The following is a 72,089-nucleotide window of genomic DNA, read 5'->3' as shown; positions in this document are numbered from 1 at the left end:
GTAGATAAATACCCGCGGATGGTCAATAAAAGTGAATTTAAAAAAAATCTGGAGCATGAAAAAAAATGGACATGCTCCATTTAGGTGCGGGACTCCCGCGGGGACGGCTCCCGCAGGCTTCAATTGAAGCCTATGGAAGCCGTTCGGATCCGCGGGAGACCCACACCAGAATAAACTCACCTGCTCTGGACGCTCCGGATCATCCCTTCTTCGCGGCTTAATCTTCTCTCCGTCGCGGCCGGATCTTCTTTCTTCGGGCCAGTGGATGTGCCCAGCGCATGCGTGCGGCACGCTCCCGGCGTGCCGAAGAAAGAAGATCCGGCCGCGACGGAGAGAAGATCAAGCCGCGAAGAAGGGAAGATCTGGAGCGTGCGGAGAGGTGAGTAATTGTTATTTTCAGCCCTCATGTCCGCGGGGCAGGAGGGACCCCCTGCGGATTCTCCATGGAGAATCCGGAGCGGGCCTGATTTTCCCCGTGGACATGAAGCCTTAAAGGGGTTGTCCCGCGCCGAAACGGGTTTTTTTTTTTTCAACCCCCCCCCCCCCGTTCGGCGCGAGACAACCCCGATGCAGGGACGTACAGAAAGCTTACCGGAGTGCTTACCTTAATCCCCGCGCTCCGGTGACTTCTATACTTACCTGTGAAGATGGCCGCCGGAATCCTCTTCCTCCGTGGACCGCAGCTCTTCTGTGCGGTCCATTGCCGATTCCAGCCTCCTGATTGGCTGGAATCGGCACGTGACGGGGCGGAGCTACACGGAGCCTGCATTCTGCACGAGCGGCTCCATTGAAGAGAGCAGAAGACCAGGACTGCGCAAGCGCGGCTAATTTGGCCATCGGAGGGCGAAAATTAGTCGGCACCATGGAGACGAGGACGCCAGCAACGGAGCAGGTAAGTAAAAAACTTTTTATAACTTCTGTATGGCTCATAATTAATGCACAATGTACATTACAAAGTGCATTAATATGGCCATACAGAAGTGTATAGACCCACTTGCTGCCGCGGGACAACCCCTTTAAGGCTGCCTTCACTCATGCAGGATCCGCTACAGAATTTCTGCTTGCAGAATCGCCGCAGCGTTTACAGTCAAGTGAATGAGATTTTCCAAATCTCCTTCAAATATCGCAGAAATGCGGGAGATTGAAAAAAACCTGTGGATTACGAATGTCTGCTTATGCTGTGAAAACTGCGCAGAAATACAACATATTTTTGCCATGGAGATCAATGCAGAACATAAAAACTCAGTTTTTTTGCGGAGGAAACGCACTGATTCTTTTTGGGGAATCTGCAATTGTTAATGTTTGAAAATAAAGTGAGCAAAAACACGATATATTCCATAGGAGAAAATCCGTACATAAAAACATGAATTCAGATACATTATGGACTGCTGTAATAGGACTGATGACAGTGAGAAGGCATTCTTCAGTAATAGATCACCCGCTTACGGTGAGAGTCATCTTTCACACACGTGTCAATATTCAATAGACATCCAGGGTCATGGTGTGTATATAATGTACAGTATATGTTCGTGTACGAGGGGGTGCTGAGAACTCTTTGGCTTTTCAAGCTTAATTTGTTTTCACATCAACGAAAGTTCCATCATTTGGAAGTTCAGTCTTTGCAATACTTTGGCCTGATCTCACGGGCCAATCTTATGATATGCAGGTCTGAAGACAACATGGCGCAGTCTGCAGCAGATCTCAGTGCAAAGAACAGCAGAGCAGTGCTAAAGTCCCTGTTTCTGAAAGGGATGTTGGCCAATCATTACGCGGCAGTGAAAAATTGGATTGCCAAATTTAAAAATAGTTACTTCAACTTCAACGATGAAGACCGTTCTGGGAGACCTCCAGTGGTGACTAGAGATGAGCGAGTATACTCGCTAAAGGCAATTGCTCGAGCGAGCATTGCCTTTATCGAGTACCTGCCCGCTCGAGACGGAAGGTTCGGGTGCCGGCAGCGGGCACGGAGCTGCGGGGGAGAGCGGGGCGGAATGGAGGGGAGATCTCTCTCTCCCTCTCTCCCCCCTGCTCCCTCCTGCTGACTGCCGCTACACACCGCTCCCCCGCGCCGACACCCGAACCTTTCGTCTCGAGCGGGCAGGTACTCGCTAAAGCCAATGCTCGCTCATCTCTAGTGGTGACCATTCCAGAAACCTCAGACACCATCCATGAAATGATTCTGGAAGATCGATGAATTTCTGCTAAGACAACAGCGGAGGCTCTGAACGAAAGAGATGGGTCCATAGTTCACAATCATCTGGGCAGGAGGAAGGTGTCTGCCAAGTGGGTCCTGAATTGTTTGTCAGGAGTCAAGAGCGTGCCTGAGGGCAAACCTCCTGGGGAATTCTGCAGTGCTTTTGTCGTGCTGATGCTTTCTGGTCAATGTTAAAAAAAATTGTGACTCAGGACCCCTAATTCCGACTTCCATTTAAATCAATAGGAGTAAAAATCATGTTCTCCAGTTTGGCCTCTTTGAACAACAGCAGAGATGGTGATGGTGGTCCAGTGGTCAGCACTAGTGGTGGGGTCCAGGTTCAAATTCCCATCAAGGTCAAATTCCAACTTAGAACTCCGAAAGCAGCAGCGCCTAGCCAATACACCTGCTTGAAGCACAGACCTGATATTTTTGAGATTTTTACTTTAAAAAATAGCACACATTGGCTCGACCTTATCGCCCGGCTGACCAACGACGAGCACCACTACTTGAGATAAGGGATAAGACATGGATTTTGTATGTGTGATCCTGAGTTAAAAGACACAGTGGTTCGCCCGTGTCCAAAGAAGTTCAAAGTGCTACTGAATGTTACTCCGTTTGGTTTTAATGTTTTGGCTTTTTGCTGTACATTATGTATATGAGGTGTGTATACAGTATAACTTCTCTCTCCCACACACATGCATATATAAGTGGTAGAAGCCTCAGAGCGGTATCATTCTAGCTTACAAAGTGATGCAATAGCAGCACATGCAGTAACATGTGGATCTGGTTTTAAAAATGGCTTAAAAATAGTGATATAGTGCAATACTGCCCAAATTTCATCATACAGTACAGAAATAATGCTGAGAGACACAAGCAAAAAAGTCATACAATACTGAAATAATATTACCAACCATTAGGCGGGGCTCACATGGCTGTAAGCGTAAAACGCTGTGCAACATTTTATCGCTGTGGAGACTGCGTTGGCCCGGAGTACTGCCGCTCATAGCAGCGAAATTGTACTGCCCATGACAACGTATCACACGCGAGCTGTTGTGAACGGTCTACCCCTTTTTCTTGTATATATGGGCTGCGTTTTTTTTTGCGCTTGCGTATTATGCAATACCGACATGCTAATGGGAGATAAGAATAACACATCATGACATACCACACTAGCGTGTGCCAGTGCTTACCATTAGCGTATATCCCGCACGAGAAGTCCGCAGTACTCTGTGCACTGATAAGTCTACATACTCTATCTTGGCGTGTATTACATGCCAAGATAGTATATGTCCCTTTTTTTACGTGCATTTCACGCACTATGTGAGAGGCATCATTGCCGGTAATGTAAAGTTAGTTACCACGTATTATGCACGCAAAACCCACACAGGTGTGATACGCGGTAAAAATGGTAGCATGAGAGAGGCCTTAACCCCTTATTGATGGCCCCATTACCTTTTTACGTCCTAGCTAAGCGGGCTTTAAACCTCAGGGACGTAAAAACATGCTTCCTCTGAGGATTAAAGCCACATGGGCTGGGGGGGCATGGCTAACCAGCAGCGGGAGCACACGCCATTTCCAGAGCTCCAGACAACAAGACCGCGCCGGCGGCTTTCCAGCCCGACTGAAAGCTCCCACGGAGCCGAAAATACCACCGCTGACACCCCCGCACCCAGAGCTACAAATAGAGACCTTCCACGGGTCTCTAGCCGGCACCGCGATTTTGCGGCCTACGGGACCGGGCGCATCCCCACTAAATTTCTAGAAGCGGCCGACCGGAAGTGAAGGCCGGCCGTGGAAAACAACAAAAAGAACCCTGCAGGGGAGCGTCGGGAGCCGGGGAGCAGCTGCTGGGACCTAGAATACGCCGGGGAACGGGCAGAGGAGGCAGCAGAGACGGCGGCAGACCCACAAAAGTGAGTAGGCCCACAGCACACCCCATCACTGGAACGGAGGGGAGCACCCACCAGAGCAGGGCACATCCCCCCCCTCCCCCTTACAGTGCAGGCGGCCGGAGGAGTGGGGAAGCATAGAGTGTGGACTACAACCCCCGCTCACCGCCCTTCCTCCCCCTGCAATCACCAGTGGCCCAGAGGGTCAAAACACCAGAGTGGTGAACTAAAACAAGGTGCAGGACAGCCACTATACTGAGCCCTCCATACCCCACGCAGGGGACCCCTGGCAGGATTAATTACATAAAGTGGGCCTGAGACCCCACTGACAGACAATCAACAGCCTGCGCTTCCACTGATCAGCACCTACGTGCGAACGTTACCTCTCCCACGGCCGCTCCTGGGCGCCCCGGACCGCGCTCTCTCTCCTCTGATACCAGCCTAATAAAAGGGGGCTCCCCCTTCAAGCCGCCATCCTATCCTCTGCTCACCTACGTACCAACTTGAAAGCAGGGATTGGGGAATATTACTCACCTAAAGAGACCACCATAAACCCATAGACCCCAACTGCCCCCATCAGGACTCAGAATGGGCATTTGATCGCTAACCATGATATAACGGGCCCCCGGGGCATATGTGAACATCAACAGCAAACCTAAGATATTACCGCATGGCTGCATAATTTTAGTTAACAAACCTCAGCGAAGTACAATATATTTTCTCACAAAATGGTGAAGATTGGGAAAGACAAGAATAAAGATCACGCCGAAACGCCTAAAGCTACCAAAAATCAAGCTGAAATGGATAAATACCTTAAAAAGAAACATAGCTCCCCTGCGGCGCAAAAGCAGAGACCCTTACAAATAAGAGTTGAAGACCAACACTCGGAGGACTCAGAAGGGGAAAGTATATCGGCCGCTTCAGAACACAATGAAGAGCTTGACGGGGACCCAACCTCCCGCTCCTTCCTAAAAAAAATTATTACCCAAGCCATCTCTCCAGTTTTGAAAGAACTAGCCGACATAAAAAATGAAGTTAAACAAATAGGTCACAGGGTAGAAGATCTTGAAAATACCCAGCAAGAACTGATTCAACACAACTTAGCTCTACAGTCTACTATTGCGGAGCAACAAGACCAGATAAATCAGGCAATGCTCTTAATCGAAGACCGGGAAAACAGAAGCCGGAGGAAAAACATTCGCTTCAGGGGCCTACCAGAGTCCATAGCATCTGAAGCATTAAACTCTGCCGCTTCACAGATATTCCAATCTCTGCTCGGAGAAGATAGAGCGGATAAAGTTGTGGTTGAGAGGATACATCGAGCCCTGAGACCAAAACCCTTAGCGTCGGAACCTCCAAGAGACGTTATCTGTGGCCTACTAAATTACCTCGACACCTCAGCAATATTACAGAAAGCCAGGGAATCAAGTGAGATCCTTTACGAAGGAAACAAAATCCTTCTTTTCCAAGATATTGCGCCCAGCACATTGGCCAAACGTCGTGTCTTGAAACCCTTAACAGATGCTAGCTTTGAGCTAGGAAACTTCCGGTGAGATGGCTCTTCCTGTTTGGCCTAGCAACCTTCAAAGACGGGCAGCAAATAACCATTAGGACGCCGAGCACATGCAAAAACAGAAGAATCTTCTCCCTAACTCTCTGTAACTAACATAATGTAATAATATCAACATTAAGGATATTATAGAGAAGTACTAAGCATTGTAGCTGTGATTGCATTAGCTGTAAATCACTTACTAGTGAGCTGCTGCAGTGTTTGTGTGAGTCTCTGCTTCTGTCTCCCTCCTCCTCTTCTTTCCATAGACTTTTATGGGCAGCATGAGTAATCACCCTACTTCCATTTCCAGTTATTTACCTTGTTATTTCTGTTACTGAGACAGACTTCACTTGACAACAGGCAGTGGACAGCAATTTACAGGACAGAGAGAAGTGGCCAGCACTTCATAGGGGTTATTCAGCAGGAAAATGTAATTTCAGGTAAATAATGTGATTTGCACTTTTGCTAGTTGTCACTCTGGCTATCATATTAATACAAGTTGTCTCAAAGTGCAGTGACCATTTAACTTTACGTCTATACATGGGATCTGTATCAGAAAAAGGAGCCCCAACTCCTATAAACTTCCAGTATTTTGAAATTAGCAGAGAATTTTAGAAAATAAAGTACAAAAGAAGTAGAAACAGTTCATTATTAGCTTTATGTGATCAAAGGACGTAAGCACAAGAAGAGAATAACAAGGGTTACACAGAGGAGGACACAATGCAATCACAGTTCTCACAATCAAGGAGAACAAGCAGCGCCGTTCCAGTGAAAACTGAGGCACATAGAGACGTTTGTGCTGGAGAATTCATCAGACTCACAGCTGGGCAATGGAAATGGCATATTTGCCATAGAGGCAGGACACGTAACCTCTACAGGGCGGTAGTGGATATTGGGACCTGGCACCTTACAAGGCTTGTTATCCGACCCCCCAAATTTTTTTAAACCTAAAAAAAAAACTTTTAAAAAGTCATACTAAACTGATCACCAGTAGGGATGAGCGAGCATTGCCCTTAGCGAGTACCTGCCCGCTCGAGAGAAAAGGTTTGGCTGCCGGCGGCAGGCGGGGAGCAGTGGAGGAGAGTGGGGAGGAACGGAGGGGAGATCTCTCTCTCCCCCCCGCTCCCTTCTGCTCACTGCCGCAACTCGCCGGCACCCGAACCTTCTATGCCGAGCGGGGAGATACTCGCTAAGGACAATGCTCGATCGAGCAGTTGTCCTTAGCTCATCTCTAATCACCAGCCTTTCCCATTTCCTCAGTTTAAAGACCTGGGTCAGTTGGACATGGTCTGGATGGGTTTTCAAGCTCTAAATAAAAAGCATGAATGTTTCTATTCACTGTCAGTAAGCAGACATTTGAGAAATTGGTAAGAAGACACTGAATCACTGGGTGGCGCCAAAAGCCACTCTGCCTTAGCAAGGGTATTTAAATACAAGGCAACAAACTGAATCTCTGCCCCAGATGAAAGAAACCCAAATTGTGAAGCTTTATCCATATAGACTGGAAGTCATTCCACTATACTTTCTATTTCAATTCCCCACCTTTTTCAACATTTATTCTTGCTGTCAGTGAATGGAAAAATACAAGGAGATTCTTATGTGTATGTTATGAAACGGATTAGTTTCTGATCAATCAGAATTTGTTCCTTCAGTCATGACACGCTGGAAGGTTTTAAGTGCGAGTTACTCCCTTTCAATTGCTTATACAAGAACCATGGGAGTAACCACCAGAGTAGCAGCTACTATGGTGCTCCAATACCAAGGGGACCAATCTCCATTCAGACACAAGGTGACATTAGTGATGACTAAAGATGATGCAAAATTGAATGTGACCCCATTCTAAGTTATACCGTGGGGGCCCCATGGATAACTCTGCTGTGCGCATTATTCCTTCTCTTTAGTATACTACTTTTTCTTGCCTTGTTCCAGCACTGTAAGATCATTGTGTTTAGCCTTCTCATATTGTGACATCACTGTATTTATTCTTCCTGTGCTGACATCACTGTGCTTATTTTCCTCATACTGTGACATCACTGTCTTTATTCCCCCTATAATGTGCCTTCAATGTATCTATTCCCCCTGTATTGTGACATCACGGTGTTTATAATCCATGTACTGACATCACTGTATTTATTCTCCCTGTACTGTGACATCACTGTGTTTATAATTAGAGATGAGTGAACGTACTCGGTAAGGGCGATTTCGCAATCGAGCACCGCGATTTTCGAGTACTTCACTACTCGGGTGAAAAGTACTCGGGGTCGCCGGGGGGCAGTGGGAGGCACGGCGGAGCGGGGGGTAGCAGCAGGGAACAGGGGGGAGCCCTCTCTCTCTCCCTCTCTCCCCCACTCCCCGCTGCAACCCCCCGCTCACCCACAGCGCACCCGAGTACTTTTCACCTGAGTAGTGAAGTACTCGAAAATTGCGGTGCTCGATTGCGAAATCGCCCTTACCGAGTACGTTCGCTCATCTCTATTTATAATCCCTATACTGACATCACTGTGTCTCTTCACCCTGTAGTGTGACATCACTTTGTGTATTATCCAATATTATGATATCAATGTGTATACTCTCCCATACCTCGAACTTTACAGGGAAGGAAAGAGGGACAGGCAAGGCAATTTATGTAAGCCCCACCCGCAACCAGTCCTCGTGCTTGAGTCCACTCCTATTCCCCATCCTTAATCACACCAAATCTATCAGGAGGTACTTTTAGGGGCTGGACTTAAAATTTTCCTACCTGGGTGATTAAATTATGCATGTGAAATGCGCATGATATAGCACGCCACCCAGGGGCGTAACTAAAGGCTTAGGGGCTCGGGTGCAAAAGTTTAGCTCGCCCCCCCCCTCCCCACCTCCCAGAGGGATGCATGCAGCCAAAGTCAAGGCAGCGCTGGGCCTCTTCCGGACACCCCTAGGAAAGGGATGCCCAATAGATTGTAGAACAGGGGAAAAGTTTGTCATGGGTGCCGCCACTGTTCCGGTACACACCAGAATGAACTTCTGGCAGAGAAGAACTGAACAGCTGCTATTTACACTGAACGATCATCGTTCAGATCATCGTCAATTACTTATGCTGCATAAACGATGGACGATACGCTGAATGATGATCGTTCAGTGTAAATAGCAGCTGTTCAGTACTGAACTGGCGCTGAGTTAAGTCAATGGAGAGAGGGAGGGAGTACGAGGAGAGAAATTTCCTGCAGCCTCCCTGCTCTGTGAGCGAGCCAGCGATACTAACTCCCATGCTCCCATTCCCGTGGAATCACCTGATCGATGAAGAACCCAAGAAATAGTAAAAAATTAAAGAGTCTCGGATTATCCCTTTAATAAAGGAAATTACGAGAGGAAAATATTAGAGGTGGAACTACAAGTTATGTGATATTAGAAAAAATAACAAGGAGGGAATATAAAAAAAGAGTACAACTCCCAGCATGCCCAGGCTATTATAATGAGGAGTCAGAAAAGAACTACAACTCCCAGCGTTTCCCCCTGGCTGGAAGATCTCACCCAAAAATCCATACTCAAAGGACCATCAGTCTTCACTGCTGATCTCCACCCCTTGTGACATCATAGGTCCTTCTGCACCAGCATACCATGTGTCCCTCACTGCTGAGCTCCGCCGGTCATGACATCATAGATGGTCGCTGTGAAGGAGGAGGAGGACAGGGCATGCCTCCTGCTCCCTGGGATTGCAGGACAGCATGCCAAATCCAGAACTGTACTGCAGAATCCAGGACAGTTGGGGGAGGCCTCATTCTCCCTGTACTGTGATATCACTGTGTGCATTATCTCTGCACTATATCATCACTTTGTGGTTAGGGGGGGCCAAAACGTTCCTAAGCTTTTCTAAGGTGACCAGATGTTCTGATTTAGGCGGGACAGCCACGCTTTGGGACTCCAGTGGGACAGGCATTTGTCCCGCTTTCCGGTGACGTCTGGTCACCATAAAAGTGATTACTGGGTGAGGTGCTGTAGCTCCCCGCCTGGTAATCACTCTGTAGCGCCCCGGCTGGATGCACAGACTGCAGTGTGTGCATCTGGGATCCTCCTCCCCCCTCCCCTCACTTTTCATCTATGGTTCCGCAAGTGAGGAGAGCAAAAGGGAGGAGGCGCTGCTGCAGGTGCACAGACTTCTGGCCACTGGCAGCAGCGCTGAGAGGAGCATTGTCGATGTGAAGACCAGGAGAAGGGTAAGTATATGTGACTAAGAGAGGGGAAGCGCTAGTACTATGGGACAACTGTGGCGGGTCACTATTATTGCTGGGGCTACCGTGTGTGGGGGGCACTATCATTACTGGGGCCACCGTGTGGGGGGCACTATCATTGCTGAGGCCACCGTGTGGGGGGCATTATCATTGTTGGGGCCACTGTGTGGGGGCATTATCATTGCTGGGGCTACCATGTGGGAGTCACTATGATTGCTGGAGGTACTCTGTGGGGTGGGGGTGGGGGGCACTTTGATTGCTGGGGCTACTGTGTGGGGGGAGTCACTAATATTGCTGGGGCTACGGGAGGGGTCACTATTATTGCTGGGGCTACTGTGGGGTGTCACTATTACTACTGAGGCTACTGTGGGGGTCACTATTACTACTGGGGCCACTGTGGGAATCACTATTACTACTGAGGCTACTTTGCATGTGGCAGCCTACCTCATGCTGACTTAGGCCTCCCTCACACGGGCGTTTGCAAAAACGCTTCGTTTTCAGCAATGTTGGCATGCGTTTTGACAGCGTTTTGGCAGCGTTTTCAGCACAGCTGAAAACGTAGCCAAGGAGGCTGTAAACTTTTTTGAGCCTGGGAAAATCAGGTGAGCTTAGCTTTTCATATTCTGAACTTGCTCCTAAAGGTCACCTTGGTGGAGTGGGGCTCTATGGCTACTTGCTGTGCAGTATTCCTCCAGCATGCTGGTTGGATCATGACTGAAGTTACACATGGTCAGCATGAGAGGTTCCTGACAATGCATCTTCAAGATATATCAAGACACAAACTTGGCTTTAAAAGTTTTTGCCCCCCCCCCTAACCCCCCCAAAAAATCTGCTTATCAACCAGGTTCTTCATACTAATAGATTAAGCAGTGCCAACCTTTGTTCTTGGTGATTAGAGAAGTCAGCTGCCAGGGTTCTAGCTGTAGAAGTTGACCTACCCAGCACTTATTTCTATACCATATAGCATTTTAAGTTATTGAGTGCCATCTGGTGGCCAAATAGAGAACAATCCTTTCTGTTAGCGTAGTTTAGGGCAGCTCCTTCTCCACTAAAGAGTAGCTGGTTATGTGAGCTGAGAGATCTGCTTTGTGTGACAATGCACTGAATTCTCCATATGTGAAGATCATTGTATGTGCTACTAGTCATAGTGCATTGATATGCCGGACCCGAATGGTGCCTAATGAAACCCATTAACTATAATGAGATCTGTTTGGAGCTCCTATGCACTCCAGAATTTTCACAGATGAAATACTGCTGCATGGGCCCCTCATACATGCTAATACAGTATGGTAGGATAATTCAGACGAGACCCCAGCACAGGGATTGAAGGGGGGGGGGGGGGGAGTAGATGAAGTTAAAAGCCATGTACACCTTTGCACTCTGTTTTTAATCAATGTGTTTTTGAAAATTAAAACTTTTTGTAATTGGTTTTCATTAAAAATGTCTGATTGTTTGAGGTCTACACTTGTATTATTTTTCAAGGCACTGCAGACTGGAGGACTGAAATCTTAGCTAATTCTGTCAGAGCAAACTGACCCCTCTCCTAGGCTTGTTGTGAATATGTATTCACTGGCCTTTCCACTGATTGCAAAGGGCTGTATGACAGTGCTGGGGGATGATGGAGGAGAGCAGACAGAAAACAGAGAAAGCTATTATTACAAATGGCTGTAATTTACTATGACTTTTCTGCTCCTATCAGCAGCGAGGTGAACAACCAGCAGCTACTCAGAAAGAGGATGAGACATAGCTGTGTAGTATCGGATGGGTGTGGTTATACTACACAGCTTCTGAAAGAGGAGAGGGAGAGCTGAGCTTGTGCAGGCTCATAAAAGAGTGCAGCTGATTAGTGTTGGAAGGCCCCCTAATATGAATGTTGGAGAGCCTGCAGTCCAAGTATGAGGCCTTCTAAATGCATAAGAAGGAAAAGTCGATGCAAAAAAAAAACAGTTAGGTGCATTATTTTTTTCCGCAGGGACTTAGTAAGATATGTGTGTATTTATTTTTAGCGCCAAAGGTTTACATAGCTTTAACAAGAACTTACAGCACTGTTCAATCAGTGTCTCTTTCATACTGAAAGAGCAGAAAAAAAGAGAAAGCCAACAGCACAGTAATATCCACTCCCAAATGTATCAAATATAGGGAGAGCCTGTGGGGGTGCATGCTCCAATGGATCCGTGACTTCTTGGATCTTTGTGAATGTAGTCTTGAAGAAAGATGTAAGAGCAGCACACCAGGGATTCTTTAAGAAATTGTATATCACCAAAGGGTGCTCCCTTTATTTAGGTCTCCATAAAAATGCCATATAAATGCGCCTTTTCAGCCCTATATGGGCCTTTCTCAAGCGTATCGTTAAAATGAGCAATGCTGCAACATATATAGAAAACCTCCACCAATGATAAAACGCACACCCATTACCTGTTAATCACTGGAGATTGAAGACATCTACTCGAATGTGCTCCCAGTCAGAACCAGACATATGACAACTGTAATCAAGTGCTCACATGTGTCTAAACGTCATCATTCAGTGCCTCTCATAGCGGCGCCGACAATACGCGCCACAGCCTATAGGGGCACTGCGCATGCGTGGATCTAAGTCACGCGAGACCATCGTCGGACTTGTCATAGGTCACCTGTTGAGCAGTCACATGTCTATCAAGAAATCGCCCACATCCCGTATCACATGATACGGAAATCACGCGAGACTACCGTCGGGCTCGTATTAGCTCATATGTTGAGCAGTCACATGTCTAGCAAGAAACCTCCCACATCCCGCATCATATGATACGGAAGTGTAAGTTGTACTCGTTGTAACCCTGGTAACATAAACGCTTAGCGTATCACGAAGGTAATATTCAGAGTTCTAAATTTTAAATTTTACACAATATTGCATATCACAAGAAAATATCAAGACCCCATACTGACTGTACCGTTCATCTGAAAGGGTGTAGGGGTACAACGTGCCAATATTTGCTAACCCTATCGGGAATCATTTAATATTACACTCATGTGTGCTCCCACTGTAACACTTTCACTCTCAGTGGGTCCCCACATTTTAATGGATCCCAGCCAATCTGTAGAACCCTCACTAAATTTGATGCGCTTACCAGAAAATCACAGAGGAACCTGGTAATTGACTGCTATTAAACTTTTTATGGGTCATTAATAGAGATGAGCGAGCGTACTCGGAAAAGCACTACTCGCTCGAGTAATTTGCTTTATCCGAGTATCGCTGTGCTCGTCCCTGAAGATTCGGGTGCCGGCACGGAGCGGGGAGCTGCAGGGGAGAGCGGGGAGGAACGGAGGGGAGATCTTTCTCTCCCTCTCTCCCGCCCGCTCTCCCCTGCTCCCCGCTGTGACTCACCTGTCAGCCGCAGCGGCACCCGAATCTTCAGGGACGAGCACAGCGATACTCGGATAAAGCAAATTACTCGAGCGAGTAGTGCTTTTCCGAGTACGCTCGCTCATCTCTAGTCATTAACTATAGTGACAGCATAGTGCTTAATACGAGCTCGGCATAATATGATGATAAATCAAAAATATATATTCAAGCACAGACTGGTATCAACACAGAAGAAAATTTTTTTTAAAATAGAAGCAAAATCCAACGGGGCACAGTCGAATCCCGATGTCTCCAAATTCTCCTACAATAAAACAAACAAACCAATAGAAACAGAAGACAAAAACCAAAAATATATACAAAGTATATACATAAATATTAAAAATTAGAAATAAGGGGTAGGATTGTAATTAATGTTCAAACCAGCAGGTTGCAAAGAATCCAGGGTAAAGATCCACTTGAGTTCCAACCGTTTAAATTTTTTTCCTTATCTCCACCCCGTATTATTTAGGGACACTATCCATAATCCGGAATCTTAGTTGTGATATCGAATGACCATGTTCTATAAAATGTTTAGTGACAGAAGAGTCAATACTGCCAGTCCTAATGGTGCTTTTATGTTTTGTAATACGACTTTTCACATCCGTGGTAGTTTCCCCTATGTAAATTAAGCCACAAGGGCAGGTAATCATATAGATCAGTGTTCCCCAACTCCAGTCCTCAGGGACCGCCAACAGGTCATGTTTTCAGGATTTCCTCAGTGTTGCACAGGTGATGTAATTATTGTCGGTGCCTCAGACATTGCCACAGGTGTTCTTACCATAGGAGATCCTGAAAACATGACCTGTTGGTGGTCCCTGAGGACTGGAGTTGGGGACCTCTGATATAGATGACAAAACTAGAGAGACAAGTAAATCTACCACGGATTGAAAACGTAGCACCAGTGCGTGGATGAGAAAATTCATTCCCTCTTAGCAGATTACCACAACAGGTGCATCCTGAGCATGGAAAACAGCCAATTCTATGACTGGATGTAATCACATGTCCTACCGGTAATTTTAAGGCAGTGGCATTCGTCTGTATCACTTTATCCCTAATATTGGGGCCTCGACGATAGGAAAGTAATGGAGGAGCCTTGAAAACCTCAATGTCAGGATGGCACGTCCGTAAGAGCAAGCAATGTTTTTTAATGATGTGTACAACCCGTCCACTATTGATGTCATACGTGGACACGAACGGAACCCTTAATTGTTTCCGACCAGATTTCTTGGAAACAAGGAGGGATTCCCGTGGTACTTCAGCCGCCTTAGTGCTAAACTTCTGGACCAAGGCAGTTGGGTACCCCCTTCTAACAAACTTCTCACTCATGGTTTTGAGCCGTGCGTCCAGCACCTCATTCTCCACAATCATTCTTACCCGCAACATTTGACTCCAGGGTAGGGAACAAGTAATACTTGGAGGGTGAAACAGTAGCACATTGTTTCGATCAGTGGGTTTTACGTACAAATCGGTCTTTAATGTATCTCCTGAGATGGTAACAAGGACATCTAAAAATCTGATTTTTTTCTTGTTGAGAAGTTCAAAGTGAACTTCAACTCATCATAAATATTATTGATCTCCTGGTGGAACCTATGTAGCTCCTCCTCAGATCCCTACCAGATAAAAAAGATGTCGTCTATGTACCTCCACCAAGCCCGGACAAAGTTCCAGGCTAGTAAGGTACATATACGACATCCTTCCACGCAGCTCATATATAAATTGGCATAAGTGGGTGCTACATTTGGCACCCATAGCGGTTCCCATTTTTTGGCGGTATAATTTGCCATCCTAGTCTGGGGTCTGAACCAATTTACTGATCTGTTCTGGAGTCTAAATTAGGGCTCCTGCACACTTGCGTTTTTCTTGTGCGTTTTTTTCACGCGTTTGTCAATGGGACTTTCTAATGTTAAAAACGAATCGCAAGTTGGTGCTTTGCGATTTTTGTGCGATGCGTTTTTAACATAAGAAAGTCCCATTGACAATCGCGTGAAAAAATCGTGTAAGAATGCTATCGGCTGCCGGAGATGCGTGTGACCCCCAGTCATGCAATCGCCGTTATCTAATGGATAATGGCGATTGCATAAAAGTTATTTAAAAAGTTAAGACAGTTAAAATTTCATCTCGGCTCACAGATCAGATCTGTGACGGGAGACAACACTACTCACCTCTGGCCTCCGCGATGTCCCGCAGCGATCTGGTGCTGCCGGCTTCTGCTTATGTGCACCAAAGGTAAAATGTTGGTGCATGCGCAGAAGGCCAGAGAGCCCAGGAAATTTAAAATCTCCCTGCTCCTATCTAGCAAAGATAGCCGAGAGCAGTGAGATGTTATAGGGGCCGGGTCATGTGATCGCCATTATTCAATGGACAACCGCATTCATGTAAAGTTAAAAAACAGTTTAAAAAAGTTGAAGTTTCATCTCGCCTCACGAATCAGACCTATAGTGGGAGATGAAATTACTTACCTAAGGCCCCCGGAATTTTCCCACAACGGGATGTTTATCCACGGACCTTCCCTCGGCTTCTGAGCTTATGCCTGTTGGCAAAAGCTGAGGATTGTCCAGGAAATTTTAAAATCTCCCTGCTCCTGGCTAGCAAAGATGGCTGAAAGCAGTCAGATGTCACTGAGGGCCGTGGTATGTGGTCCCCGGTCATGTGATCGCCATTATCCAATGGATACCGTCAATCAAGTTAAGTTTTTAAAAAAGTTAAAGTTTAATCTTCCGTCACCAATGCAATTGGTGAGGGGAGATGAAACTTCTTACCGGAGGCCAACACCTTTGAACCCTGGCGCAATCATCCTCCACGGACCTTCTCTAGCTGCTGCACATCCACCCGCTGGTAAAATGGCAGACACAGGTGCAGGAGTCGGGGAGGGCCCAGGAAATTAAAAATTTGCTTGCTGCCGGCTACCAAAGGTGGCCGAGAGCCTGGTGCAGTGACTAGAGGCCTCGTTGAGCGGTCCTCGGGCACGTGATCGCCATTATCAAATGGTATAAAAAGGTAGCGATCTACCTTAGGCAGGTCTCACTCGACCGGATAGGAGTTGTGGATTCTGCATGCGTTTGATACGCGGTAATACGCGGATCAATCAAATGCATTGGATTACAAAATTCCGCTCACATTAGCGGGTTGGAATTATGTAATCCTCTCGCAGAAAACAGAACGCAGCATGTTCTATTTTACCGCGGATATCCGCAACATAGAGCCCATTGTGCTCCATGGTCGCGGATATACCCAAAGCCCATACGCAATTACATTGTATACGGGCTGCGGGTACCTATGTTATCGTTAAGAGGCGGTGTGGGAAATATAAACAAACAAAAAAAGGTGTACTGCGCATGACCGCCTGTGTGAGTACGCAATTATGCGCAGTACATTACATGGCCGTACGCAGGGTCACAGCCGGGCTCACAGCTGGGATCCGCTGCGGGCCTCCGCAAGCAGATTCCACATACGGCCGCGTGAGCCCGGCGTTATTCAGACCGCTACCTGTAATACGTAATTTACAAGAAGCCCCGGGAACGCTCGCCTTCCTGCAGTTCCAGGAGCAGCTTGTTGAATGCCTTCTGTGTGGGACCGCCGCACCTCATCAAGCTTACGGAGACTCACAGAGCGCCACTTTTTCCACCCCATACCTGCCGCTGGGGTCAAGAAATACCCACCAAAAATAGTGTCAGGTTTGCAACAAGCATGGGAGGAGGAGGGATACCCGGCTTTATTGCCCCATGTGCCCAGCCCAACCAGGCCCCCGTAATTACCCCCATCTTCAGACATACCACACAATTTACATTATCACTGTTATCTAAGACTAGCTGGTACACCCGGCTTTGCCCAAATTAATTTGGTATAGGTGTTTACTAGAGATGAGCGAACACGTTCGGCTCCGCCCCTTTTTCGCCTGAACACCGAACTTTGCGAACACTTCAGTGTTCGGGCGAAAAAGTTCGGGGGCCGCCGTGGCAGCGCGGGGGGGTGCGGCGGGGAGTGGGGGGGAGAGGGAGAGAGAGAGGGCTCCCCCCTGTTCCCCGCTACTGCCGCCCGCGCCGCCGCGCATCTCCCCGCCCCCCGGCGGCACCCGGACACTTACGCGCGAACACTGCAGTGTTCGGCAAAGCCGGTGTCCGGGTGCGGATGTGTCCATAACGGACACGTTCGCTCATCCCTAGTGTTTACGTGTTTGAGGTAAGATGATTTTAAATTGGTGGTGGTTTTGAGTGGGGGCACAATTTGACTGCTTAGGGCCCCCAAATACCTTGTTCTGGCCCTGCCCGCCCACAGTACGGACCCTCCACAACTACCTGTATCAGCTTTGACTGATCTGTATACCTCAAATAAAAAGCTTTTCAACCTCCGGCTAGAGCGATTTGTTTTGCTGACTGAGCACTAGGTATTCCACGCCTCCGCACCGTTATATCTCATGTGATATATGATCCGCATTTGTATGTCCTATAGAGGGGAGGAGTAATGTGCTTTCTGTGATAAATGCAAAAAAAAATCCTGTTGTGTTTGCCATCTCGAAATTGTAGATATGTGATATGGGCAGTGCCTTGTGGTCACATATGCTATCATTGTTTGCAATGCAATTCAGTCTGCCTGGGAAATAGTTGCAGAAAACTAAAACGCAGTACAGCTGTGCCCATGGGCGTACCTAAAAGCTCAGGGGCCCGGGTGCAAAAGTTCAGCTCGGGCTCCACCTCACACTCCCCCGTACCCATACCCAGATCGTGCTGCATACATCATCTAGCCCCTTGGCGTAATCTTCCCAAACATGACGCATTTCCTGCACATGAAAATTTGTTTGTAGCCACGCAGGCCACTCTCACACACACCACTCTTTACTGCTATTAGCACAGCGCCCCGAGTGCCGTACTAACCACGGTACAACACTCCCATAGATTTTAATGAGCTTACTCAAACCTGCGCTGGAATGCTGTGTTTCTAATGCCGCGATTTTCGAGAGCTGTCTGTTCTATTTTTGCGTTTTCGTGGTTTTTAACACATCTCCGCACAATGATGGGGTGCATTGAAAAGCGCCATCAAATGCTGTAACCTGTGTTCAAAAACGCTGCTCAAAATTCTGGTAAAAAATGCCACGATTTCCAGCTGCATTTTCTGAAGACATGTGTGAGAGCGGCCTTACAGTGGTTCATGTTTTTGTTGTACTTTAGAACCACAATTAAGAAAAACACATGAAAAAAACTGCATGCAGTATTTAAAGACCGCGTACGTTATTAATAAGGTACACACAATTAAAAACTGTGTTTAAAGGGTGAAAATATATACAGTAAATCCAGGGAGATGTATACCAGAGAGAGAGATAGAGAGATAGACATGAGCTTAGATAGATAGATATGAGACAGAGAGCTATATAGGAGATAGATGGATATGATGTTACATGGATATATGATAGATGGATATGAGATAGAGAGAGAGAGGAGATAGATATTTATGAGATAGCTAGATAGGTAGATAGATAGATAGATAGATAGATAGATAGATATGTGATAAGATATAGATAGATAATAGATAATATATAGATGTGAGATAGAATATAGATACATATATACACATACCCTGGGGCCTGGACCCCGGACCACTTCTTCTCCATGTGAAAGCAACAGCACAGGCAGACGCAGCAGCTTCCGTTCAGCAGGAGGCAGGGGCAGCACATGATCACATCATCACTGTGCCCTGCCGGCCCATGTGACTGCCCCCCTTCCTGCTCTTCCCTACTTCCTCTCATGCTGGCCACTCTGCCTGCCGTGTGATCGAAGCCTTGCTGCAGACAAAGCGGCCAGCCATTAATGCACTGAATGTTCATATGTGTATGGTAGATCGCGACCCCTGACGCTACGCCTATGGCTGTGCCTTTAAAGTGCACCCCTATCCCAAGAGCCCGAGATGAGGTAGGATGATTGCAGATTTTATGTTGTGTCCTAGGTGCCCCCATCCTTGTTCTGAACGGTGGTACCACCATAACTCCCAGCATGCCCGCTGCTTTGGGGTCATATTCAACTCTGATCTCTCCTTTACCCTTTACATCCAATCTCTTGCCCAAACATGTCAGCTGCATCTCAAGAACATCGCAACAATCTACTCTTTTCTCACTGTGGAGACGCTAAAAACGCTTATTGGTGCCCTCATACACTCCCGGCTCGATTATTGCAACTCGTTGCTGATTGGCCTCCCCTGCACCAGACTCTACCCTCAACAATCCATACTGAATGCGGCAGCCAGGCTCAGCTTCCTGTCCAGCCGCTACTCGGATGCCTCTGCCCTGTGCCGGTCACTGCACTGGCTGCCCGTCAAATACAGAATACAATTCAAACTCATTACCTTCATCCACAAAGCCCTCCACAGCGCCTTCTATACCACCCCATTATCTGTAGTGTGTAAGCTCGTTGGAGCAGGAGCCTCACCCCTACTGTCTCCATCAACTGATTACTTCATGCAACTGGGATTTTTAAGATTATTACTGTATTATCAGGTATGTGCTAGTAATGCTTATTTGACTCACAGGAGACATACCTAATGCAACCAGCAGGTGGCAGCATCTCTACACAGTCCCAGTTTTCCACCGGGCATATGTAATTTTGGTCTATGAAAAAACAAGGACCAATTTCACCGCATGTGCATGTCGCATGTTTTTATTGTCCATTTGCATTTTTTTACGTCTGTTTGCCATCCGTGTGTCATCTGTTCTACATGCATGCAAAAAAATGCAAGAAGACTCACTTGATGTCACTTTTTGCGCAGTACACGCAGGCAACATTCTTGGTTGATAGCAGACCCTGTACAATTTTCACTTTTTTATTTTATTTTTACATGCGTGGGGGGGGGGGGGGGGGAGTGGGGGACGGGGGTGTCATATACATAAATTTATCACTCAGATTGCCACAAATACTTTTATTACTCAGAAAACTCCTTTAAACGTCTGTCACCTCCAAATGAGCCGTGTGAGCTAATCCTAACGAAGTGGGCTCAACAGACAAACTAACTTTTCTTTCTCCCACAGTGAGTCCAATGCCCGACAATCCATATGTTCGCAATTCATTCACTACGGTATGTGAATTAGTCTGAAACAACCCAACAGGCGGCTCCCTCGCAGAACCGGTTGGCACTCTTTCTCCAGCGTCGTCATCAAGCACATCCCTTGCCTGATAATTAACGCCTCTGTGCTGGAGACGCCACGTCGTCCATTATATGGGCCTGCACATCATGTCAAGGAGCTGAAGATACATCGTTGCACCTGCGCCAAATCCAGAAGTGTAACGCAAAGTTTCTGGAGCGCACGGCCTCTGCAGCCCAGGGGAGCTAGCACTGTCAATCATCAGGAGGGGTCTGGTTGGTGCTGAGAGGGGGGAGAGCCCGAACTGGTTCTTCAAGCAAACCAGCCATGGGATGGTTTAAAAGTAATTAGCATGCTGCAAGAAACAAAATGTGAAAATACGAATTTTTAGGTATTGATTAAAAAAAGGTGAAATTCGTCTGATTATCTCACATCACTCGTTAGGATTGGGTTACGCTAGCAGTTAGAGGGGTTGTGCTTCCTTTAGAGAGTAACTGAACTTGTGTAAAACTTTTGACATTTCCTAGGGGTGCGGTGTAGTTTTGAGGAGTAGGGGGTGCTGGGACGTCCACAGATCGCAGAAACGAAGAGGCAGAATCGCTCACTGTAGTGTAGCGCCCCCTTGCTCATGACCGTTACTCTTCTCAGCAGCTGAAGACCGATTCCTAGACTTCTGTCCTCAGTTGCTGTGAAGTATTGATCACAGCCAAATGGTCAGAATGCTTGGGTAAGCACTTCTGTATCTTCATTGCAGCACTCAGCGTGGAGTCTTAGTCCGCAGTCCACGCTGATCAAAACATCCTGGAACATGGCAAAAGTTTTGCAAAAGTGCAGCTACCTTTTTACCCCTTAATGACGCGGCCATTTTTCTTTTTCCCATTTTCGTTTTTTCCTCCCCCCTTCCAAAAATTCGTAACTCCTTTTATTTATCCATCGACGTCGCTGTATGAGGGCTTGTTTTTTTGCAGGACGAGTTGTATTTTTCATTGGTGCTATATAAAGTACCATAAAATGTACTGAAAAACGTTTAAAAAATTCTAAGTGGAGTAAAATGAAAAAAAAAACAACGACATTTCGCCATCTTTTAGTGCGTCTTGTTTCTACGGCGCACAAACGGCAACAAAAGCAACATAATAACTTTATTCTATGTGTCGGTACGATTACTACGATACCAAACTTGTATAGGTTTTTTCTCACTATACTACTTTTTTTTTTTTTCCAAAGATTTTTATTTTTTTTAAATTATTTTCTGCGGTCATTTTGTGCGCGCAATAACTTTTTGTTTTTCCGTCGACGTAGTTGAGCAAGGGCTCATTTTTTGCGGGATGTTCTGTAGTTTCTGATAGTATAAATTTGAAGTACATACGACTTTTTGATCGCTTTTTATTGCATTTTTTCTGGGAGACAGGGTAACTAAAAAAGGTTTCTGGCGTTATTTTTTTTTCCGGACGACGTTCACCGTGCGGGAAAAATAATGCACTGCTTTGATAGTTTGCACTTTTACGGACGCGGCGATACAAAATACATATTTTTATTTTATAATTTAGATTTTTTAATAATAGATATGGCAAAAAGGGGGGTGATTTAAACTTTTTTTTTTTCACACTTAAAAAAACTTTTTTTCTACTTTACTTTGAAGTCCCCCTGGGGGACTTTAACATGCGATGCTTTGATCGCTCCTGCAGTATGACGTAATGCTATAGCATTACGTCATACTGCAATTTAACAGGCAGCCTATCAAGCCACCCCACGGGGATGGCTTGATAGGCAGTCTGGTAAGGCAGCCCTGGGGCCTTTCATTAGGCCCCCGGCTGCCATGACATCTGCACGGCTCCCCCGATCACACCGCGGGGGGCCGTGCGGGACCCCCGAACATTGTTCGGGGGGATTTAAATGCCGCTGTCAGAATAAACAGCGGCATTTAAATGGTTGATAGCCGCGATCGGCCGAACGTGCGATAGCGCTTATTGCCCGCGGGTGTCAGCTGTTACAAACAGCTGACGCCCGCACTGTATGAAGAGAGGTTGCCACACAACCTCTCTTCATACATACCCCGCCGCTCCATGACGTACCGGTATGTCATGGAGCGGGAAGGGGTTAAAGCCCTTTTATTTGGGCCAACAATTGGGAACAAACATTTGTAGAATAGACCACTGTCCTGTCTGAAGGCGACGGCAATCAGCCAACATACATTCTGCATTGGCCACCTGAAGGCTCTTTAAACAACCGCCGATATGTTGCTCAGCCTCCCAGCCTTTTCCCCACCTCCGTAATTGATTTTAACCTTCAAATTCGCACTCGTATTTGCGGATGCACTGAAGATCGTCCGCACCCATTGACTTCTATCGAGCCCTTACGCACAAATCCGCACTGAAATTGAGAAGCTACGATTTGTTTTCTGTACCAAACAGTTCGCAAATCAAATCCGCATGCCTGAATTCAGCTGCGGGTGCCAATGCTTCCCCATGAGCACTTTGAATTGTGGATCTTCTATGTAGATTCCGGAAATCAAATCCACCCGTGGACGTTGGGCCTTAGGGTCCGCATAAGATATACAATGTAACACATTGCAATATGCAAATAAAGATTCTGGCTTGGCTTTCAATTCCCAGTCATTATTACAAGGCTTGTATGAAAAGTCTAACACTGATTTGCAGGAATGCTGCCTTCCAATAGGTGGCGCTGCAGAGGTATTGTTCCATCTCCCTTATTTGTATATTACCCAGAGGAGCATAAATGGCCTTAAGTCTCCTCACCCACCTTCTAGGTGTTCTCTCCCTAAGGAGAAAAGAATAGCGTTCCTGACCCATATTTCAATATTACTCCACCTTTCATAGTTCTAGATCCTGTAAAATGATATTTAAAGACAGGCACGCTGGACGCGATGTATCACTTGTGTAACATTATCTGCTGAGCACACATGGATTGTATCAGAGGAAGGAAGAAGCAGCGCAGTGGTCGGACACGCTGTACTTGCTGGTTGCGATCCTTCCGCTTCCCGTCTGTGCGCTGGAATCTGGGAAATGTTTTGCAGCTGGAACATTTATTTACATACAAGCTTCAGTCGGAGCAGCCGCCGGCGCCAAGAGCTGCTACTGACATGGAAACACGCAGCGTTACAGTAGCAGGGAAAGCTGGGCTTTACAAGGGGACATTTAAAGGGATATGCCCTACTTATAAAATGATGACTTAGTAGGATATACTATCTTTTTTTAGAATTGATGGGGGTCCAATCTCTGGACCCAACCGGATCCTGAGAAGGAAGGGGGTATAGTGCTTTGTTTAGTGGCACATGCCCTGCTGGCTGGTTTCCATGCACATCAGCGCCCCTCAGCCACCTGGATGTTTGGGGGACTGCGCCCGACCCTATTCATCTCAATTATAAGGTGGGGGTGCTTGGGAACACCACCATGCATGCATGATGTTTTTGAAGGCAATACTATTGATTACCTATCCTCAGGGGTGTGTGGCCTCAATGCAACTCAGTGCGCCAAAAAACACTAAAAATGGCGCAATCTGTTGTAAAGTAAAGGTACCTTTTACACGGAGCAATTATCGTCCCTTGTATACACGGCTGCGACAGGGCACAGTGACCAGTCACTCACTGGGTTTTTAGCAGAAAGTAAAAAGTAAGCCACTAATTGGCCTGTGTAAACAGGCAGTCGTCCAACTGCCTGTTTATTGTGAATGGAGGTGAGCAGCTGGAACGATTCCTGGCACGCGCAACCAACATTCACAGGACTATAGCAAGAGTCAGGTGGCAATCTCTGGGACGGCTGTGTAAAGGTACCTTAAGCCAATGAGAAGGTTGTACAAAATTAAGGCCCTTTTACCCAGGATGACTTGTTGGGCGCAGATGCCCAAAGGCTCGTCCCTCTGCTTTTACACAGGAAGGAGCATCGCTAGTGAATGGAGTCGGAGCGAGCCGGAGATCTGCCTCAGTTCACAGTAAACAGGCAGTAGTCCATAGATGGACTGCCTGTTCGTACGGGCCAATACATTGTTTAATTTTCTCATTCGTCATTCAGTCGGGGCAGGCATTTACAATGAACGATAATCGTTCAGATTCCCGACAGATGCAGAAATATGAATGATTTATTGGCCCAGGTCAACGGGCCCTTAGACTAGACAATCTTAATTGACAGATTTATCATTCAGTAGAGGTGCAGTGATGAATCCGGCACACTTTAACCCTTTGCAGTCCAATTTTGGATTCAGGATTTCCTAGGGGGTTTTCTCTTTCTGCCATTATACAATTAAGTCATCTGCTGGCTAGAGCCAGTACTGCTGTATGGGACATGTTGGAGAGGCCCCCAACAACAGAGTGGCCAGTAATGTACAGTAAGAATACCCTACCGGACGTCTTCCGACATTGGAGGCTGTACGATCCTCAATTAGACGTCAGACAGTGGATTGGAAAGGGTTAAAACGGAGTCCAACTATTAGATAGTACTAGTAAAGAAGCTCTACTGTTCCAAACACAAGTCATAGTTAAAAGGAAAATCTCCCCCTAAATTTGTTTTATTTTCATGAATTGTAGTCCCTTCAGAGTTAAATCTCGACCAGTCTAATATTCATGGACTCCCCGAAAGGTAAACCATCAATATTAAAGTTCTAGCAAACCCTTTTAAGTCTCAGCAGCAAACTGAAAAAGAACGACCCGTGGATGCCAAGCAATAAGAGTGAGGATCTCCAAAACAGTAATAAAGAAGGTGTGACTGTAGGCGGAGGCTGGATTTATACGCCGAGTTACTATATAAACGTCTATCAAAACCTGATGACCACATTATGTTGTATGTGAGATCCGCGGGGGCGGGACACTGAAAAGTGCATCCTTGCGTCATGCTCCACCCCCGCAGAGCAGCAGGGACCAGCTAACATTCATGCTCTACATAATAAAAAGTTGTCCATACACACTATAAGAAATGCCCAAATACACAAGAATGACAAGTTTTATACAATTGTTAAGACACAGGTTTAATGATATTGTAAGTCATTACAATCACTTATGAAGAAGGCTTCAATATAAACAGATATAAAAATAGAGATTTCCCTCAGGAATCCACAGTGCTTTCCTTGTCGGGCCCCATGACACCTCGATGGCTGACCTTTGGACAAAGCTAATGATTGACACCACAGGAGAGATACCCATGGGGAGAAGGGAAGTGCGATCATCACCTCTGTGGAGGGAGGACATGTCTGCTGAGCACTTGTGGCTCCGGAGGAGGAGCTCTCCACCCCAATTTCATCAGCAGAAAAATGGTGCTAATCGTACGCCAGAATTGTCAGAATTCCATAAACCACATTTTTACTTTTGCGCAAAATATAAAATCTATACAACTGTATATATCCACAAACAATTTGTTGAGAACTTAGTTTCGACTGGCGTAGAACCGGTCCCAATTCAGAGTGCGCTTATAGCAAATATATCAGGCTGTGGTTGGCCCTCTTCCTCGAAGCCGCCCCGCCCTGCACCTTTTAGAAAATTACAGAGGCAGCAGAAAAAGGGCAAAAAAAGAGAAAAAAAAAGTCCAATTTTTACTCAAGGAAAGCTTTCACATAAATGTGACTTCTGTACAACAGAATTCTGGCGTATAGACTTCCACAGATTCTCTTATTTAGCTCGATTTACAACGCAACACATTTTACCCTCCATTCACATCCAAAGCTGCGTTCAGTTTTTTTTGGCGGTCACCTGACAGACGCCTCTACACAGTGTGTGGAATAAACCCAGCATCTCTTAGTATGTGCCCTGTATGGACAATAAACAATAGAAAAATCTGAGGCTCTGGAGCCAAATGGAAGCGAGAAGAAATTTAAACGCAGCTTTAGAAGTGACTGGAGCATAATGTAACAAGACCAGTATAAAAGAATTACCAAATGTAAAACTACAGCTAACACTTTTAGGCCTCGTTTACATGGGCTACAAAATCATCGCTGTAGCGAGGAACGAGGCCTTAGAGGCTTCCTGCTTTGTACTTGGGTGCTCCTGGCCTCTTCCAAAAGGGCCTGTAGCTTTAGGCTGGGTTCACACGGGGCGTATTCCCGTCGGAAATCCCGTGGTTTGGCCGCAGCCGAAACCGCGAGATTTCCGACGGGAAGCCCGCGGCGGCTTTGAAACGGCCCGGCCGCTCGCTCTTCTGCTGCGGCCGGCGCTCCCATAGAGGAGAGCGCGGCGGAAGTAAACAATAAATAGACATGCTGCATCTTTTGAAACCGCGGCGGCCGCGGTTTCAGCCGGACTTACCGCAGCAGATTGGCCGTCCCGTGTGGACAAGATTTCTGAGAAATCTCGTCCACATGGCTGGCTAATCTCGAGATTAGCAGCCGCGGGCGGATTTGCCGTGGTGGAATTCCGCGGCAAAACCGCCCTGTGTGAACCCAGCCTTAAGGTTTGACTCAAGTCACAATAGATGACATACAGCAGGTGATGGATACACGGGGCCACACTAATCAAAGCTTTCCAATAGCAGGACCATTCTTGTTGCCCATAGCAACCAATCACAGCTCAGCTTTCTTTTTTCTATAGCAGTTTAAGAAATGCCTCCTACGCTCTGATTGGTTGCTGTGGGCAAGAAGGACAAGTCCTACTATTGATAAAGGAGGCCCAGCGTCACATCTTCAATAACATAATATAATCTTGTAGGCACTTTGCGATGGCGCAGATCACTTCCAGCAGTTCTCATGGGATTTGCCCTTTGGATACCATGTATGAAATAGGGAAGAGCGTCCTACAACACACGGTATATAGGGGCAATATGTCACTGACAGTGCAGAACTCAAGAGATATAGCCAACGCCTCCTCATACAATGCCGAGTATATATACTGGCACCAATCTAGAGATCTACTCACTGGACCCTAACTATGAGGTGCAGCTGACCCCTTATACCTCATGCATAAAGGTACAGAACCCTAAAGTGACCAGATGAAGGGGTTGGAAGTGCTCCATATGGGTTGCAAGTCAGTACTGGCGCTGGTGATATCACATTAGACAGATCAGTCTCTCCACAAACTGTAGGATGCATACATAGACAAAACTAAAAGGGACACTTATGTGACATACCCCCCCCCCCCATTTATTATGTAACCAGTCCCCCCGTATATATATATATATAAGGCCTCCTTTTCCTCAGATGAGTCATGTGATCTCATTTAGACCACCAGAGAATTACTTGGCTTTATGTTCTCTCAAGTCGTCAGTATTTCAGTGTGATATTACACGGACTGTACCCCACAAGCTCTTCATATGGGGGCAGAAAATCCTATCACAGTTACTCCTGATAATTAGACAATGAAGGAGGTCACATCTCATCCTCTTGACTGTATAATTATGGTCTATAGCTTATTTACATTAATATAAATATGAAAGGCAATGGCAGTATCCTCCCTGCAGGCAGAGATGGCACTGGCTCGAGCTGGTCATGTGATGCTCTGCTGCCAGGAGATTTAGCAGAGCACACAAAAAGTGAGCAGGTAGAAATCTCAGCATCAAGATGGTTCCAGATAAGTATCAGACTGGAGGCTACGCTGCATGGAAGTGACTGCAATATACATAGAAAATGTCCAGGGTTTGACAGGCAATCAGGTGAAGGGGGGCAAAGATGGGAAGTGTTTGCTCGTCTGAGTAGCCCTTTAAAAGGATTTATACTGCTGATCAGACCCTTTACAATTAAGATGTAAACAGAAGTTAATGGGAGCATCTACAAAAGTCCCATTAATAAAAGGGCGCACGAGCATGGATGCCCGATATGCAATTTAATGTAGAGTACTCGAGCGATCTTGACCAATCAGAGGTGCTGGATCCTTTAGCAGTATACAGGCAGAGAACTCAAAGTGATATGAACCCTCTTTGCTTCTACACCGGTCTTGTGGGGGCGCAGTGTAGATGTCGTAACATTGTGGGGGGTCTCTTTGGAAATTTGTGTCCTTTAAGGAAATTCTGTACAATACATAAAGAGTTAATATATGATATTTGATTTCAATAATACTAAATACTTTTTCTAGACTCTAAAAACCCATCCAGTCACGTGTCCGCCCCTTAAAAAAGGCCAGAGGCTAGAAGAAACGACGGCGCAGGACCAGTACTCATCCGCAGGCACAATAAATTAAAAGAAATAAATAATGATGGATTCTAAAGGAACGGCGCTGCGAGACGCCAACAGCCCGGCGCTGCGAGACGCCAACAGCCCGGCGCTGCGAGACGCCAACAGCCCGGCGCTGCGAGACGCCAACAGCCCGGCGCTGCGGGGCTCATAGAATAATATCTACTTACTGCATGGGGACAAGTCATGGACAACTGCACTGGGGATACTAACATGTGCTCTTTGGTTCAAGTGACCCCGTCAAGAGGAGGGCGTTCTAAACTACAGGGCAAAACTAGTGGGCACCGAGAGAACTGGCCGCGATGCCAAGACAGCGCTTCAGTCATCTTCCACCCAAACGCTTTCACTTCCTCTACCTTTATAGACTTTAACAAAATGAAGTGCAACCAATGGGGCAGATTTACTACTGAAAAGTTACCAGATTTCTGGCACAAATGGCCCCAGAGACCTGTCTTGCATGTCTTGCAGCACATTTTGGCCTCTTTCACATGGGCAACAGCGATATCGCCACCAGAAAAAAAAAATAAAAAAAAATAAAAAAAATCGCTTGAAATAAGCCCTACCCCAAAAATAAGCCTTGGATGTATTAAAATTAAAGGAATTAAAAAAAACAAAACATCACCTAACAGCAGCTGTCGGCTCCGCCGCACGTCTCCTCTTCAGCCACGCCAGACTTGCTTGTAGTTTTTAGCAAGCGCCTTCTGGTTTGGAGGTTCCAAATCACCGCCTCCAGGAAGTACTGGCTGTGATTGGTTTTTGGGCGACGTGGCACAGCCAATCACAGCTATTCAATGCAATGGCTGTGACTGGTTCATAAAGCACTGTGTGATTGGTTCTTGAGCGTCTCAGGTCAACCAATCACGGACAGCATTTCCTGGAGGCGGGGATTTTGAACCCCTGACCAGGAAGCACTGAGGGAAAACTACAAGCAGGTCTTCCAGAACAGCAGAGGAGACGTGCGGCGGGGCTGGAGAGCGGCGGTTAGGTGAAGTATTTTTTTTTAATGCAGCTAGGACTTCCTACTGTACATCTTGCATCGCACTGCATGAAAACAGCGTGCGATGCAACAGAAAGGAAGGCTGCATAAGGAAACATGGGCTACAAAACCTCACAAATCACAGAAATATTCAGCAACCTGCGACCCCCCCCCCCCCCCCCCCCGCCAAAACACGATTTAGTCGCCCATGTGAAATCGGCCTTATGGTGTGTTTTGACAAAACGGGAGGTGTCCTAGATGCGACATTTGGCAAAAATGTAGCCCAAATTTTGGTACAAAATCTTGCATAAACTAAGCCAACTGGCAGGTGGTGTAAAATGTGACTGAAGACGCACCAGGCGTATCATCCAACACGGTCACCATGATAATCTGCCACATGTTAAGACGGTCTTATCCAAGTTTGCACAATCTAACCATTGGACAGTGTTAGTAAATCTGCCCCTATGTTTTTATGAAGTGAAAGGGGACTTTCCATGAACCCTCTACAGCCCCTCTCTACCGAAGACCGGCCCCTCTCTACCGAAGACCGGCCCCTCTCCTACCGAAGACCGGCCCCTCTCCTACCGAAGGCCGGCCTCTCAATCACAATAGTCAAGACAGGCCATCCTGTACTGCAGTGCGTGACCGATAAGAGGACAACCATTATCTGCAGGTCCAGGTCTGTAGACCGGGGCAGGCAGAGCTCTTGGGTCACAGCAGGATATCCGCCATTGACAAATGACGTGTCAGGCGGTAACTAACACTAACTAAAAATGCCGTGCACAAGCCAATAAGGTAAGTGTCCCGGGTGTGCAGGTTGGTCCCTTATTGGTAGTAGCTTAGAGCAAGTAGCCCTGAGAATACTATATAGACTCTTCATCCAGCAGAAGCCCCGGACTCTATTCGGACCCCTCCCCCATAGTACCCTTAGGCCACTCTCACACGACTGTGTATAAAAGCGCTGTTTTGCTGCAGGCAGAGCTACGTTTTTACGCGTTTGTGTGCGTTTTTAATGAAGATTTTTTGCAGTAAAAACAGACAAGCGGATGATGTCACAACTCCGCAAAAACAGAATTATATATGGTCTACCTAAAATCTGCGCTGCACTAAAGCCGCAATTATTGAACGGCGATATAGCGAGGGATCACTGTAAGACCACCGGGTAATTAGTGATGCTGCTTACAAGGCGCTCCTGGTAACTAGTGATGCTGCTTACAAGGCGCTCCTGGTAACTAGTGATGCTGCTTACAAGGCGCTCCTGGTAACTAGTGATGCTGCTTACAAGACCCTCCTGGTAACTAGTGATGCTGCCTACAAGACCCTCCTGGTAACTAGTGATGCTGCTTACAAGGCGCTCCTGGTAACTAGTGATGCTGCCTACAAGACCCTCCTGGTAACTAGTGATGCTGCTTACAAGACGCTCCTGGTAACTAGTGATGCTGCTTACAAGACCCTCCTGGTATCTAGTGATGCTGCTTACAAGACCCTCCTGGTAACTAGTGATGCTGCTTACAAGACCCTCCTGGTAACTAGTGATGCTGCTTACAAGACCCTCCTGGTAACTAGTGATGCTGCTTACAAGACCCTCCTGGTAACTAGTGATGCTGCTTACAAGACCCTCCTGGTAATTAGTGATGCTGCTTACAAGACCCTCCTGGTAATTAGTGATGCTGCCTACAGGACGCTCCTGGTAATTAGTGATGCTGCCTACAGGACGCTCCTGGTAACTAGTGATGCTGCCTACAAGGCGCTCCTGGTAACTAGTGATGCTGCCTACAAGACGCTCCTGGTAACTAGTGATGCTGCTTACAAGACGCTCCTGGTAACTAGTGATGCTGCTTACAAGGCGCTCCTGGTAACTAGTGATGCTGCTTACAAGACGCTCCGGGTAACTAGTGATGCTGCTTACAAGACGCTCCTGGTAACTAGTGATGCTGCTTACAAGACGCTCCTGGTAACTAGTGATGCTGCTTACAAGATGCTCCTGGTAACTAGTGATGCTGCTTACAAGACGCTCCTGGTCTTTGAACCGTCTTGTAGAGTTTTGGCCTTCCCAGCACTACCGCTGCTGACCTCCAATGTGAAGTCTTTCAAGTTTCCATTCCTCTATTTTGCACATTACACAAACATAGACGACCCGCATCAGTTACTGTTCCCAGCAGGGGGCGCTTTTACATAATCGGATCCGACAGTCTATAACCCAGTAGTGAGTGATGACCACTTTAGCACAGGCTCCAAATGTCATGTCCTCATAGCTGCCTGTATATACAAGTGGAGAAAGTGTTACAAGTAGTCCGTAAAAGACACCGGAAGAGAAGTCGGAAAGCCGACAAGCTGATAAACCACTTCTGGATGCTGCCAGAGTACACAGAGCGGCCGGCAACAACTGGAGTCGTATAGGGAGCGGCGGCTTGGTAGAATGCCTTCTTGTTGAAAGGGTTCTTGGGGGAGAAAAAAAGCTGTTTACATAGCGTCCTGCGGCCCGGGACACCAGCGGGGTGGGAGCCATATCCTTCAGCCCCGTATCCTGTATGACAGCGGGCGCCTGAACAGCTGATTAATCACCAATTAAAATTGCCTTTAGGTTGTTATACAAAAATGAGAAGGCAGCTGCTTACATGACAATACCCTAAATATGTAGCGATTACTCTAGCAGCTCCAGGAATACCTGCATGTGACGAGGAGACCCAACTTCACTGACTACAAACCTACAAATTCAGAGTGCCGACAGGAAGAGGAATTTGCATCTCCGCAGCGCCAGAGCTGGACCATTAGCGGATGCCGCTAGGAGCAAGTGCAAGAACCTATCGGGGAGGGGGGGGGGGGGGGTCTACTGCATTGAAGTCTATGCGGGACAAGTTGGGTGTGAGTTGTGACCAAATATCCAACAGTGTTGGGTTTTCTTGGTGACCGTTGCATCGCTGTTGAGCAAAGTCATCAGACAATCACGGCCCACCAGCTTTATCACTCGGGCCCAAATGACGGGAGCACAGCCGTCACCAAAATATTACTGTTCGCGCTTATCTTAATACACAAACCTTACGCTCCAACCATGCACTTTATCTCAATTTTAGGGCAAGCCCCTGACAAAGCTATTTCAACACCAACATACCCATCACCCACTTCCGGATGCCGCAATAGGTTTAGGAATTCCCTAATATGGTTTGCAACGTCACGAGAACAGAAGTAAGCCATGATGGATAAGCGGACCCCTGCGGCCCACCCGCTTCATCCCTGTTCGGACTCGGCCGTACAGGATTAGCTCTACTGATCGCCATGTAATCCGCTATATCCAAAGTGTCAATTTCTAAGAAGAGAAACAAGTGGCTTGTAACGTTTCAGAATAAATATCCCCGGGGCGTCCGATGCTTCTATCAGCGGCCTATTAAATAACATATGAGGTTTTGTCTCGGGACACAAGACAAGTTCCAAAAAGCGTCTGGGTCAAACCGTAGGATTGTCATTAAGAAGGCTCGCGGAACTTCATCTCATCCCCAAAATGGATCTTTGATATTTAAGATTTCGGGAAATTAAAAAAAAAAAACAACTGCCAAATCCCAACACAACATTGCACATATTCAGAATGCCGCCCTTAAAGGGGTTGATGTAATCCTCCAATATGGTCAAGCATAAAAGGTTCACAAATATTTCGAATCCCTTGTGGTCGTTCTTTGTATTACTCTGGTTTTACGTCTTTTTCCGCTTTGTCCTTCACATTGCTCTGCTCCTGCGCCTTCCAGGAGTCGGGACTGTATCTGTGCTTGTACCCGTAGGGACGGAGATGATGCACCAGGTACTCCAACTGGTACATAGTCATCGAGTCCACATAGTGAAAGGAAACCGCCAGGTCAGAGCAGCAGCCGGGACCCTGAAACACAAGAACACAGCGAGACGGTGACACAACCATCTACAGAGAGCGTCTGCCAAATTTGACACATCCATCTACAGAGAGCGTCTGCCAAATTTCATGTTTGTATGACACCGGGAAGATGGAGAATTAGATACATAGTACATTACACAGGGGTGCCAATACTTTTGCACTTAGCATTGAATAATCGAGTTGTGGCCCCTTTATTTTTCATATTAAGGACCCAAAGAATGCTCCTGCCAAATTTCATGTTTGTACGACAGCGGGAAGTTACATTACATAGGGGTGCCAATACTTTTGCACTTAGCATTGAATTTTAGAGTTGTGACCCTGTTACTTTTCCTACTTAGGACCTAAAGAATGGTCCTGCTGATTTCATGTTTGTATGACACCGGGAAGTTAGAGAATTAGTGGCGAGTCAGTCAGTGAGGGCTTTCACAGATAGATAAGTAAAAAAAATGGTCTCTGCGGTAAAGGTCATTACAACACGCAACTAAATATCCGCTGTTGGATTGTTTTTGCAACAGTTGCTGCGCCGTTGTCACATGACGACGCTGCAGACAATCATTAGATGCTACACGTCACTGTGTAGCCCCAGTTTTACAAAAGAGTTTGCCAACACTGAGGGTTCGCCACTAACCACAGGAGAGGGAATAACTTTCTGATCACTAGGGGGCCGCAGCGATCCCCACTGACCCGACATTGATTTTAACAGGACTGCTAGAGATACGGGGGTGGACAAAAATATGGAAACATCATAGAAAATGAATGGGATTTTAGCCCTTAGGCTGAGCTGTCCTTTTGATCCCTGCTTGGCTGAAAGCTTTCCCACCAAATTTGTGTTAACTGCAATTTTTCCTCCGCAAGTGGAAATAGCAATTGATTTCCGCTCGTGTGCAGCAAGAATCACTTTTCCATAGCATGCTATGGAAGGTATTTGCTGCGACACCCAGAGGTGGACGCCCCCACCGGATTCTGCAATGCAAATCCAGTAGTGTGCAGCCGATGTAAGTTGCATGGAATGATAAATAATATTTCAATAAAGCATATGGAGACCGATTTTAAGGCATGCATTTTGTACAGCGTTTCCATATTTTTGTCCACCCCCTGTAAATGAGAGCTTGAATCGGGCCTTCTCCAGCAATCCAACTGAAATCAATAGTGCGGTATTGCACAGGTTTTGACCACCACACCATTCACTTGGAGACCTTCAGGACCTCCATTCTGGGGATCGTGGGGGTCCCAGCACTTAGACCCCCATCAATCTGAAAGTTATCCCCTCTCTTATGGGAAGAGGGATTGTTTTCAATGTTCAGTTTTGGCACAACCTCTCATGTCAACTTGAGCCATCGTCACAGCTTCCTTATTCTCCGCAGGTCGCCATGTACGTCCGGACCGCAGAACACTGAGTGTTACATACTTGTAGCGACCCAATACAAGGACAAGTGAAGGCCGGGACCGGAGAGCAAAGCAGAAACTGAAGGCCCAGTTCATGATGAAGTGAAAAAAACTGAACTATAAAAAGAACTAAAGTGGTTGGACCTGAATATCAAGTTATCCCCGATCCACAAGAACGCCCCAATTCATTCATCGTCCGCCATCCAGAGACAGGGGGCGCCATCGTTACAGCCCTGGGTCTGTTGGAACTAGGCGCTTGGCTGAAGGACATTTGGTCTCACGGCCCCCATTACATGTACGAGCTCTGACACCCACCGTCCCCTCTGTTTGCAGTGGTGTCACGAACAACAAAACTGGACGCTACGAAGTGGAACTGGATTGTCTTCAGTGATAAATCCAGGTTTCGTTTGGGCACTGACGACGGCCATGTTCATGTCTGGAGACCTCGTGGTGAGCGCTTCAGTCCTGCCTTTGCTGGGAGCGGCACACTGCCCCCTGCTGGTGTGATGGTCTGAGGGGCCATCACATACAACAGTTGTCACCCCCAGTAGTGGTATGAGGGACAATGACAGCTCAGCGATATGTTCAGGACATCCTGCACCACGTGTTCCTCTCATGACGGCTTCCAAGAGGCATCCAGCAGGATAATGCTTGGCCGCTCACACAAGGGTGTCATAGCAATGTCTCCACAACATTGTCTCACTTCTGTGCCCGCCCGGTCACCAGATTTATCACCAATAGAACATTTATGGGACCATCTGGGATACCAACTGCAACAGCATGCAAGTTAGCACAATCTAAATGCTCAGTCACAGCAAATGTGGAGCGATATGCTGCAGGATACCATAAAGAACCTGCCTTGTACCCAAACTAGAGGTGGTACAACAGGGTATTAGAGCCTCCATGCCCTCCTGTATCACATCTTGTATCCAAGCCAGAGGCGGTACAACAGGGTACTAGAGCCTCCATGCCTCTCGTATCACATCATGTATCCAAGCCAGAGGCAGACCAACAGGATACTAGAGCCTCCATGCCAGCCCGTATCACATCTTGTATCCAAGCCAGAGGCAGTACAACAGGGTACTAGAGCCTCCATGCCTGCCTGCATCACATCGTGTATCCAAGCTAGAGGTGGTACAACAGGGTGCTAGAGCCTTCATGCCCTGTGTCACATCTTGTATCTAAGCTAGAGGCGGTACAACAGGGTACTAGAGCCTCCCTACGAGGGATCAGTTTTCTGTAATACATTATCTATTAGACGGGGTGTGTCCAGACTTTTGCCTTGCCCTGTATATTAAAAAAAGCCTTAAAACTTTGTCCTCTTCAGATTAAAAGAAATAAAAAATGGAAAGCACTTCGACAGTAAGAGCGAAGTTAGCCGGGTCATTAGGGGTTAATACCCACATTTGGCGCCGACTAGATTCCTGTTTATGTTCTACTCCCGGAGAGCACATACTGACGGACACACGGCTCAGTAAAGCTCGGCTTCAGGGGCTTTTAGACGCACAACGATTGGAGCAAAAATCACTGATTTGTTGTGTTTTCCTATCGGAGAGAGAAACATGACAATCCTCCAACGTGGTCGCCTCATACGGAAACGCCGACTTGTGCAATGATTAATGGAAATCTGCTTTAATAGGTAACTTGTTGCTGTAAGTGCCCCTTAACCCGTGTTGTCACGGTTGCATGCCTTTACTGCAGGATGATGCTCCTCACACGTTATAGGGAGCGTGATAAGCATCATCCTGCTGACGCGGTGCAACTTCAGGCAGATTCATTTTTACATTTGGAGCATGCTCAGAGTGCAGAACTCATGCTCTGGCTGTTCATCATCGCCAAAAGCACGTTCTCTAGTTGCTCATTATTACTGGAGCATACTCCGATTGTACTGGCCGCGCTCCATCCAAAAGCAGGACTGAAAACAGAGCCTTAAAATGGCGGCGACCAACACAAAAACTACTATGCCACCCATCCTGGATGGACAGCTGTGCAGCATAGGAATGGATGTAGGAACATAAAGAATGCCGCTGTCAAATGCAAGAAAATCGCAGCGATATCGCATCGGTATTCTGTGCGATTTTGCTGCGCTTTCTCGCAGCAATATCGCGATTTTGTACGCTCTTTTGCAAGTATTTTCAAAAAAAGAAAGGGGAGGAGAATCTTGAAATATAAGCCATACCCCGAAAATAAGCCCTAGCTGCATGAAAAAAAAAAAAAGAAGCGCTGTTAGGTCGCCGCACATCCCCTCTGCATCTCCAGCGCTTGTTTGAAGTCCTCTGGCAGAGCTTCCTGGTCAGGAGTTTGAAAGATCCTCGCCTCCAAATAGCTCTGCCTCTGATTGGTTCTCGAGTGCTGCGGCTCAGCCAGTCAGAGCTGGAACTCGAAAACCAATCACAGCCAGCAATTCCTGGAGCCCGGGATTTTGAACTTCCAATCTAGGTGCTGACAGGAGACTTCAAACATCACTAATGTAAAGGAACCCATAGGAAAGTATGGGCTTCACATACATGCAGTTTGTAGCGCGTCCCATCGCAAGAAAATTATGCGATTTTTTTTTTCACCCATGTGAAACTGGCCTAAAGGCAGTCCTCATGGTGATAACTATGATTTATGGTGTGATCTGGTGGTCTGTACCGAGTGGGGTGAAGGACACCCTCCCTCTACGGGCTGTTCATGATTGGATCAGCTGGATCCTGAGCGCTCCAGCAGGTCACATGATGTCACAGATTACTCTGGGAGTACTCCAACAATGTGATAATGAATATGCCTTAAGCATGCTGTACTGTATGATCACAATGACCCCCAACTGCCCCTCACCCATTAGGCAGATTCCTTCCCGTCCTTCCTTTAGATTTCCCATTCTCGTACCATTTACGCCTGGTTCTTAGCCTACACTAAAGACTCGGGCGTTTTTAATCACTTTCCACCGCACCCTTTTTATTTCTCAGGTTTTCATTTTTCTTTCCCGCTTTGAACTTTTTGTTCTTATTCTGGCGACAAAGCTGCACGAGGGCTTGTTTTGGGCGGAACGGGTTGTATTTTGAGTTGATACAATTAAACGAATTATATAATGTATTGCAAAACTTTTAAAAACTTGTAAATGGGACGAAATAAAAAACAGCAACTGTAGCATTTTTGTTTTGCTTTTACGGCATTAAAGGGGTTTTCCAGTGAAATACTATGGATGACCCATCATCAGGATAGGTCATCAATAGTTGATCGGCTGGGTTCTGTCACTTGGGTCCCTGACCGATCAGCTGAGCAGGCGCATGCTGTCAGCGCCGCAAATACACAGAGGTCGGAGCAGAAGCAAGGGGAGTCTCCGCACAGACCTCTGTATAGTGGCCAGCGCCTGCAACTGCAGTACGGCTGGCGTTGATTTCAATGTGAGCCGTGCCTGCAGTTACAAGTGCCCGCCACTACACAGAGGTCGGGGCGGAGCCTTCCCCTGCTTCCGCTCCGACCCCTGTGTATTTACGGTGCTGATAGCATGCGCCTGCTCAGCTGATCGGTCGGGGGCCCGAGAGACAGACTCCAGCCGATCAACTATTGATGACCTATCCTGATGATGGGTCATCCATAGTATTTCACTGGAAAACCCCTTTAACTGCAACAAAAAAAACATGACATGTGATCTTTATTGGGGGTCAGTACAAGGACAGCGATACCAGATTTAAAGTTTATGTAGTACTATTTTTTTAAATGCTTTCTGCGCCATCTTTTGACCCCATCACCCTTATTTTTTCATCGATGGGGCTTGTCTTTTGGAGGTGATTTGCACTTCCTATCGATATCATATAACTTTTTGAACTTTTTTAAGATTTCAAGAACTTTTTTCTGCAATGAAGAGTTTCCATAAGTTTGAACATGCGCTAAAGTCCCCTACACACTGTCGCTATCCTTTTAGTAGCAAGGACCTGGCAAACTCCCTGTAAAACCGCCACGTGTAAACACAGCCAATCCCGTACCTGCTGCCAGGGCAGCTCTACCACAACGCTTCTGTTTGTAGGCGATAATATATAAAAGGGTTAACCTGCACAGCAAGCAGAGACAAGTCCCTTTCCGGCCCTAGATTACTACCCACACGTTCCACTGGCGTCCTGGGAGGTGTCAACGCGGAAGCCAAAAGTCACGCTAGGTGAGCTCCGATGCATGCACTGCTCACAGATTAGTTCTAGTTACTAGGTGAAAGTCAACTATAAAACCCTTAATCCCTCCAAGCAGCTTACATCACAACACCCTGAGCCTCACCTCGATGGCGGGATAGTAGTTGTAATTCCAGTACCAGAAAGTCTTTGGCAAATATCCCTGGATGAGATGATGCTCCGGGACGAACGGGTGGAAGGTCTCCTTCCCGCTGGTATCTCTGGAATCTCCAGCCTTGACGTTAATGTTCTCCATGCACTTCCCGAGCGCCAGGTCTTCCACGGATGAGCTATGCGTACACTTCTCCTCCTTGAAGGCGTTCACGAACCTTACTAAGGCTTCCTTGCTGAGTACGTAGCCAGCCCCTCCACTCATATAGCCCTGTTTAACATAAGGCTTGAACCTCCGACCAAAATAAATGGGTTCTTCCGGGGTGTGTTTTGACAAAAGCCACCGTAGGTTGTCCACCACAACGTAGGTATCATCGTCCGCTTTCATGAACCAATCAGCATCGTTCAGGTGGTGGTCGTGGACGTACTGGAAGGCTTTGATGGTTTTCCAGTAGAGCTGGTCCCGTCCTTCCTTGGTATCAAGTCCCACGGTGGGAAAGTCTTTGTTTTCTTCAGAACTCATATATAACACCTTATTGCACCTCTGGGCCCACGTAGCCTTTACGTGTTTTGTCTTCTTGTCTAGGTTTTGGGGGCCGGTCATGACCCAGCACAGGATCCTCACCTTTTTGAAGAGGTCTTCAGAAACATGGATGTCCTCATCTGAAGAAGGAGACAGACAAAGAGGTTTATGAACACTGTAGACAAGTGTCCTCCAACAGGAGATTGTCCAGCCGTTGCTAAACTACAACTCCCAAGACGCAACTGTCAAGGCTTGCTGGGAGTTGTAGTTTTGCAAGAGGCGGAAAGCTACAGCTTGAAAATTGTAGCTGTAGACCAGAGATTGTCAAGTTTAGAAAACCCATTTCCATGGCTAGAAATTTGAACACCTACCACCAGGTTTCGCCATAGAGTAGAACAAATAACTGGAGGTTTCTGCAGGGGAACACTTTTTGATCGGCTAAGGGCCCACCCAGAAGGGTGCTGTCCGTGTATTTCATGGACAACACAGAGTCCCATTATAGCCAATTAACCAATACACAAGGACATTTTTTTTCGCAGACTAGAATCGGACAAGCAACGCCCACTGCCTACAGGTATCGGACCGCGTACAGATGTGTGTTCATGTGCCAGACGATGCGGGTTGCGTCCAAGAATCTCGAACAACCTGCATGCACCCATCTGAATCGGCTCTTATTGTCAATGGACCCTTCCAAGTTGGGCAAAGTGGAGAATCCCCTCAAAGAGGGTGTCCCACGTACATCCCCTTATCTGATCCAATCATAAATGTTATACAGGGTCTGTCCACTAGGAGCCTCATCTTGCTCAGAATGAGCATATACCCTCCCTCTCCAGAAACGAATGGGAGTGCCAAAGACTAAGAATGGTGTATGGTCTTCCAACTAATCAAAAACAGATTTGAGGCCCCATCGATAACAGAGGTCAAACTTTTAGGACTTCTCTGACAGGTCATAAAAGCGGGACGTTTCCTTTTAGAAGTCATAGCCTAGCCGATGTGTTGGATACATTGCTGCCTCTCTATGGGTCTTCGATAACGGGACCTTCTGGATTTTCTCGTCAGATGCTTGGGTGTAATGGTACTTTTCGGCTGTGAGCAGCCAATGTCAGGCTGCACTCATAAAGGGCAACATCGCTGCAGAAAACACTAATAACTATTGAGAAGCAAAAAATAGTAATGTTTTTGATGTAACTTTCATGCTTACTGGTCAAGTTCAGTGTAGGCTGTGGCCCTATAGGAGTGTACACTGTGTAGGTGAACAGCTCTGCCCTACTATAAGTGGGCTGCACATCCCGCCCGTCACTGCCACATCTACCCATTGTTCACACTGTGCAAACACCAGGTCTCTGCAGTAGAGAGGAGGACGTGGCACACAGCACTGAAGGAGACTGGAACCAGAATGCCCTTTAACCCCTTCAGTGGCAGGTTTATTACTACCATGTCTTGCCTCACAGAGCAGGTTTTTTAAATGAGTCAACAATGCAAATTAATCTCGCAAGTACTTATTATATTATTGTGTATATATATTTATATATATACATACATACATACTTATAAATAACCGCCCCCCTTTCCCTGGAAAATTTCAGATGACAGCTCAGTGCTCTGCACATTTCAGCACTAGAGCTGTCCACGGAAATCTTCTGGGGTTTAACTGCATGGTCAGTGCAGCAAGCCCCGGAGATTTTCTGGGTGTGCCACTAAAAGGGTTAAAGGGGTTGTGCCAAGAAATAAAGTTATCCCCTATACACAGGCTAAGGGATAACTTCATGATCAGTGCCGGTCCGACCACTGGGACCTGAGAATGGGGGTCCCAAAAGTCCCCACATGAATGAAGCCCATATTTTTTGCAATGAATAAAAGGAAAGTTGTAAGAGGAGGAAAAAGGCACAATTTGGATTTTTTTTTATTCTAAAGCAAAAAAATAAAAACCAACCATTTCCACAGTTGTAAGCAGCACTCTATCCTGGGAGCCGGGAACCATGGCAGTGGGAGGGGTGTCCGTACTTATATGGAAGAACCCCTTTAATTAGCTTTCAATTTCTCACTATTTGCAGTCAGTAAATGGTTAAAACTAAATCCAAATTCTATTAGAAAGTGGCAGAACTTGCTAAAATTTCCTATGAAGGAACATGGATGTGATAGAGGGGGTCCCAAGTGGGAGACCCTATGTGAGGCAGCTGGAGGACTATCATGTAGGACTATGTTTCCCCTGCAGTAGCTGAAGATCGGGGGTCTCAGGAGAGTCTGAAGGCCACTTTATATGGAACCCGACAGCCGGTCTGTGACTGGAGGCAGAGCGGGCGCTGGGGGTCCCGTCCGTCTGCCCACCACCAATCACTGCAAACAGGAACGACTGCCTATTTACACGGCCTGATATCGCGCTCGCCAACACGTGATTTCCCTGCGGATGTGAGGCGCTTTTATCTCAAAACCGCCTTGCATCACTTCGGGGAGGTTGCTGTCAGCCACAGTGGAGGATCGTAAACTTTCTCCCATTGTTTTCTAGCATGTGACGCAATACTGTCGCCGGCCCCATTGGAAACCGTGGGCGATGTGATGCGACGGCACGCCCAAAGATAGGATGTGCCACGATGTTTTCCCCTGCATACCACCAGGAAATAAAAAAAAACAACCCACCCGTGTATAGACCCATTCAAAAGAATATGGCTCACATTCATGAGTCTCCCATGGCTCCATCGCGGGTCATGTGTTTTTTCTTCTGGCGGTGCGGGCGACTTATCCTGCAAGAATACGGGCGCATCGGTGCCCTTATTCGCCCGTGTGACTGAGCCCTATATCTGCAGGCAAATCCGTGTAAGAACTATGACGCTCAGCCTCCAATTTCGGTTTTGGATTATCAAACTCCCGACTGGACGCGCCCGCTGGGGGAGGGAATAAATCAAAGGGTTTACGCCAATTTTCAGGTGAAAAATAGTTGAAAAATTTTGGCACACTTGAGATTTGCGCATTAAAGGCAACACGTCACGACCCGCTATAAACTAAGTTGGCGCTGTTAGGGGACATGATGGGAAGCCGGGGGACGTAGTTTTTAATACTCGCCGGTTCCCGCAATCCAGCGGCACAAAAATCTGACAGCGTGCGCTTCTCGTTTGGGAGAGTCTGATTTTCACGCGCCGCCGGTACTGCAGAGGGCGACACCGCCGGTTCACAGTCAAGTATAAAAAAAATATACATCCCCGGCTCCCGGTCACGTCCCCTAATAGAACCGTAACTTAAGGTGCTTTTACACGGAACGTATTTGCGCGATCCAGCATCGCGTACTTGCTGCGGGCCGCCGATCTTAGTGGGCATGCACACGTAACACGTGCCAAGATAGAACATGCTGCCATCTTTATTGCGGACATATTTCATGCAATCTGTGATCGGCGGCATGGGAGCCTACGGCAGACTGGCACAGCGTATTCAGTGCGCAAAACCCGCGCTCGGAAAACTGTGTACAACACGGTCGTGTGAAGGAGCCCCAACCAGGAGGCAGTCGGTGGGTGCACAGTAAACGGACCAACAGGAGATACGGAGGCATTACTATATACCCATATAGATCACAGCATGTCACACCGACCCTGGCAGGACCTCCACGCCCCGAACACGCCCGCGCCCAACCAGAATCTGCTTCTTGGCTCTGCCCGTCTGATTCACACGGCCAGAAGCTATAATTGTGCAACTAATGTCACATTTTCCACACCGCCCCCTGCTAGATGTTACATGACCGCGGCGGACAGCCTGTCACGCCACGCGCCAATCAGAGGGGCCACCAACTACATGTCCTCACAGGGAGAAGACAGTGGGCATGGAGGCTGTGAAGCTTCACCCTCACAGACCTCCTCCGTTTTATTACTGAGCTACAACGTGGGGAGGCGAGACAGACCGGACCATGCCCAAGACAGTACCTCCATAGCAACCAGGTCTCTATAGAAGGGGGGGGGGAACGACTCATCAGGGGGGTGGTCTCTAGACACTCATTTGGGGGGGGGGGGGGGGGTCTATATATGAGGGTTATCAGCACTCATTGGGGGGGGTCGTCTCTATATTCAGGGGGTGTCAGGACTTATCAGGGGGGTCTATATACAGCGGGGATCTGGACTCATCGGGGGGGTCAGGACTCATCAGGGGGGGGGTCGTCTCTATATACAGGGGGTGTCAGGACTCATCAGGGGGGTCGTCTCTATATACAGGGGGGGTCAGGACTCATCAGGGGGGGGGTGTCGTCTCTATATACAGGGGATGTCAGGACTCATCGGGGGGGGGGTCGTCTATATACAGGGGGTGTCAGGACTCATCAGGGGGGGTCTCTATATACAGTTGGTGTCAGGACTCATCAGGGGGGGATGTCAGGACTCATCAGGGGGGGTCTCTATATACAGGGGGTGTCAGGACTCATCGGGGGGGGTTCTATATACAGGGGATGTCAGGACTCATCGGGGGGTCTCTGTATACGGGGGGTGGTGTCAGGACTCATCAGGGGGGGTCTCTATACATGGGGTGTCAGAACTCATCAAGGGGGTCTCTGTATACAGGGGGGGGCTCAGGACTCATCAGTGGGGTCTCTATACAGGGGGTGTCAGGACTCATCAGGGAGGTCTCTATACAGGGGGTGTAAGGACTTATTAGGGGGGGTCTCAGGACTCATCAGGGGGGGTCTCTATATACAAGGGGTGTCAGGACTCATGGGGGGGGTCTCTATATACAAGGGGTGTCAGGATTCATCAGTGGGGTCTATATACAGGGGGGTGTCAGGATTCACCACGGGGAGGGAGGGGGATCTGTGTATACAGGGGGGCCAGGACTCACCCGGTCAGTCTCTGTATACAGGGGGGGGTCAGGACTCATCTGCGGGATCTCTGTATACAGGGGGGGGTCAGGACTCACCCGGTCAGTCTCTGTGTACAGAGGGGGTCAGGACTCATCTGCGGGGTCCCTGTGTACAGAGGGGGTCAGGACTCATCTGCGGGGTCCCTGTGTACAGAGGGGGTCAGGACTCATCTGCGGGGTCCCTGTGTACAGAGGGGGTCAGGACTCATCTGCGGGGTCCCTGTGTACAGAGGGGGTCAGGACTCATCTGCGGGGTCCCTGTGTACAGAGGGGGTCAGGACTCATCTGCGGGGTCCCTGTGTACAGAGGGGGTCAGGACTCATCTGCGGGGTCCCTGTGTACAGAGGGGGTCAGGACTCATCTGCGGGGTCCCTGTGTACAGAGGGGGTCAGGACTCATCTGCGGGGTCCCTGTGTACAGAGGGGGTCAGGACTCATCTGCGGGGTCCCTGTGTACAGAGGGGGTCAGGACTCATCTGCGGGGTCCCTGTGTACAGAGGGGGTCAGGACTCATCTGCGGGGTCCCTGTGTACAGAGGGGGTCAGGACTCATCTGCGGGGTCCCTGTGTACAGAGGGGGTCAGGACTCATCTGCGGGGTCCCTGTGTACAGAGGGGGTCAGGACTCATCTGCGGGGTCCCTGTGTACAGAGGGGGTCAGGACTCATCTGCGGGGTCCCTGTGTACAGAGGGGGTCAGGACTCATCTGCGGGGTCCCTGTGTACAGAGGGGGTCAGGACTCATCTGCGGGGTCCCTGTGTACAGAGGGGGTCAGGACTCATCTGCGGGGTCCCTGTGTACAGAGGGGGTCAGGACTCATCTGCGGGGTCCCTGTATACAGAGGGGGTCAGGACTCATCTGCGGGGTCCCTGTATACAGAGGGGGTCAGGACTCATCTGCGGGGTCCCTGTATACAGAGGGGGTCAGGACTCATCTGCGGGGTCCCTGTATACAGAGGGGGTCAGGACTCATCTGCGGGGTCCCTGTATACAGAGGGGGTCAGGACTCATCTGCGGGGTCCCTGTATACAGAGGGGGTCAGGACTCATCTGCGGGGTCCCTGTATACAGAGGGGGTCAGGACTCATCTGCGGGGGTCCCTGTATACAGAGGGGGTCAGGACTCATCTGCGGGGTCCCTGTATACAGAGGGGGTCAGGACTCATCTGCGGGGTCCCTGTATACAGAGGGGGTCAGGACTCATCTGCGGGGTCCCTGTATACAGAGGGGGTCAGGACTCATCTGCGGGGTCTCTGTATACAGAGGGGTCAGGACTCATCTGCGGGGTCTCTGTATACAGGGGGGTCAGTCTCTGTATACAGGGGGGTCAGTCTCTGTATACAGGGGGGTCAGTCTCTGTATACAGGGGGGTCAGTCTCTGTATACAGGGGGGTCAGTCTCTGTATACAGGGGGGTCAGTCTCTGTATACAGGGGGGTCAGTCTCTGTATACAGGGGGGTCAGTCTCTGTATACAGGGGGGTCAGTCTCTGTATACAGGGGGGTCAGTCTCTGTATACAGGGGGGTCAGTCTCTGTATACAGGGGGGTCAGTCTCTGTATACAGGGGGGTCAGGACTCACCCGGTCAGTCTCTGTATACAGGGGGGTCAGGACTCACCCGGTCAGTCTCTGTATACGGGGGGGTCAGGACTCACCCGGTCAGTCTCTGTATACGGGGGGGTCAGGACTCACCCGGTCAGTCTCTGTATACGGGGGGGTCAGGACTCACCCGGTCAGTCTCTGTATACGGGGGGGTCAGGACTCACCCGGTCAGTCTCTGTATACGGGGGGGTCAGGACTCACCCGGTCAGTCTCTGTATACGGGGGGGGTCAGGACTCACCCGGTCAGTCTCTGTATACGGGGGGGTCAGGACTCACCCGGTCAGTCTCTGTATACGGGGGGGTCAGGACTCACCCGGTCAGTCTCTGTATACGGGGGGGGTCAGGACTCACCCGGTCAGTCTCTGTATACGGGGGGGTCAGGACTCACCCGGTCAGTCTCTGTATACGGGGGGGTCAGGACTCACCCGGTCAGTCTCTGTATACGGGGGGGTCAGGACTCACCCGGTCAGTCTCTGTATACGGGGGGGTCAGGACTCACCCGGTCAGTCTCTGTATACGGGGGGGTCAGGACTCACCCGGTCAGTCTCTGTATACGGGGGGGTCAGGACTCACCCGGTCAGTCTCTGTATACGGGGGGGTCAGGACTCACCCGGTCAGTCTCTGTATACGGGGGGGTCAGGACTCACCCGGTCAGTCTCTGTATACGGGGGGGTCAGGACTCACCCGGTCAGTCTCTGTATACGGGGGGGTCAGGACTCACCCGGTCAGTCTCTGTATACGGGGGGGGTCAGGACTCACCCGGTCAGTCTCTGTATACGGGGGGGTCAGGACTCACCCGGTCAGTCTCTGTATACGGGGGGGTCAGGACTCACCCGGTCAGTCTCTGTATACGGGGGGGTCAGGACTCACCCGGTCAGTCTCTGTATACGGGGGGGTCAGGACTCACCCGGTCAGTCTCTGTATACGGGGGGGTCAGGACTCACCCGGTCAGTCTCTGTATACGGGGGGGTCAGGACTCACCCGGTCAGTCTCTGTATACGGGGGGGTCAGGACTCACCCGGTCAGTCTCTGTATACGGGGGGGTCAGGACTCACCCGGTCAGTCTCTGTATACGGGGGGGTCAGGACTCACCCGGTCAGTCTCTGTATACGGGGGGGTCAGGACTCACCCGGTCAGTCTCTGTATACGGGGGGGTCAGGACTCACCCGGTCAGTCTCTGTATACGGGGGGGTCAGGACTCACCCGGTCAGTCTCTGTATACGGGGGGGGGTCAGGTCTCACCCGGTCAGTCTCTGTATACGGGGGGGTCAGGTCTCACCCGGTCAGTCTCTGTATACAGGGGGGGTAAGGACTCACCCGGTCAGTCTCTGTATACAGGGGGGTCAGGACTCACCCGGTCAGTCTCTGTATACAGGGGGGTCAGGACTCACCCGGTCAGTCTCTGTATACAGGGGGGTCAGGACTCACCCGGTCAGTCTCTGGTGTACCCGAGGGCTGTCAGGACTTACCGTGGTGCTGCTGGGCATCGGCATTGAAGTCCATGATGTGGCCGGGCAGCTGCTGCTGGTGGTGGTCGTGCTGCTCGTTGTGCTGCCCGTGGGGGTCGTTGTGCAGGATGTCGGCCAGCGGCTCATCCTTCTCCTGCAGGGCGATGCTGACGATCACGTAGCAGAAGATGAAGCCGATGGCCAGGCCGAACAGGAAGGTGGCGAGACTCAGCACCGACTTGTTGGCGGCCATTTCCAGGATCTCCCGGCCCCGGGCGCCGTCACATCGCGGACTGGCCGATCACTCAGCTCTCCGGTCTCCTCCGCCGCGCAGGCCACGCCCCCCGGAGCCATCAGATGACGCTCTCTCCGGGGACGAAGAGGTTAAACCGCTCTCAGGTATTAGCCGGCTGCTTCCTTGCGTCTGACGTCATCACGCCCAACCGAGAGGGATGGGGACTCGTCACGTGACGGCGGTCTGTCAATCATCTGCTGGCAGCTTCACAACCGGTTAGACACGGCAGTAGGCAGCGAGCCAGTTGGGCGGTCAGGCAGGCAGCTGTGTTGGGCGCCGGGATGTCGTGGGACGAATGGCATTTACTAAGAGCGCTCTGCCGATCTGCACCCATGACGACAAACATCCGACAATCCGGCATCAGATTATCTGATTAACCCTTAAGGAAACAGGACATTTCTTTTTTGTGAGGGGGGGGGGGGGGGATTTCTGGTTTTTCCTCCCCACTTTCATGAATCCTAACTCTTAAAGGAGATGTCTCGAGGAAGCAGTGATTTTTTTTATTGCCCAGTCCCCCTAATTAAGCACACATTACTAAGCCCCCCTGTAAATGACTTTTCTAGCTGGTTTGTACTTACAGTTCCAGCGTTTCAGCAACTTATAAAAACTTTCCCAAGATGGCCGCCGGCTTTTTTCCCATCGCTTGCTGTAGCCCGACGTGCACGCTCCCGAGACGCTACCAGCTGTGTCTCCCTGACAACCAGACGCCCCGCAGCCGCCGACCGGACCCACCGCGGGCGCCGACCACGGCACACAGTCACCCACCGCCAGGCAGCAGGTAACCGGCGCTAGACCCCTGACAGACGAAGGCCCCCCCCCGGCCCAGCGGCAGCCCCCCCCCCCCCCCCCCGGCCCAGCGGCAGCCCCCCCCCCCCCCCCCCGGCCCAGCGGCAGCCCCCCCCCCCGGCCCAGCGCCAGCCCCCCCGGCCCAGCGGCAGCCCCCCCGGCCCATCACTTACCTTGGTAGCAGGACGGCGGGACAGCTGGGCAGCTCTGCACCTTCCTCTAACAGAGGAAGGTACAGAATGGCCGCTCCAGCGCGCTCCCGAGCAGTTACAGCTCGTCTGCGCATGCGCAGAAGAGCTGTAGCGGGGAGCACACTGAAGCGGCTGGTGCTGAGAGCAGAAGACCGGACTGCGCAAGCGCGTCTAAAAAAGCAAGCTGCCAGCGAATTTAGACGGCACCATGGCAACGAGGACGCCAGCAACGGAGCAGGTAAGTGGAATAACTTCTGTATGGCTCATATTTAATGCACGATGTACATTACAAAGTGCATTAATATGGCCATACAGAAGTGTATAACCCCACTTGGTTTCACGAGACCACCCCTTTAATTATCCGCCGTCTCTGCGGGCCGCGTGTCGCCGGGTGAGGTGTTTTCATTGGTACTATTTAATATACTATATAGTGCGCCGAAAAACTTGTAAACTTTTTTAAGGGGTTAAATGAAAAAAACATAATTTCGTCTTCTTTGGGGTGGTTTTAAATATAATTGTTTTTTTCTCTTGGCCACGGTGACCAAAAAAGTACAATTCTGGCGTTGTGATTTTTATTTTCTCTGACGACATTCATCAATAATGTGTTGACCTAAAAAATAGAGCGTACCGCCATTTTTCCTCCGTTACCGGAAATCCCGATTCGTTTCCGCTCGTGTGCAGGAAGAAGCGATTTTTCTATAGCATGCTATGGACGCTATTACCTGCGGATTCGTAGTTCTGGACGCCCGCCAGAGATTCCGCTGCAAAAATCCGTTCGTGTGCGGGCGGCCATAATATACTTTATTTTTAAGTATATAATACCAGCATGCAATGCCTAAGGCTGCTGTCAGGCCATTTTCACACGGTCAAGAAAATTGCGCAAGATGTTTGTGTTGCGAGATGTACAAATCTCACACAAATATGAACCCCATATTGTGTGCGTGGCCTAAGTAATGAATGAGTTAATGGTAAAATCCCTGGTAGTCTCGCCCATTGATGAGGATTAAAGGGCTTGTCCAGGACTTTTACTATTGATCATCTGCGGTCCGTCGCTGTGGATCCCCGTCCAGCTGGGCTCAGCTCGCATGGCATTCATTAGGAGCTGCACCTGCATTATTAAACGGGGCCGCTGCAATGCTGATGGCACGATATTCTTCCAGCGCTGCCCACGCTGACAAGGGGGCCTTGTGATCAGCTCACCGGACCCTTGCCAATCAACTATTGATGAGCCATCCTGAGGATAGGTCATCAATAGAGATGAGCGAGTATACTCGCTAAAGGCAATTGCTAGAGTGAGCATTGCCTTTAGCGAGTACCTGACCGCTCGAGACTGAAGGTTCGGGTGCCGGCAGCGAGCAGGGAGCTGCGGGGCGAAACAGAGGGGAGATCTCTCTCTCCCCCCCCCCCCCCCCCCCCCCCCGCTCCCTCCTGCTGAGTGCTGCTACTCACCGCTCCCCCGCGCCGGCACCCGAACCTTCAGTCTCAAGCGGGCAGGTACTCGCTAAAGGCAATGCTCGCTCGAGCAATTGCCTTTAGCAAGTATACGCACTCATCTCTAGTCATCAATAGTAAAAGTCACAGACAAGCCTTTTAATGGTAAAGTTCCTGGTGATCTAAGGCATTGAAGTAGTTTATGATAAAGTCCCTGGTAGTCTAGGGTAGTGAAAGTTTGCATGTCCCACACTAGAGCTGTTCCTGAAGGTCCAGTCTGTGGGAGGCCTTAGGACAAGGAGGTCATGGGCACTTGATTTCCATGCGGACTCCGGCCCTGACTGCAGCCCTTTTTGCACGTACCCGCCTTTCTTTTTCCTCATCCGCACTATGGATGGTCCGCACGGCTCGCCGTCGGACATGCACAGTACAGATTTCTTGTAACGCCTGCTTTTCCTGTCTCATCGCCAAAGTGATGACGTGGAATCCGTGACCTTTCCGCAATGGAAGCCGTCACGCGGAATCCGCACAAAGATGGAGCAAGCTGTGATTCTTCCTCTGCAAGTGGAAAACCAATTGTGTGCTTAAAGAATCACTTTTCCGTTGCATGCTATGAAAGGTATTTGCTGCGGAATCCGGAGGCGGACGCCCGTCGAGAATTCCGCAATGCAAATCCGCCCCTGTGCAGCCGACTTTAAGGAATAACCCTTTCCAATCCAATTTTGGATTCAGGGTTTTCCTAAAAGGCTTTCTCTTTTTGCTGTTATACAACAGTTCCATCTGCTGGCTAAAGCCAGTGTGTGTGCACCAGAGAGGCTCCGACAGCGGAGTGGCTGGCAATAGACGGTAAGAATACCCTGTCGGACGTCTTCTGACATTGGAGCTGTACAAGCTTGAATCAGAATGTAGGAAGACGTCAGACAGTGGATTGGAAAGGGTTAACATCTAGGGAAATAGCATGGCCTGGCCATTAACTCAATGAGAGGCTCAAGCACTTGGCGGTATTTACTAATGCTTGGACACAGATGAGCAGAGGAGATAAGATTATAAGTCTTCCTTGGCTAACCCGTAATGAGGAATGGCGTTTAGACGTGGGAGCTGTGCTGTGCGGGGAGATAATCCCTGTGTACACAGCATTAATTAGACTGGAGGATCCACCTCATCCTGGAAGCCTCAGTCAACTAAATCCACACAATCGTTACACCCAAAATTAGGGCACAGGAACATTGGCGCGGAGCCCGTACTGCTCCTGTAGCATGGAGGTGCAGTCATGTGCATGAAGGAGACTGCCCAGCTGAAGGGAGGCACCCAAGGAGGACTCTTGTTTTAGGCCTCTTTCACACGGGCATTGAAAGCACGCATTTTCCAACTTTCCTTCACACTTGCGGATACACATGCTCTACCTGCGTGGGCAGCCTCCATTACTGTCAATGAAGGGTCCGGCCCGCAGCCCATAAGCACTTAACATTGTGTGTGGGCCGCGGGTACCCGCGTCATCGCTAACCGCCGCGTGGGAAATGCAGACAAAACTAAACGCTCCTAAGCATGGCCGCTTCTGCGTTCATATGAAATACAGTACAGTGCCATACGCTGGGTCGCCGACCGGGCTCGCAGCTGGGATCTCTCGTGTGCCTCCCGCATGCGGAATCCAAACTGGTTGCGTGAGCCCGGCCTTACTGGACCAGCAAACCAACAAGTGACAGATAAAGCAGGACTCTCAGAACTCCCATAAATGTAGCAACACAGTGGCATCTACATTAAACGCAAACCAGGGGGATGCACCATTATGGGCGTATGCTAAGACTAAGACCGCATGCACACGGCAGAGTCGGATTCCGCATGCAGAATGCCGCAGTGGACTCGGGCTCTGGCAGCAGCGGCGTCCACACGTACCTGCTTTCTTGACCTTCATCTGGGCTGCGGATGGTCGCACTGGTTGCCGTCGAACATGTGCAGTACAGATTTTTTTTTTTAACTACTGCTTTTCCCATGGAATCAATGGAAGCCGTCTGTGCGGACACCGCAGGAAAATGGAGCATGCTGCAACTCTTCATCTGCGAGCGGAAACCACAACTGTGCATGAAGAATCGGAGCAATCTCTTGCTGGGGTCTTCAAACCCCGTTAGCAGCAAAAGATGCTCTGTCGGCACAGGTGCAGGGAAGCCTACCTGGAGATCAGCAGCAGGGACCCGGACGGCGCCAGCTAGGTGAGTATTGCATTTTTTTTTTTTTTTTGTTAGCTTCTTTGTTTGCATTTTCAGCTGCGCTAAAACCGCTGTCAAAACGCATGCCAGCGCAGCTGAAACCGCATTACACGCTGCGTTCTGCAAACGCCTGTGTGAGGGAGGCCTTAGCGTTATCCCACGGAGATGTGTCACCTTGTCCCGACGTTGGAGGCTGCGGCTGACGGACAACCTACACAGGTAGCGCTTTTCTTCTTATCCTTTGGACTGGCTATTCAGCGGCGGGCTCGGCTTCCAGCAACATTGGCCCCGGCTTTTAGTTAAGCTTGTTCGCAGGCGACTGCTTACCTACCTGCTTTTGCAGGAGAAGCCAAACTGTGTTGATCTCTTCCGAGCATTTATTTTTTGCAACATCTATGTTGACAGATCATTAAGCGATTCTATAGGTGATTTTGCATCTGCGTCGGGGGGTTCCACTTACCTGCTGCATGAAAGGGCATCCCCTAAAAAGGGGAATCCCCTAACCAAATGGGTCTATCTTATGACTGTACTGAACAATGCCAAATGGACCCCATTGACTATAATGGGGTCTGTTTAGTTTCCGTTCAACTGCCCCGCATTGTACCGCATTATGGCCTCCCTCACACAGGCGTTTGCAGAAATACAGCATTTTTCAACGCTGCATTTACTGCAGGTTCCACCCGGTTTCAGCAGCGCTGGCGTGTGTTATGCCAGCGTTTTCAGCACAGCTTAAAGCGCAGCCAAGGCTACTGATAAAAGAGAAAAATCAATACTCTCCTAGCTGTCAGGACCTTGTGGGGCCAGCCGATTGCTGTGATTGGCTAAGAGTGACAGCTGGCTGAGCCAATCAGAGCCAGTATTGGATGCATCCAATCACAGCCATTCATTGAATGAATGGCAGTCATTGGACGCATCCAGTGCTGGCTGTGATTGGCTGAGTGGGCTGTCAATCAGCGGCACTCAGCCAATCGGAATAATCTCTCGTTAGAGGTGGGGATTTCAAAATCCCGTCACCAGAGAAGAAGTTCCCCGGCCGTCTGACAAGTCCCAATAGCGCCGCCGGACAGCGACATCAGCTGCAAGGTGAGTATTGATTTATTTTTTTATTTATTTTTTTTAAACTCAGGCTAGGGTGTTTAACGTGCCAAAACCGCGGTACCAAGTTGTTCCGTGTTTTTGGCAACGCTAAAACTGCTGCCCATTTAATTCAATGGGCAACGCAGGGCTGAAAACGGCCAAAGTTAGAACATGTAGCGCTATCAAAGCATAGCATTGAAGACGCTGCGTTTCCAGCCTTTTGTGAGCAGGCCCATTAAAATGAATGGGAACGTTGTACAGCGTTTAGTGTTGGGCTGAAAAAGCAAAACGTTGGAAAAAGCGCCTGTGTGAGGGAGGACTAAGGAGCGCTGCATGCTCAGCTATTTCTTCCAGTATTGGTCCCGGATCTGTGCCGGAGGTTCCAGCACAGATGTGAGCCGGGCCTATCTCTTATATTGTGTTTGCCAACTTCTTAATGCCTTGACATAAGGTTGAACAGCTAATAGAATGCTGTACTTTGCACCTTGACCATTTGTCTGTATCAGCCGCTGATAGCATTAACTCCGAGGTAGATAAATGATGGTTAATATAAACTAAAGGCTTGAACCGGCTTGGCAGGAGCCTTGTATCCTGCTTGCTAATTATGTCGCAATCAGAGTCATTGTTCTCCTGTGTGAATGTGTCTGTATGAAGATTGTATGACTTGGTCTTCATCCAATGTTTAGGATCTTGCAGTAAAATTACCGTGAAGGCCAATATTTAGGATTAGACTTGATTAGTAAACTGAGTTGAGTCCGCCGGTCTCCATACATGTACTCTTCCTCTCCTTCTCCGTGCAGTCCCAATTTACTAATGTTCTATACGGCGCCCATAGACCCTTAACAGAATTCGGCAGAACGATCATTAAGCCGACAGCTGTTTTCTCCAACTCCTCTGTTCATGTGTTTAGGGAGGCAAGCTGCCACCAGACAGCTGTGGGAGGCGGCTTATCTCTCAGGGAGCAAAAGGATCAGGCGTTGAAATTCAATGTTCTTCTTTCTTTGACCATTAGTTGTCAGGGGGGATTTTGAGTAGTTGTCATACATATTAGACAGTTGTCGAGGCCCCATGAGGATCGGTGGGTTTGAAGAACTAAACACTAATGTGTATCAGGGCCTTCTCTCAATGCACCCACCAACTGGAAATAATTATGGAGGTAACCCTGCAATTGGTTAAAAATAGGCCATCCATTTTTGAAGTGCCAAATCGCCCCTTTGAGGGTAATGCCCCTGGTGGTCTAGGCCAGAGAAGAGGTTAATAGTAGAGACCTTAATGGTTCTGGGCAGTGAAGGTTTATATGCTCCACCGCCAGTTGTTCGTAGGGGTTCGGTATTTGATGGGGCCCACTAGGAAATGGGAATTCTGGGTTATTGTGCAATTAGCCACACTCTAAAGCCAATTGTGCCCTTAAAAGAAATGTTCTTCTGCCTCCAGTGTAATATCTCTGACCCAGTTTGATAGATCTCTTCAATATAGGTCTATAGGTACGGCAAAAGTCGACAAAGAGAGTATATGAAGCGGGCTCAGAAGTTGATCACCTTTCAACGCAACAGTTTCGGACTGTGTTTTACAGTTGACACTCTGCTGCAACAGGCAGGATCGGTGATAACTTTGGTCGTTTAACCCCTTACATGCCGCAGTCAGCAGTGACCATGGCCTCTAAGTAGTTAGACAGCAGGAGGGAACACCTTTTTTAGGGCGCCTTCACACTGGCAAGAAAATTGTGCGATGCGCGAGTGAGTAAAAATGCAGAATTATGAAACCAATTCTTTTCAATGGTTTCCTTCCCATTTGCGATGTTTCCGCTTTTGCGATGTTGCGAGAATAAAGAAATCGCAGCATGTCCTTTCTTTCTGCGTTTCGCTTTTTTTAAAATCTCCCGCGTTTCCCTATGGAGCCTCCTTTTTTATCACATCACAAAGCATGAACTTCGTGCAATGAGTTTTTAACATTAGAAAGTCCTATTGACCTTCAAGTTAAAAAATTGCGTGAAAAAACACGCAAGAAAATCGCAGGTGGCAGTGCTGACGCTCAAGTCATGGGGAAAAAAGCTGAGATTTTGCCCCGGTTTTCCTCGCGGCAATATTGCGACCGCCAGTGTGAAGGAGTCCTTAGGTGATCGTTTCTCTCATTTCTTGATCGCAGGGTGCTGAGCAGTTATAGTCATGACCAGTAGGGGCTCTACAATGGCTTCCAGGCCTGCTATGTATGAAACTCAACAATACTAAAAAAACACATAGTAAAGGGTAAGAAAAAACCCTTTTTCCATTTCTTAAGTAAAAAAATGTAAACCATAAATAAAGTGATTGTTAGTGCTCCTCCTTACATGTTCAGGGTATTAAAATGTTATTTATCTCGCATGTCATAAAAAAAAAAAAGTTACACAACGCCAGAACTGCTGTCTAATGGTCACCTCACCTCTGCAACAAACTAGAACTAAAGGTGATCAAGAAGCTGCAGGTGTACCAGAATGCCCTACAAGAAAGAAGCCCTCACACAAAAAGTTAGGGGGGTCCTAATGCAGCAACACAAAGCAAATATTCTTGTAAAATTAGTAAAACATAACTATATACATTTGATATTACTCTGATTGTACTCACCCGCAAAAGTAAAGGGGGCACCAAGATCACAAGTTATCCACAGTATAGGGAATAAGTTGTTGGTGGGCAGGGGTCTCACTGCTGATCCCAGAACAGGGGTCTGGTGTCCCCTTCCTCCTTGCTGTGGAGTCACTGCACCCCCTGCAGTGAGGAAGAGTCTGAATGGAGTGTTGAACTCACAAGCGCTCTATTTACTTTCAATGGGACTGTGGAGACAGCTGAGCAGCAAGCGCTTGCTGCTCAGCTATTTCCGTCAGCTGCATTGAAATGAATGGTGTGTCAATCACACATGCTCAAGCAGTGCTCCATTATCACCATGAGGGAAGAAGCGACCCTTGGAGTGACAGGTAAAAGGGGACAGGGGACCCTGTTCTGGAGATCAGCTGGGGTGACCCCCATGATCAGCAAGTTATCCCTTATGCTGCAGATAGGGGATATAATGTAATCTTGGCACAACCAGTTTAATGCAGTTTTTTTTTCTATTTCACCCCCATGACATTTTTTTTTTAAGTTTCTCAGTTTACGGTGTGTTAAATAGTGTCATCAATAATACAACTTGTCATCCAAAAACAAGCCCCCATGTGGCTATGTCAACTGAAAAATAAGAAAAGTTATGGGTCTTGGAAGACGGGGACGAAAGAACGACAAAGAAAAGTAAAAACTGCCAAAAAGTGGTTAAAAGTGTTTATTTTGTTTTCCTGGACGCTACAACATTTAATCTATAACACTCCTGTACATCTTGCCAAATCACACATACAAAACATGGAGTCTGATAGCTGCACAGATGTCGTGGTTTGGCGCTTAAGACAGATTCCACTTTATTTTGTGCTGTTTACGTTGTCTTAGTCCTCACTGCAGTGTCCTAGTGTTGTAGCTTTATATCACTGTTATTACATTATATGCATTGTACTCTAATCTGCAGCTCTGGAGTATAATACAGGATGGAACTCAGGATCAGTACAGGATAAGTAATGTAATGTATGTATACAGTGACTCCACCAGCAGAATAGTGAGTGCAGCTCTGGAGTATAATACAGTATGTAAGTCAGGATCAGTACAGGATAAGTAATGTAATGTATGTACACAGTGACTACCAGCAGAATAGTGAGTGCAGCTCTGAAGTATAATACAGTATGTAAGTCAGGATCAGTATAGGATAAGTAATGTAATGTATGTACATAGTGACTCTAGCAGCAGAATAGTGAGTGCAGCTCTGGAGTATAATACAGGATGTAACTCAGGAGCAGTACAGGAAAGGTAATGTATGTACACAGTGACTCCACCAGCAGAATAGTGAGTGCAGCTCTGGGGTATAATGCAGGATATAACTGAGGATCAGTACAGGATAAGTAATGTAATGTATGTATACAGTGACTCCACCAGCAGAATAGGGAGCACAGCTCTGGAGTATAATACAGAATGTAACTCAGGATCAGTACAGGATAAGTAATGTAATGTATGTACACAGTGACTCCACCAGCAGAATAGTGAGTGCAGCTCTGGGGTATAATACAGGATGTAACTCAGGATCAGTACAGGATAAGTAATGTAATGTATGTACACAGTGACTCCACCAGAAGAATAGAGAGTGCAGCTCTGGGGTATAATACAGGATGGAACTCAGGATTAGTACAGGATAAGTAATGTATGTACACAGTGACTCCACCAGCAGAATAGTGAGTGCAGCTCTGGAGTATAATACAAGATATAACTTCGGATCAGTACAGGATAAGTAATGTAATGTATGTACACAGTGACTCCACCAGCAGAATAGAGAGTGCAGCTCTGGAGTATAATACAGGATGTAACGCAGGATCAGTACTGGATAAGTAATGTAATGTAATGTATGTACACAGTGACTCTACCAGCAGAATAGTGAGTGCAGCTCTGGGGTATAATAGAAGATGTATCTCAGGATCAGTACAGGATACGTAATGCATGTACATAGTGACTCTACCAGCAGAATAGAGAGTGCAGCTCTGGAGTATAATACGGGATGTAACGCAGGATCAGTACAGGATAAGTAATGTAATGTATGTATACAGTGACTCCACCAGCAGAATAGTGAGAGCAGCTCTGGAGTATAATACAGGATGGAACTCAGGATCAGTACAGGATAAGTAATGTAATGTATGTACACAGTGACTCCACCAGCAGAATAGTGAGTGCAGCTCTGGAGTATAATGCAGGATGTAACTCAGGATCAGTACAGGATAAGTAATGTATGTACACAGTGACTCCACCAGCAGAATAGTGAGTGCAGCTCTGGAGTATAATACAGGATGTAACTCAGCATCAGTACAGGATAAGTAATGTAATGTATGTATACAGTGACTCCACCAGCAGAATAGTGAGAGCAGCTCTGGAGTATAATACAGGATGGAACTCAGGATCAGTACAGGATAAGTAATGTAATGTATATACATAGTGAGTGCAGCTCTGGAGTATAATACAGTATGTAAGTCAGGATCAGTACAGGATAAGTAATGTAATGTATGTACACAGTGACTACCAGCAGAATAGTGAGTGCAGCTCTGGAGTATAATACAGGATGTAACTCAGGAGCAGTACAGGAAAGGTAATGTATGTACACAGTGACTCCACCAGCAGAATAGTGAGTGCAGCTCTGGGGTATAATGCAGGATATAACTGAGGATCAGTACAGGATAAGTAATGTAATGTATGTACACAGTGACTCCACCAGCAGAATAGTGAGTGCAGCTCTGGAGTATAATACAGGATGTAACTCAGGATCAGTACAGGATAAGTAATGTATGTACACAGTGACTCCACCAGCAGAATAGTGAGTGCAGCTCTGGAGTATAATACAGGATGTAACTCAGCATCAGTACAGGATAAGTAATGTAATGTATGTACACAGTGACTCCACCAGCAGAATAGTGAGCACAGCTCTGGAGTATAATACAGGATGTAACTCAGCATCAGTACAGGATAAGTAATGTAATGTATGTACACAGTGACTCCACCAGCAGAATAGGGAGCACAGCTCTGGAGTATAATACAGAATGTAACTCAGGATCAGTACAGGATAAGTAATGTAATGTATGTACACAGTGACTCCACCAGCAGAATAGTGAGTGCAGCTCTGGGGTATAATACAGGATGTAACTCAGGATCAGTACAGGATAAGTAATGTAATGTATGTACACAGTGACTCCACCAGAAGAATAGAGAGTGCAGCTCTGGGGTATAATACAGGATGGAACTCAGGATTAGTACAGGATAAGTAATGTATGTACACAGTGACTCCACCAGCAGAATAGTGAGTGCAGCTCTGGAGTATAATACAAGATATAACTTCGGATCAGTACAGGATAAGTAATGTAATGTATGTACACAGTGACTCCACCAGCAGAATAGAGAGTGCAGCTCTGGAGTATAATACAGGATGTAACGCAGGATCAGTACTCGATAAGTAATGTAATGTATGTACACAGTGACTCTACCAGCAGAATAGTGAGTGCAGCTCTGGGGTATAATACAAGATGTATCTCAGGATCAGTACAGGATAAGTAATGCATGTACATAGTGACTCTACCAGCAGAATAGAGAGTGCAGCTCTGGAGTATAATACAGGATGTAACGCAGGATCAGTACTGGATAAGTAATGTAATGTATGTACACAGTGACTCTACCAGCAGAATAGTGAGTGCAGCTCTGGGGTATACTACAAGATGTATCTCAGGATCAGTACAGGATAAGTAATGCATGTACATAGTGACTCTACCAGCAGAATAGAGAGTGCAGCTCTGGAGTATAATACAGGATGTAACGCAGGATCAGTACTGGATAAGTAATGTAATGTATGTACACAGTGACTCTACCAGCAGAATAGTGAGTGCAGCTCTGGGGTATAATACAAGATGTATCTCAGGATCAGTACAGGATAAGTAATGCATGTACATAGTGACTCTACCAGCAGAATAGAGAGTGCAGCTCTGGAGTATAATACAGGATGTAACGCAGGATCAGTACTGGATAAGTAATGTAATGTAATGTATGTACACAGTGACTCTACCAGCAGAATAGTGAGTGCAGCTCTGGGGTATAATAGAAGATGTATCTCAGGATCAGTACAGGATACGTAATGCATGTACATAGTGACTCTACCAGCAGAATAGAGAGTGCAGCTCTGGAGTATAATACGGGATGTAACGCAGGATCAGTACAGGATAAGTAATGCATGTACATAGTGACTCTACCAGCAGAATAGAGAGTGCAGCTCTGGAGTATAATACAGGATGTAACGCAGGATCAGTACTGGATAAGTAATGTAATGTAATGTATGTACACAGTGACTCTACCAGCAGAATAGTGAGTGCAGCTCTGGGGTATAATAGAAGATGTATCTCAGGATCAGTACAGGATACGTAATGCATGTACATAGTGACTCTACCAGCAGAATAGAGAGTGCAGCTCTGGAGTATAATACGGGATGTAACGCAGGATCAGTACAGGATAAGTAATGTAATGTATGTACACAGTGACTCCACCAGCAGAATAGTGAGTGCAGCTCTGGAGTATAATACAGGATGTAACGCAGGATCAGTACAGGATAAGTAATGTAATGTATGTACACAGTGACTCCACCAGCAGAATAGTGAGTGCAGCTCTGGAGTATAATACAGGATGTAACGCATGATCAGTACAGGATAAGTACTGTAAATTCTGTGTTACATGCATTGTGTGAAATTAAGGTATTGCATAGAATTCCTAGCGGTTTTTGTTAAGTATGAAACTAATAAAAAATTATAATGGAGAAGAGAGATAAGAATGTTTTACCCATGAACCGCTGTGTGACAGCTGATCTTGCATCATGTTAGTCTTCTCTTTCATGCAGCAGTCTAAACTTGAACATCTTGAAATGCTTTGTACAAAACATGTCTTGGTTTGCACTTTGTCTAACACGTGCAATTAAAGGGAATCTGTCACCAGGAATCTAATATATAAGCTGCTATTAGGGGCCTTTCACACAGGATGTAATACGCCCTCCTGCAGAATAGTCAGCACTAGAGATGAGCGAGCACGCTCGTTTAAGGCAGATACTCGAGCGAGGATTGCTCTTGTTTAGTAACTGCTTACTCGTCCGAGCAAATGTGTGTGTGTGTGTGTGTGTGTGTGTGTGGGGGGGGGGAAATATCTTTCATTCTCCCCTGCCAACCCTCCCCCCTCCCACCGCATTTGCTCGGACGAGTAAGCAGTTACTCGAGAAGAGCGATGCTTGCTCGAGTATCTGCCTTAAACGAGCCTGCTTGCTCATCTCTATTCAGCACCAAAACCCGTACTGCTAACATGCAGATTTTGCCTGCAATTCCGCATCAAAACATGCAGTTAGCCATATGGATTTTGGTGCAGATTTCCAGGACAGAATATTCTGCAATGCTGTTGTATTATATTCGGTCCGGTGTTAAAGGTCCCTTAGGCTGGGTTAACACGGGACGTATTTGTCACAGAAATTCCGCATGGAATTTCTGTGCGGCCAATCCCCCCGCGGCTCCTAATTCTTGGATTTGCCAGCCATGTGGACGAGATTTTGCAAAAATCTCATCCACATGGGGTGTCCAATCCGTCGCAGCAAAGCCGGGCGGAACTGGTGATGCAGCGCGAAATTGACGGCCGCAGCATGTCAATTATATTTTTTCATTGCGGCCTCACTCCTCTCTATGGGGAGAGAAAGCCACAACAGAATACCAGCGGCCGAACCGCTCCAAAACGCACGGCAAAATGCCTCAGGTTTTGAAGCTGCGGCTCTCCCGTGGAAATCTTGCGGCTTTTCGTTGCGGCCAAGCCGCGAGCTTTCCGCAGGATCTCCGTCCCGTGGAAACCCAGCCTTACTGTTCAGCTGCAGCTGCTTTGAATGTTATAACAGCCAATTTTTGATGTTTTTCCCAGCATGAATGTAATTAGCAGGAAGACCTCCCCCGGCCGGCTCTTTCCACTCTGTAACACGGCTGACATTTTCATCATGCCCAACGCCCACCTAATCTTGTCTGAAATCCCACTTGTGCATTGAATGCATTATCCAGGATGGGCACAGAATCCAACCAATTCATTCTGGTTTGGCCTCACAGTTGTTTTGCGTCACATGATGTATTGGCGCATGTGCAGAACAACCGTGATTGGAATGAAGGGTTGGATTCTGCGCCCGAGCTGTATAATGTATTCATTGCACATATGCAGGATTTCAGACCAGATTAGGTGGACGTTTGGTACGACAAATATATCATCTGCTGAGTGGCAGCGTTACAGAATAGAAAGAGATGGCCTAGTGACGTATTCCTGTTAATTTACATTCATGCCAGGAGAAGCATAGAAAAAAGGCTGTTATTAATAGTGATGCGTAATTAGTGAAATAATCGGCTTGTGACAGTATCGGGCAAATTTACAAAGATGATCATGAACTGGAACAGCCAATTCCAACTCTCATCACAGTCAATAGGAGTAAGAATCAGGTTCACTAATTTGCCCTCCAGAAGGTCCCCAATGTAGCCAAAGCCCTCAAAATTGCATGGTAATACGGCCACACATATGCAGAACACTGTGCTCCTCCCAAAAGTGGTAAAATAGTGTACTGTGGTGTAGTGGGTCAATTGTAGCACACGGGTGTCACTGAAAACAAAGGAAGGTCCACATAGGGTCTCCTATATCAAACGCTGCACCAAATAAGACAGCAGGTTTGCTGCTTGTTTTAAAACAATGTCATACAGTTTTCAAGGACAAGTTCTGCGAGGTGAGCACAACACTCAAGCACGGGCCTTCTCTAAGGAACAGCAGTAGAAGTACCAAAAACATTTGCTATACAAGACAGCAGGCTTGCTTCTTGTTTTAAAGCAGTGTCATACATTTTGCAAAAGACAAATTCTATCAGGTGAACAGAACAGCCGAGCACGGGCCTTCTCCAAGGAAAAGCTGTAGAGCCACAGATGTTTCTTGTGCTTTAGAAAATTTTCTTTTTGGGATGAAGGAGGAGGAAACATGGTGGAAACAGGAGAAGTAGAGTAGCAATAGTTCCACCACAAGCAGCATCAACAGCACCTTGGAGGCAGAGAGTGCTCCTCAGAAACAGTAGAGCTGTAGCTCTGTAATTCTATGTTGATATTTTTCATTGGGGAGTCAGTTGGAGGAGGAAACATGGCGGAAGCAGGAGAAGGAGAACAGCGACAGTTCCACCAGCAACGGCACCTTTAGGGCACAGTGTGGCGTTTGATACAAATCTATGCTCTGTCATATGTGAGTAAAAATTATCACACACCCAGCTGTTCTGAACACCCTCTCTGTTCGCACACTGGTGAGGTAGGCTTGCACCTCTAAAGCATGTTGTGCAAGCTCTGGTTACTCAACCAGCGTAGACACTCAGAAGTCAAAGGGGCCAACGCCATGTCTGAGTACATCCACGCGGGAGCTGACATACTCTTGGACCATCATAGATAAGTATTGCCTATGTGAGTCCTACTCTGTGCTTTTGCTGCAGACTGTGATGGGCTAAAAAAAACCTATGCCCACCCCTGGTAGACCTCTCCTGCCACCAGTGGTGCTGCTGCAGCAGAGGTTCCCACTCATCTGCAGATCTGCAATCCATTGCGGATGCAACGTCACAGCCATGGGGAAATACTCTACTTAAGCTGTTTAACAGTCTTTCCTGATACTACTGCATTTTGAGGTCCCTCTCCACTGCCAGAATGAGATTTGTTATTTTGACCTTGTATCAGGGATCAAGGAGGATGGCCTCCCAGTAATGATCTGATGTTTTGATGTGGGCTGTGCAACAGGCCTTCTGCAAGCACTGCAGCATAAAAGCACTGATATGCCTTAAAGTGCCTAAGGGTGGTGGCCCATATTCCTCAGAGTCAAGCCAAAGAGTGTCCTTCAACTGGTCCCACCATCCACTTAGAATAGCTGGGCTCAGTGATGCCTCTGGTCCTATATTATCCTCTTCCTCCTCTATACTTCTCCCATGGGTGGAAAAAAGTGTTGGAGAAATCTCCCCTTTTTCTTGCCCAAAGCCAGCCTCCCTGCGATGTTGAGTATGGGCGGACTGGCCAGACAGTTGGGAGATTGGTCTCCCTTCTTCTTTCTATGGCATCGACTCATCATTGTCCTTGAGGCCCCATAGGGTTTATTACAGCAGGCAGATAACACGGATGGTCATACTGATCAGTCCTTCTGCAATTGACATTGCAGAAAGGTCGCAGATTCCACATCATCGTTTACCGACGGCACAGGAAGAAAAAATGTGAAAAAAACTCTGTACTGTGCATGCCCGACAGCGAGCCATCCGGACCATCCGCAGCACATAAAATTACAGGTACGTGCGGACGCTGGCTGGGCACAGGGTCAGATTACGTTGCGGGCTCCGGCATACGAAATCCGACCTGTTCGTGTACAGCTGGCCTAAAACAGCACACGTCTTTGATCTGCAGCCACTCCACTGGCGTCAAGTAACCAATCTCCATACAGCATCTGCTAACGGTATAAACTACCTGGTACTCCGTGATTGCTTTCTGCTGCTGGATTAGTCTCTGCATCATGTGCAATGTGGAATTGCACCATGTGTGGCGCGAGTGGCACCATCCTGACCCAGGTTTCAGATGGTGCAGTGATGAAAGATGGAGGCAGAGGCAGCTTGTTTTATAAAGATTAGAGATGAGGCAGCATACTCGCTAAAGACAATTACTCAATCGAGCATTGTCCTTAGCGAGTACCTGCCCGCTCGGAAGAAAAAGTTCGACTGCCGGCGCGGGTGAGATGTGAGTTGCGGCAGTGAGCAGAGGGGAGAGAGGGAGAGAGAGATCTCCCCTCCGTTCCTCCCCGCCCGCTGCCGGCAGCTGAACCTTTTCTTCCGAGTGGGCAGGTACTCACTAAGGGCAATGCTCGATCGAGTAATTGCCCTTAGCAAATATACTCGCTCATCTCTAATAGATGTATTTAACTGAATGAATGGGTTAATTAACGCTTTCACTCCATAGGGCGGTACGGGTACTTTACATGTTACGTAAGCAGAAATGGTAATCACACAATAACAGGTATCTCCGCCCCCGTATTCAGCAGCATGCTAGTTAAATTCACCATCAGTGCAGGGGTACATTTCCTCTCCACTCTTGGGGTAACAGGGCACTTTGTAGTAATACTCCATCCTCAAATGTGTCTCTCTGTACTATTTCTCAAATGGCCGCAGCATCCCTACTTTGTGACCGAACACACCGTAGGTACCAGAGTACAGCCTAAATTTTGGAACTCCACCTCACTGCGGACTCGCGCACCGTAGGTGTGAACAGACATCTTGCGTACATTTCCGTCTCACGCCTCTCAATGGTGCATAGTGCTGTTAACGCCAAAGTGCCCTATCCCTCTCACCGTACCCTTAACATCAGACATTGTACAGCTATACACATACCATTACTCACTAACTGTACTACTAACGCCGTCAATCACTAATCCAAGTAATCATAAGCCCTATCTCTGGGCCGTAGGTCACAGTCCGTTCGGGGAGATACTCCCTCAGTCCGCACTCGTCCGTCACTAACGTCATCGGACCGGTCTTCCATGCCTGGCGGCTTGCTCCTGCCTCTCGGATCCACATCGCTGTCATCGTATACAGGTACACGGTGCCGTCATCTTCTTTGGACCTCCCGTTTCACGTGGCGCTGTCGTTTTCATCTGCAGTCATCGAGCTCCTTCTATGTCCTCCCTTTTGCGCCTACGGGCACGAAAGTCTCCATACTCAGTTGAGGGAAGGGGCTGGGTTTCAGCCCTCATTATTTCCTTAAAACTGGGATGAGTCTTTGTAGCGATGATGTGCTAGCCGTGTCACTACTACATTACCTAAGGAGGTGGAACCCCGTCTCTTCGGCCTTCAACATGGCTCCCGCATAGTCCTATTTTATGAGCCCCATGTCTCCCTTGTGGAGGGAAACAAACAGCGATTATAAGCGCTCTTCAGATTGGCGCTATCGAATAACGATCACCCGTGTCCCTGCTTATACCCCCCTAAGGGTGCGGGGCCTATTGCCATGGCCGTAGGCCGCATCTCTCAGTAGCTGCATGCTGCTCTAAGCAGTAAGGGGAGAGCAGGCAGTGCCTCCTCATTACATAGGCATGGACTATGGTAGCCTGAACCGTTGCTGCACCTCCGCCAGACAAGAGGCGGCTTGGTGTGAACTCTGAAAGTGCGATCATGGTTTCCTGGGCTTTTTCACCACTGGATGTAAACTTGGGTAATTGTTTAGGAAGCGCTGCACTACCAGGTTCTTCATACGGGGAAGGCAAGGTACTTATATGAGATTATTTCTATTTTGCAACTTTTTTACATTAAAAAAATATATTTTTAGTATATCGCTGCATTCAAAGTTATGGCTTTTGAAGAGTGGAGATGAAAATCCCCCAAAATAGGCCCTGCCCTTAAGGAGTTAAAGGGAACCTGTCATCACCTTTGACTCTTTTGAGATAGCTATGTGCGCGCACTCTTCCGTAGACAGCAATACGAAAGAGCGCTACAGAGCTGGTTGAAAAGAGTCAAGTTGTGCGCGCATGCCAACCTGCTGGGACGGGCAGTGGGTGAGAATGAAACACAGCTTGCCAAACTCTCTGTTTCTTCACAATTGAGCCCCATAACCTAGTTTATGGGGCTCATAGGTGGTGGCAGGTTCACTTTAATTTGCGCAGAACCTATGAGTGTCACTGCAGTTATTTGCTTTAGCTTTGTTGCTTTTATTTACTTTGCTTCCTCATAAAATGTGATGCACAGCTTCGCCTTCTGAGTTCCTCTGCCCTTATGAGATACAACATGCCAATGTTTTTTCTGCTAAGCTGGCATACACGCCCTCCAGCCCTAGATTCATTCCATGTTACGTGGCATCACATAGTCTTCCAACTTCACAGAAGTGTCTATATAAGACAGAAAGCCATGGAGGGAAAGTGATAGCAACTCTAGAGGGATAAACCATAGCTGTAATTTATGTAGGAAGGTCAGTAAGTAGCAACGTAAAGCTGTAAGGAAAATAGTTTTTTATTGCAAGAACAGCAAAGTTATATTTACAGGTGCAGCTATAGTGGGTGCAGAGGAAACAGTTGTTTGAGGGGCCCGGAAGCCTTTCTGTTCCATAAGAAGAGGCCAGTATTAAAAATTATAATTGGGGGCCTTGATATAGATTTTGCGTCACGTTATGCCTGTGAATTTTTAAATTTTTGTTTCAAAAAAGGTTTTATTAGAGTAGCATAAACTGATACCCATGCCTTTTATGCATTTGTTATGCCCATTAGCAATCCTAATACCGTTTTTCTTCCATTTTCTCAAGTTCTACGTAATATATTAATATATATATACCTTGCAGTGTAAACTTCAAAATTTAAAACTTAACCAAACTAGGATCATCTTGCCCCTCATTCGCTGCATATTCTCAACAGACTTGTGGTAGAATATCTATCTGTAACTAAACAACAGCAGGTTTCTAGGTCAAAAGGAGAGTGTTACGTTCGTGTGGGCAATTAAGCACCGGGCCCACACGAACGTGACCCGAGGACACAGGTTAAGGGAAGCTGACCCTATGCTGCAGGGAAGATGACCAGGCCCTACCTACAAGCGGAGCGATCGCCTTGATAATGGCGGCCCCACGCTAGAACCTCGGCCCTGGTTCTCCCAGAATAGGTGGTACATGGAACCAGGGCAAGAACAGACAAACCCAATGCACAAACTGGTAACTGATAGATTATAAAAACACTTACCACTCAACCTCGCACACTAAAGCAGATGGTAAAGCTGAATATAAAAACTACTCTAGCAAGACACAAAACAGGCAGCACAGGACACAAAACACCCAGCAAGCTGACCAGACACTACATATGCAGCAAGCTGCAAGCTGCCATGACACAAACACAGGCAGACCAGACTGAGGAAATGCAGCTTCCTCTTGCGGAGGGGCTGGGGCAGAGGCGTAACTTGAAGCTCCCGGGCCCCGATGCAAAACTTGTAACAGGGCCCCCAACTATAATGCTTTACTCATAGTACTGGGCTCCCTATATGGAGAAGAGAGGCCTTATGGGCCCCCTAAGGCACCTGGGCCCGGGTGCAACCGCATCCCCTGCATCCTCTATAGTTACGCCCCTGGGCTGGGGTATACATCTACCCCCAAACCCAGGGGATTGGCTGACCAAAACAACCACACCCAGCCAGCTCAATTAACCCCTACCTGTGAAGGTGTACTCCTGGAACCCTGAAATACAACACAGAGTCCAGCAGCACAACATGACACTGTGTATGTTGAAATCCGTGAATATCCACTAGCTCTATCCATAGCCGCCACACCACCCCATACCTATCCAGCATGTCTAACCATATGGCATGAATTCTTTCATACAGCGCTATCTGTGAGATCCTATTCAGCACTTTCTGAAAAGACAAGTAGGGTTGTTTCCATCTGGCTGCAATATGAATTCTAGTCGCTATACAAATATTTTGTATCAATTTGTGCGCCTGGTATTTAACTATTGGCCGTCGATCTCCCAGGAGGAACACCGTTGGGAGATTTTTGGAATGGGCCTATGAATAGTCTATGAAGTAACCTATGTACTGTACCTGAGACCAGAGCCGGGATGCTTCTGGACAGGTCCACCAGATATGTGGTTGAGTTCCCCTCTCTGTAACCCCCTGAAAAAAAAGGGTGAAGAGGCTGGGTAGAAGCTGTTTAATCTGACAGGTACCAAGTAAGTACGGTGTAAGATTTTTATGGAAGTTTCAATTAGGGGGACCTGGTGGCCGCCTTTAGAAATTCTTTCTCAACAATGGTACCATCTTTCTTCCAATAGGCTACTTTGTAAATCTCTCTCCCCCCGCAGCTTAAAGGGGAGTTTACCTTCCACTGTTGGATTATTTAATATACTGTAAATCAATGACAGAGTTCCTTTCCTCATGGGATCTCGCATAAAGAGCCTCTCAGACATTGCCATGTCAGGAAGAGCTGAAGGTTGTCTCAGCAAACGTAGGAAATGGAAGACTCGGTAGTTCTACTGAGGGCTACTGTTAGTAGTTGGGATCCCATTGCGAAGCGGTGAAGGTCTGTCAGTTCATTGTTTTTCCATACATTTCCACATGAATTAGGTCCAGGAATTTTTTTATTTTTAATGGAACCTGTCATCACATTTGAGCCCCATAAACTATGTTATAGGGTTCAAAAGTGATGGAACAGGGAGTTTGGGGAGCCAGTAATCACAGGCGATGTTTTCTCTGACTAGTGACATTGCTTTTCCTTTTTATCTCTATCTAGACCCAGACCGCCATGAAGACTTCCTCCAGCTACAACTTATTTCTCCACACTCTCCCCATCCTGCCATTACCCATAATGCAGACTCTCAGTGCCCCCATAGTATATAAAAGAAAAGAGAAAAAAAGTTCTCAGCGCTCAAAAATAAGGGTACAAACTGATAAACAATATGGTTAATGATATGATAGATGACTTACTTCACGGAGGCGTCCGTGCCCAGACGCCCCCAAATCCCAGTTAACGTATCAAATTACCGCCGGCAATGGTAATAGGTTCCACAGTTTAATGGTAAACGCGTTTCGGCCATGTAATTTGGCCTTCATCAAGTACCATTTCTCCACACTCTCCCCATCCTGCCATTACCCATAATGCAGACTCTCAGTGCCCCCATAGTAGATAGCTCTGTGGTTCCACTAGTAACAGTGCTGCCTCTGTGGCCCTAAAAATTAATAGTGTAGTGCCACTTAGTAATACCCTGTTTCCTCAAAAATAAGACCCTGTCTTATACTAATATTAGCCTCAAAAAAGGCACTACGTCTCATTTTCGGGGGAGGTCTTATTTTACTTATCTAGCAGGCTAGGTTTGGGTCCTCCCGCTGCTCTCCGGAGCTCCACCCCATGTCCTGCAGTCCTCGTTTACCCAAAGAAGATCACTTCCCGGTTATGGGATTCCTAAATCTTGACTCCAGGAAGCGATGGCTCTGATTGGTTCTCGAGCGCTGCTCAGCCAATCAATGCAGCACTCGATGAACCAATATGCTGGCTGTGATTGGTTCAACGAGCGCTGCTCAGCTAATCAATGCAGTGCTGGATGAACCAATCACAGCGTTGAATTGCGGAGGTGGGATTTATGAATTGGCTGTGCCGCGGCATTCAAAAATACAGCTTGACCTGCAAAAAACAAGCCTTCAGACATCTATGTCAATGGAGAAATAAAAGAGTTACGATTTTTTAAAAGGGGGGAGGAAAAACTGAAAATGGGGGGAAAAAGAACGGGCCATGTTCTTAAGTGGTTAAAATGGCCCGGTCCTAATGAGGTTAACAGTGTGACAGGTTAGTGGTTGCAGGTGAGTGTAGCGAGATAAATGAAGTTGATCAACAGTATCTTTTTAGCCATTATATGTCAATATACTTTTTTTTATTGTATAGAAAAGAACCCTCTTCTTGTGAGGTAACGGCATCCAGCAGTTAATTCTTTTAAAGAGGAAGTAGCGCCACCTTGTGTTTGAAAAGGTTATTGCATCTATAGGACATAACCATAGATTGAATAACAGTGGTAAAAATGCTGGATTTACAGGGACAGAGCATTCTGCACTCGAGATACAAATGGGAAAAATAACCTATTTTAACCCTTTCATGACCAAGGGAGATTGATGTGTCTGCGTCCAGGTCATATTATACAGTACTTGTATCCGCACTTTCAAAAAATCATAACTTTTTGATTTTTCAGGTGACCTATCTACATGAGGATTTGTTTTTTGCAGGACAAGTTCTATTTTTCAAAAGTACCAATTAACATAATCATGTAATGTGTGGGAAGATTTAAAAAAAAAATTCTAAATGTGGCGAAATAGGAGAACCCTCACAATCGAACTATTTTTTTTGGAGGGGGGGAGGGGTTTATTTTTACAATATTTATGGCGCAGTAAGAGTGACATCTTATTTTTATTCTGTGGGTCAGTTTTTAGATTTTTTTTAACATTTCTATCTTTTATGATTGAGAAAGGGGTTTTTTAACATTTTTTATTTTTATAATAATCTAAAAATATCTTTATTTTACTTCTACTGTATTTTACTTTTATGTACTGTATTATACTATATTTTAACAGGCTTCCTATTAAAGATGTGCCACAGACTACAGGCACATCTTTAATAGGCAAGTGATCATGACAGCCCTGGGAACTTTCAGAAGGGCCAAAGCTGCCATGATATCTGGACGACAACCGTGATCTTATCACGACGGGGCTGTTCAGGACATCTAAGTTATGATTGGGACATTTAAGGAGATAATGGCCTTGATCACAGTTATGTCCCATCCTGGCTGTTGCTGGTGGGTGTCGGGTGTCAGAGACAGCCGATACCCGCTGTGTAAGTATAGTGGCCCGGAGTTAACGGGGCCCCTCCATAATGTATCAATGCATTTGGCTCGTGCCTATGTGTTGTCAGTGTCTTTCATGTTGCATGAATATGATGTGTATTGCATAGCTGCAGCACTGAATGGGTTAACTGTCTGGTATGTGAGATGTCTGGAAAATGTATGTTATTGTTTGTCACGTGATCGTGCTATGGATATGGGATTGCAAGGTGTGTGCAAGGGTGGGTCTGTTCTGGTCTTGCAAGAGTGAGGAGCATTGTGAGGATCTGCAAGTGAGCCACACAGACACCTTCAGTTCTGTGTAGGTTGGAATGGAAGCAGCTAAAAGGTATCCCCAGCCTACCCTGGGCCTGCTTTACCCAGGAGATGCCAACGATATCCTTAACCGCTGAGAGGAAGAGAGAGAGTGGAACCGCCAAGCAGCGTGGAGAGCCTGCCTGCCAAATATGAGTGCCGACCAGTTGAGAGCTGGTGAGAGTAAAGGAGTTTGGCTGGGAACAGAACCCCACAGATAACTTGGACTGTGGATTCTTCTGATGTGCTGTGATTTCCTCCCTGTCGCACGACCTTGTGATATTGCACCATTTTCCTGCTGGCGTGAGTTTATGCTTTTGTTGGAAAACGAGCACTGCTGACCATTCCTGGTTTTGCTCCTTAAAAGTTTCCCTGTGTGTGTGGACCACTTATTTCATCATCCAGATTCACTGCAGAGGAAGGAACGTTGGCGTCACGAGTGACAGGACTGTTTAAGATAAACCACATTTTGGGTTACCCCCGTGAAAGCCTCTCTAATGGTAACTTGGACGGGTCCCGTGCTACCCTCAGGGGAGGAGATGGTAGAGCCC

At 47.6% G+C, this 72,089-nt stretch overlaps 1 protein-coding gene across 1 annotated transcript; it reads right to left on the bottom strand.

Annotated features, from left to right (window-relative positions):
• Positions 1-25,242: 25,242 nt before the first annotated feature.
• LOC136586838 (glycoprotein-N-acetylgalactosamine 3-beta-galactosyltransferase 1-like) lies at positions 25,243-47,718 on the bottom strand. The gene is made up of 3 exons (XM_066585085.1): positions 47,310-47,718; positions 38,888-39,555; positions 25,243-33,238 (listed from the first exon to the last, which is right to left on the bottom strand). The coding sequence occupies exons 1-3, from the start codon at positions 47,539-47,541 to the stop codon at positions 33,047-33,049; spliced, it is 1,092 nt and encodes a 363-aa protein (XP_066441182.1). The 5' UTR covers positions 47,542-47,718; the 3' UTR covers positions 25,243-33,046.
• Positions 47,719-72,089: the final 24,371 nt, after the last annotated feature.

The sequence above is a fragment of the Eleutherodactylus coqui genome, chromosome 12, assembly GCF_035609145.1.
Source record: "Eleutherodactylus coqui strain aEleCoq1 chromosome 12, aEleCoq1.hap1, whole genome shotgun sequence".
NCBI classification, from domain to species: domain Eukaryota; kingdom Metazoa; phylum Chordata; class Amphibia; order Anura; family Eleutherodactylidae; genus Eleutherodactylus; species Eleutherodactylus coqui.
This window is presented reverse-complemented; position numbering and strand designations above follow the sequence as displayed.

What these genes read in the sequence shown, in the direction of transcription:
- LOC136586838 (XM_066585085.1), bottom strand. Translation starts at nt 47,541, where the DNA reads ATGGCCGCCAACAAGTCGGTGCTGAGTCTCGCCACCTTCCTGTTCGGC. An exon ending in CGATGCCCAGCAGCACCACG is followed by an intron (nt 39,556 to 47,309) that starts GTAAGTCCTGAC and finishes CTCCTTCTTCAG; the next exon opens with ATGAGGACATCCATGTTTCT. An exon ending in ACTACTATCCCGCCATCGAG is followed by an intron (nt 33,239 to 38,887) that starts GTGAGGCTCAGG and finishes CTTGTGTTTCAG; the next exon opens with GGTCCCGGCTGCTGCTCTGA.